Source organism: Gymnoscopelus microlampas (genome assembly GCF_963454915.1).
Source record: "Gymnoscopelus microlampas genome assembly, chromosome: 20".
Taxonomy (NCBI): Eukaryota; Metazoa; Chordata; class Actinopteri; order Myctophiformes; family Myctophidae; genus Gymnoscopelus; species Gymnoscopelus microlampas.
In genome coordinates, this window is record NC_139957.1 from 9,780,134 (window position 1) to 9,841,081 (window position 60,948).

Genomic DNA, 60,948 nt, shown 5'->3' on the forward strand with positions numbered 1-60,948 from the left:
CCCCCCAGAAGCAAAGACTTAAAAACATTTGCTTTAAAAAATATGTACATTCAAAGATTTGCACACATTTTCATGATTTTTTAAAAATAGCAGATCTGCTATTTTCGAAAAGCCAAAGAAATCTAAAAATGACACACAGATGCGTTCCAGGTCTTAATGGGTTAAGCTCTCTTCCCTCTTCTAGTTCTCGGAGGAGCTATTATTAACCACTGCCGAAGTTTAAGCACTTTCCAGCTCTCATAGATTAATGAAAAGGTAGTCAGCATGTGAATTATTTAGATTAATCCTCTTCATTCATTGCTGAACTCAATCCTGACAGATATGTACCGCTTGACCCCGTAGTTCACTTTCCTTCAGCCTAGAATATCTCTCCTCTTGACCGTTCAACCAGGACGTAGCAGTTTTGTAACTGATGCTTTTATAATATCAGCATCTAACATCATGCCGTAATATCATCAGTCACCGAATGAATGGCATGAATAATTGTTATTGAATGATTAGGGCCATTCAGACTTCTAAGCAACATGACTGAACATGACTTCACTGACGAAAACTAAATAAAAACTAAGCTATCATGACTAAAACTAAGACTAAATATATAGACAATTTCGTCAACAAATAAAAACTAGACTTAAATGTCAGGGAGGGACTGGTGTGGAGAAGAGATCCAGTAGAACTAAGACAAGTCATTTTATGCTTGGTTGCGCTCTGGTGTTGTGCTCTGAAAATAGCCGATCTACAAGCTCACAACGCGTCGCAGCGCGTGTGGGCTTGTAGATCGGCTATTTTCAGCATGCAACCAAGTGTAAAGTCTGCCATTATGAAGCATTCAAGGCACCGCCAAAAGACTAAATCAACTGTAGATTTAGTCGACTATAATCTTATGATATACTAAAACTAGACAAAAACGAAACTAAAAACAATCTGGTGACTAAAATATGACAAAAACTAAATGGAATTGTATTGAAATGACTATGACTAAAACTAAATCAAAATTTGCTGTCAAAATCAACACTGCTGACAAGCACTATATTGAATGCACTACATGGGATTCAGGACCTCTTTAAATGACCAGATACATTTTAAAATGCTGCCTTTTCAGGCTTTTTGTGCTCATTTTGTTTTTCATTCTTTGCTTCTAATTCTTTTCCTTTGCTCCTTGAGCTGCTAACGTGAAAGCCTGCATAAAGAAGTTTATAGTTTATTTTAAAGAATAAAGAGTTTCACCTCACCGTCCGTTACTGTAATTGTGTTGTGACAATAAAGTTGATTGATTGATTGATTGCTTGATTTGTTTAACAAGATTTTAACTATAAAAAGAAAAAGAAAAAACCCACTTGGTTCAAATAACCAAGCTCATCATTCTGCTGGGAAGTTCCAGAAGGCAGCGTTTAACATACGCCTTCCACGGTCCACAGTTTCTAACCATCTGTAAGGAGAATTAATAAAATGCTTAAAACACCACTTTGGAAAAGTTTGGTGAGCTTCTCAACACGTCAGCTCCATTTAGTTCCATTTAGTCTCCTCATACGAGCCAACAGAAGTACAGAACTTTATTCAGAGTTTTGTCTTTAACGACTGACATTCTGTAGTGTAGAGGATAAAGAGCTGGCGTGACTGTCCATTGCCATGAGATTGTTAAAATATATGAACAATGCCCAGCCCCAAATCAAAAGGAACCAGAGATCAAGGACACAATAAATAAATAATAATCTCACAATAAATATGACATGAAAAAAAAAAAAAAAAATAGCTTACGGGAAACTTACCAGTGAAATGACACAAACCTCTACACTCACTACTACACTGTAACACCCTACGTGTTTATTTAGTTCATCTATATTCCGATAGTAATCATTGCCATAGATCGACTATATAGTGTTAGTTCAGTAACATGGGGTCTTCCCCATATCCCCAGCTCTTTAGTAAACAGAAAATACATTTTCAGGTTGGGATACCAATTTGTATCCAAGTAGGAGAGAGAACCCCACAATCATAATGTATTAGCATAACTGTTGTAGTGTTCCAGTTCCATTATTTTCTTTTGCTTTGATTGATTGATTGATTGATTGAATACTTTATTAGTCAGAAATGTAAACAGCACAAGGTACAGTCAGACATTAATTTAAGGCTAAAAGGATAACACAAAAAAAGTCCTGGGAACTTGTTTCCATTGTGGTCCTATGTATTCAATTCATCAACATAGCATACACAATTACAATTTGTCCAACATGTCCTCAACAAATACAAACACTATATGTAAACATTTTAGGCTATAGCAGTATTTGTCCTCCGCAGACATTCAGAGTGTGTGCCTCTAACCTAGAAATGCAGTTATACAGTATGTAGGCATATATTACTTCTAAAGTGTGCAGCGATAGGGGCTCGGTCGCTGTCGCCTCACAGCTAGAAGGTCCTGGGTACTATTCCCTGTGGGCGCAAGGGGCATGTTCTCTCCTCCGCGTCATCAGTGCCCATACCCTTGGTGGGGTTGGCGAAAGGGCCTTTCTGTGTGGAGTTTGCATGTTCTCCCCGACCCGTGTCCCCTAGGCCTCTAAAAAAAAACATGCAGTAATCCTGGTCTCTATACTGCCTCCCCCTGGTCAGCTGGGGCGCCTGATGGAGGGGAAAGGAACTGGTTGGAATAACATGTTCCTTCCGCACGCTACGTCCAACCGGGGAAACTCCCTCTATCAGGTGATAAGAAGAGGCCTGCTCACTCCTCATGCATTGAGGGAAACAGGAGCTCAATTCTGGGCTCTCCCCAGGCTGGCAGAGGGAGATTAGCGCCCAGGATTACAGCTCAGGCAACTGGCACTGGGTGAAAAAATGAGTTACAAAAATCGTGGGATAAAACATTTTGAAAAAATAAAATAAAGTGTGCAGCGATCAAAAGAAAACTGCCTCCCATCCCTGCCCCTGTCTCCCTCTAGCACAGATTCTGCATGCTCGGAACACTTCTGCAGTGCAGTCAGTGACATTTTAAAGAGCCAGTTGCGAGACACATATGGAATGTGAACAAGAAGCCAGCTCAACCAAATGATTGAGTTCCCTGGCTTGTCCTCAGAGAAGGGTTAGAAGAACAGCGCACTGCCACAGCCAGTGGTGGAAGAAGTACTCAGATGTTTTACTTATAACCACTTGAACCCTATATGGTTGTCCCTCAGGGAACACTCCTCAGTGTTCATTTAACTGCGAGTTACTGCAACGTGTTGTGAGCTTGTCGATCGGCTATTCTCAGCCAAACTCTTCCCCACAATAAGGATGCTGGGGTATAAGTGGTTAAGTAAAAGTATCAATATAAAAATACTTTTCACAATTTTTTTTTGCAAATAGCAGATCTGACAAGTTCACAACATTGTGATGCAACGCGTTGTGAGCTTGTGGATGTTCTATTTTCGAAGTGTAAATAATGAATAATATAATGCATGTTTTGTGTTTAAAAGCTGTCAAATAATTGTAGCGGCGTAAATAGATTGCAATATTTTTCTCTGAGATGTAGTGTAGAAGTATAAAGTATTAAAAAAAACTATTTTTTTTCCCGTTTTTAGTCTTTTTTTATTTTCTTTTTAAGTAAAAAAAAAAGGGGGAAAAAGCTGCATTCGCTATGGATTTGTTATGGTTGAAGAAGTGCTAATTACTCAACAGCCTCTCTCGGTTTACTGACTTATGTTCATGGATGAAAAAATAATGAGAAACTCTTAGCTTCTGGGCTTGTGGAATTGCTGTAGCATAGGTTATACAGAGCTATCTGGAGCATATGACCAAGCTGTGCTGTACTGTATATAATGTGTGCAACAGACGTATGAGCATGCACTATAACGAGGAGCTGTATACTATATCCTCGTTACAGGTGTCTGCAATCTAATCCATGGGTCTTCAACAGGGGGTCCTCAGAGTTACAACAATCTCTGGACACTTTTACATATTTTAGATACATTTTAGATATTTTTCGAATATAAAAAAAAATGCAGATCTACAAGCTTGCAGCACGGCATGAAGTGACGCGTTGTGAGCTTGTAGATCTGCGAGCCAATGTATAAATGGATAAAGTGGTTAAAATGATCGTGATGCAACATTAACTACTTTTGCTGGCCCCCCCCTGGAACCCCCCCAACGACCTCTGGGGTTCCCCGGACCCCACTTTGAGAACCATTAATATACAGGACACGTGTCATAGGAATATGCAAGTCATAAAAGAAAAGGTTGTGCTGCATTATAACATTATTATGAACGGTTTTCATCTTCATAGAGCTCTCTCAGAGAGCTCTACTGTAGAATAGATCCAAGAGGTCAGTCAAATCAAAGGGAATTTTAAAGCCTTTGATTTATACTTTGTCTTATGACGGTCTATGAATTAGGCATAACCAGCAGTGGTGGAAGTACTCACATTTTTTACTCGAGTAAAAGTATCAATACTGCAAGGTAGAAATACTCTGTTAGAAGTAAAAGTCTGGCATTTAAAATTCACTTGAGTAAAAGTACAAAAGTATTGGCATCAAAATGTACTTAAAAGTACCAAAAATAGAAAGTACTCATTATGCAGTCCCATTTCACAAGTTTACAATTACAAATATATAAAATGTATACAAATCTTTTGAAAATAGCAGATGTACAAGCTCACAATGCGTCGCATCGCGACGCATTGTGAGCTTGTAGATCTGCTATTTTCAAATAGCCAAGTATAGGGCTGAAGTGCTTAATGTATGTTTTGTAATAATAATCAAAATCTACAAAGTAACTAGTATAAAGTTTTCAAAGAATTGTAGTGGAGTGAAAGTATTTGCCCCTGAGATGTAGCGGAATAGAAGTAAAAGTACTGACATTTTGAAATACTCCAGTACAGTAAAAAAATACCTCAAAATTGTACAAAAGTACAGTACTTGAGTACAGCTACTTTACACCACCGATAGCCAGTCAATCAATCAGCCCTACCCGCCAATGAGAGGGCTGTTAAAGCCCAAAGCACTGAGTTTGGAAGAGGGCCTGCTTATATTTCAGACGTATACAGTAGGAGATGCGCTGAGCAATGCGCGCTCTCACTGTGTACGTTAGAAGACTGCCTAGTACAGTGCCTACCCTCATGCCGACCGTGGCATTTTGCAAGACAACATGCATTATTGACCGAGAAGCTCTTTTTAAAAGAGCCTGAAAGAGCCTCTCTCGCTTCCAAAAAAAACATCGGCGTCTCTGTGGGGGTGGAAACCTCATACTGTATGTCCAAAACTGTTACTTTACAGTATTCAAATAAAAAAATAGCAAAAGTAGCAGATCGACAAGCTCAAAACGTGTCTACGGGTCTAGCTGTGATTGAGCAGGGGGCCGACAAGGAGCACAAAGCCGGTGCCTGAAACAAAGCGAGTGCCGGCAGAGAACCAGACCCCAGACAGGGAAAGAAAAGCTCTTGAAAGGTCACCATTCAGCAGTGACAATGGGATTTTTACAGAGCCGCTCATATATGATCAATAATTTAGCTGTCGGGGGCACTGGCTCTAAAAGGAGGCCATTGAAGTGTCAAAACTCCGCAATTTCCTCTTCTCCTATTGCCAAACTTGATACCTAAACGGAGGGGGGGGGGCTATTTCTTGAGAACAAGAGAATGTGTTCACCCCTCATCAGGTATTCAATTTTCAATACTCGGATAATGGGGAAACTGAGAAGGGTGACATTGGTGACGATGGTCTGCTGGGATTAATTTAAGCCTGAAGGGAATGGTTATGATGAAGGATTCCCACAAAGGAAGTGAAGTCCAGTGAAGAGTCGGGTCTGTTTTGCAGGATATCTGGTTGGTTTGGGCGCTGTTTTATGCTTTTTTTCACAACATATCTTTTAATATTGATGTCATATTATTAATAAAATCATGGCGTTCTGTCAACTATTTGCCACTTGCAATACCCGCACGGCCCACCGGTGGGTCCAGGCCCACAGGTTGAGAATCACTGATCTTAACTCCACTCTGCTCCTCCCTTGCTGATAGTCGCAGTTTAACATCCCTTCCTGTCAAGACTCATAAGTTGAGAAGACTTGGAAAGAATTGAATCGAAATGTAAGTCATCATTATATAGACATGTTTCGGAGGTCACCATTGGGACGTCACAATGACTGTGACCTTTGACCGCCACATTCTAATCAGTTCATCCTTGAGTCCAAGTGGATGAAATTCCCTGAAGGAGTTAGGGAGGGATATCGCATTCACAAAAATGGGACGTATGTGCATATAGCTATGGACAGACTTACGGATACGGACAACCTGAAATCATACTGATTCAGGCCATGGTTTTCACCGGCAGAGGCATAAAATATCTCATCTATGCCTGTTCAGTAAACACAAACACAAAACGCAATGCAGGGCTTTGGGGGTGACCCGATAAAGCGCATATAACACATACATGGGCACAAAAACCCTTCTGCAGCGTGTCCCCGGTTTCGACTCCCGAGTCCCGACTGTTTGCTGTGTGTCATCCCCCCTACTCTTTGTCCGCCTTTCCTGTCAATCTCACTCACCAAAAAACATATTGTCGCTGTCGGCCAGAAACCTCTTACCTCCATATTCTAACTTTTTTTGTGTTATTTGTAAATGAATGCCCTTAACTACTTGATCATACTACAGCATCAAGCAAAAGCATTAAATGTAGCAGATCCGCAATTCGCGACACGTTTCGAGCTTGTAGATCTGCTACTTTTGCTACTTTTGAATTTGAATCCTGAAAAGTTAACAGTTTTGGACATATGAGGACTACTGTACATACTGTAGCTTCCCTATCTTATTGCAACTCACAAAATGAACTTCTGTCAGAGTGTGGATCTACCACCGTCAGTCATTACACCTACAGTCCTGCTATAAGTATGTGCCATTTCCCTCATTTGTCAAATGTTATTGTCAGAAAATGTGATATTTTCTCTCATTGCTATCAAACTCAAAGGGCATGTTATGGAAAAAAAGCTATCTGAAAATAATAAAATCACCACCACCCACCACCAGAACTGAAATCGTTTGGTTTGACAGTTCACCTTTAAATGAGAGGCTGTCATTACTGCGCACAGTGCTTGAGAAAACAAATCCACAGACAGCACACAATAAGCGTACAGTAATTAATGCAGGGCATTTACTGTAGCAGCCTGACACCATTTGGTATTATCCATATGCAAATTAATCACAGCCCAGTGAGCCCACACAGAATGCACACAGAAAAATAACGGTGCCAAATGGAACCAAAACTGGGTCTTCAGAGTGATGCCATAGAATAACCATTTTTGGTTGCAGAAAGAACCTTTCAGACCAAGGTTCCTTAAAGGACGACTTCACCACTTTTCAACATATCTTCATATAATAGGTCCTCACTAATGCTCATGATAAAATGATACAATTTGTTTCTACTTGGTCTGTGTCTCATAGGAGGACTGTGGACAGTCCAGAAACCCGTCTACCAGTGACATCATCGTTAGGCAGGATTTTTTTCCCCAAAAAGATTACACATTTTTTATTCAGATTTTTATTAAGGCGAGAACAATGGGATCTATTATTGCATTGCAACTTCCAGGAATACAAAGCCTGCAGTTTCTATTAGCTTGGATTCCCCATCAATGATGTCACTGGTAGACGGGTTTCTGAACTGTCTACAGCCCTCCTCTGAGACACAGACTGATTAGAAAAAAATGGTACCATTTTATCATGAGCATTAGTGAGGACCTATTATATGAAGATATGTTGAAAAGTGGTGAAGTCGTCCTTTAAAGAACCAATTTATGTTAATGATAAAGAACCATTCTTAACCACTTAAACCCTATATACTTCATCGACCAGTGTCCCACAGGGGTCTACATTTTGGTCCGCTACTTTTTTCCTCCTTTACACGCAGGGCTCTATCTTGCACAGCGCCTTATCCCTTATGCCTGATCTTATTAGGCATTTTTCATTATTTTGAAAAACATTTAGAATTAGCCCAAAGAGCCGATCTACATCAAAGTGTTGTGAGCTTGTAGATCGGCTATTTTCACTATTTTAAAATGTTTAAAAATAATAAAAAATGCCTTATAAGATTAGGCATAAGGGACAAGGGATAAGGCACTCTTGACGAGATAGGGCCCTTGATGTCTTTGTTGAATTTTCACCTATGGGTTTAAGTGGTTAAAGGTGCCTGGTTCTCTAGAACATGATGAACCATTCACTAAATAAAATGGTTCTTTAGTAGGTGATGTTCTTCGTGGAACCATAATAGCCCTTTAAAGAACCATTTAAGAACTATTATTTTTCTGTGTGTAGGAGAGAACACTGCTGGACGAGAGTGGGAAGTGAACCTATCATTGAAGGTATCACTTTCAAGATAGGCTCTGTCTTTAAATACCTCTGTTTAATTGCTGTGTCATGACAGGATAATTACCACTGTCATGCCAACCAACATGCCAACGCCCACAGATTACATAACATTAGTTTCCTGTTATTGCAAGCATTATTGTTGGTAGCACTGCAAGGATTCGTTGCAGGTGTGCAGCCAACAAATAAAATGGGATATATTGTGTATAGCATTTGAAACACACTACTGTTTAAATAATACACACAGCTCTTTTGCACAATGGTTTCAGCACAACTAGTAAAGGAACATGCTACCCGTAATACATTTGAACTCTCATTTGTCCAAGTATTTGGGTGAACTGATTCTCCATAATTTCGTTTTTCTCGTTACATTTGTTCATAATTATTTGTTTGGATTATTTGATATTCCGCAAAGTATTCGCAGAAAAGGATAATGCACATTCTCCTGAATACTCCATCATATGATGGTGTTACGCACCGAAAATAGACAATCTATAAGCTCACAACACGTTGCATTGCAACGCATTGTGAGCTTGTCGGCTATTGATCGGCTATTGTCGTATATATAGTATAAGCACAATGTCTGAAGTTGTCATACATGTTATATAGAGATAGAGTATATATAGAGGTTAAGTGGTTAAGATGTTTAAAATCGCTGCATGTGTGTGTGTGCGTGTGCGTGTGCGACTGTGCGTGTGCGTGTGCGTGTGCGTGTGCGTGCTTAAGTTGCATACGTGTGGGTCTCAGTGTGTGTCAGATATAAGAAGGAGGGGGCAGGACAAAGGTTTTTAGTTTTTTCCTAAAATTTAGAGTAGCCAATAATGTTTTACCCCTTTTCTCCCCAATTTAGTCATTGTGGCAATTGATTCCTCCCCACACACATTTCTGTGTTGTCACTGCTGTCGTATCCTACTGACCCACCTGCCAGTGAGGAGCCCCCACCAGGAGGACGTAGAGCCTTCGTCCGACTCCTCTCGCCCAACACTCCCCGCTGACAGGTGCCGCCCACAGCCCGTAGGAGTACGTGCAATGACCATTAACACCCTCCCCGCCCGGCTTCCCTACCCCGAACACGGTGTTGTGTTCGTGTAGACCGTGATGCACCACGGTGGATTTGAACCCACAACCTCCGTGATGGTGGGCAGTGACTTTACCACTGCGCCACCCGAGTGCCCAGGACAAAAGTTTGAACCACTGATCTAAATAAACGAAAAATATTTTTGCAATGTTCAACTGTGAACTGCAATAACTCCACTCTGTGAGTGAGTGGATGGCAATTGTCAAAGATTAATCAACATGCTTTCATCATTCCGTTGCTATTTCATGCTCTACTGACCAGCCAGAACTGGCCGTGGTGCTGAATCTACTTTAGGCAGTGGTGGAAGAAGTGCTCTTTTTTTATATAAGTTAAAAGTAAATGTCCAAACATTCTGGTACAAGTAAAAGGTCTGTATTCTAAATTTGACTTGAGAAAAAGTTCAGAAGTATTGGCATGATCAAACAATACTTTATAATACTAGTACCAAAGCAAAAGTCCGAAAGTTTTCACAAGCTTTTTCTAAAGCAGATTTACAAGCTCACAACGCCTCGCAATGTGATGCGCTGGGTTTGTAGATCAGCTAGTTTTGAATAGCTAAAGTATAAAATATGGCTTATTTGAAGATGTCAAATAATTGTAGGTGAGTCAAAATTGCAATATTAATACTTAAGTACAGTACTTGAGTAAATGTACTTAGTTACTTTACACCACTGACTTCAGGTTCATAAAGCAGAGTGGAGGGTGGGCAGAGATAGAAAGCATACTCTACTATACAGTATGTATACTGTAGTAGTAGTAGTACTGTAGTACTGTACTGTATATAATATACAGTATGCTATATATTATATAGCACAGGGGTGATGGCCCTGTATACGTTCAGCGGTGTGGTCACAATATCTGATCAATAACTTTTATGATCAATAGCCTATCCACATAAATAAACCAAGTGAAGCGTTAGCCAACGAGGCATGTTTGGGCTCAACTGCTGTCTTAATCAATTTCCATAATCAATGTTTGTACAAAGTAATTGTCCCGGGGCTTTGATTTAACCTATCACCTATTACCTATTAGGTAATTTAAATTAATAAAAGCACTCTCACTCTCTTGTGACAGATGTCACAAGGCAACACAGTGCCCTTTTTGGATGGTTGTAATACAGTACTGTATGTCTTCAGTATAGTTTGTATGTGTTGGTTGTGCATAGTTTTACAAGAAATCAATAAAAAACATTGTTGAAGAATGTCAGGCCTTGGTGCTTCAGTAGATTATAAACACCAACCAAGGCAGTAGGAATTTATGGCCTGATCGCTTTGTTACAGATTTTACACACATCCCCCTGTCTTTGGTGCTGAGACAAACTGTAAAAGAGTTCAATTTATAAAGGAGGGCTCACAGCTCTTCATATATTATGATTCCAAAGTTTATTCGAGAGCATAGAAGAGTTGTGAGCCCTCAATCCTTTATAAACTGGTTGCTTTGTCACCCATATTGATACTATTGTATAGAACAATGATGCGCTTCAACTAAATACAGATAAGACCGGGGTGGGGGGGGGGGGGTAAATCAATGTGCAACACCTGGAGCACTAACATAATCAACCCATTAAAACCAATTGGACCTCCCCCGTAAAAACGATAGACAATCCTGTATACACTGTACCCCTTATTATTAACCAAGTGAACCCAAGCGTCCCTATTCTCTGCGAAAATAGCAGATCTATAAGCCGACAATGCAGCGCAACCTGACAAGTTGTGAGCTTGTAGGTCTGCAATTTTTTGCACACACACACACACACACACACACACACACACACACACACACACACACACACACACACACACACACACACACACACACACACACACACACACACACACACACACACACACACACACACACACACACACTCCATTTTACAAGCTATTGCAGTTGACAAAAAGAAGAAAGGACTTTATGAATACTAATGTGCAGGCACAATATATAACCCTTTGACCTGATAGTCACCATGGGGCTTATGGGATAACATTAGGATGGCAGGCAGTGAGGGAAGAAGTACTGTACTGTCACAAGAAAAAGTCTGTATTCAAAAATGTTACTTGAGTAAAATTACAAAATGATTTGGCATTAAAAATATACGCACAGTACCAAAGTAAAAATACTAGAATTGATCAAAATATGTCAACATGTTTCAAAAATAGCTGATCTACAAGCTCACAAGCTCAACAAGCTCACAGAGTTCAACATTGGCGATTAAGTGGTTAATGCATGCTTTGTACAGTACTAATCATCTAAATCTGCAAAGTAACTACCAGTAACTAAAGCCGTCAAATAAGCGTAGAAGTGGAGTACAAGGTACAATATTTGCCTCTGAGATGTAGTGGAGTTGCAGTTTAAAGTATCAAAAATGGAAATACTCAAGTAAAGAAGTACCTCACAATTGTACTTAACCACTCAAACCCCAGCATCTGTATTGTGGGGAAAACTTTCGCAGAAAATTGCAGATCAACAAGCTTGTCGAATGTCGATTGCCTATTTTCAGCGAAAGCCATCCCCACAAAAACAGAAACGAGACTAGCATAGAGCCCTGAGGGACTCCGGTCAACCATATGGGGTTTAAGGGGTTAAGTACAGCACTTAAGTAATGCACTTACTTAGTTACTTTCCATCAGTGATGAGATGATGACAGGCATCCAGCTGCATGAGTCCTTCATCCTTTCCCCTGGAAGACATTAGACAGCGTCTTGACTTGGTGATAATGATGATGAGGAGATATAATTAAGGAACTGGAAATTGGATAAAACAGCCATTTCATCATTTTCAACACCTAATGCAGTGTGTTAGAGCAGTGGTTCTCAAACTTTTTCATGTCAAGGACCCCCAAAATGAAATGCATTTGGCTGCGGACCCCCATCTGAAAATGTTTTGTGACAGGGACCTCCAGAAGCAAAAGTTAAAATGTTTATTAAAAAAATTACAAATATGTATATATTCAAAGCTTTGGACAAAAATAGCAGATCTACAAGCTCACTTGTATCGTGCTGCGCTATGAGCTTGTAGATCTGCTATTTTTAAATAGCTAAAGTATAAAATATGGTTAAAGTGGTTAAAATGATTGTGACGCTACATTAACACATTTTGCTGGGGACCCCCTGGTACTCTAGTAAGTGATATTTCTTTGTTAAAATAAGTGAAATAACTCTATATAGTATATTCGCATGGTAATCATTGCTATAACAGGGGTTTCCCCATCTCTTCGGCTCTTTAGTAAACAGAAAATGCATTTTCAGTGTGGGATACCAATTTTATCCAATCAGGAGATAGAATTCATATAGGACCCAGACAGGATTAACAAGTTAAATTGGAACTGCTGACACAAAGACATGAGAAGACAAAATTGGAACTGGAACCCTATAAAATTGAAGCTGATAAATGGGTACTCTTTCCTGATTGGATGAAATTGGAAACCCACCTGAACTCGTATTTTCTGTTTATTAAAGAACTGGAGAGACGGGGAGACCCCTGTTGTTGAACCAACACTCTATATAGCAATGATGATTACTATCAGAATAAAAGAACTTTAACTTTTTTCACAAAAAAACGTTTTGTTTTAACCATAACATATCACTTACAGCACAATGATGCGCTTCAACTAAATACAGATAAGACCGAGGGGGGGGGGGGGGGGGAGTAAATCAATGTGCAACACCTGGAGCACTAACATAATCAACCCATTAAAACCAATTGGACCTCCCCCGTAAAAACGATAGACAATCCTGTATACACTGTACCCCTTATTATTAACCAAGTGAACCCAAGCGTCCCTATTCTCTGCGAAAATAGCAGATCTATAAGCCGACAATGCAGCGCAACCTGACAAGTTGTGAGCTTGTAGGTCTGCAATTTTTTGCACACACACACACACACACACACACACACACACACACACACACACACACACACACACACACACACACACACACACACACACACACACACACACACACACACACACACACAGGCATTCAATTTTACAAGCTATTGCAGTTGACAAAAAGAAGAAAGGACTTTATGAATACTAATGTGCAGGCACAATATATAACCCTTTGACCTGATAGTCACCATGGGGCTTATGGGATAACATTAGGATGACAGGCAGTGAGGGAAGAAGTACTGTACTGTCACAGGAAAAAGTCTGTATTCAAAAATGTTACTTGAGTAAAATTACAAAATGATTGGCATTAAAAATATACGCACAGTACCAAAGTAAAAATACTAGAATTGATCAAAATATGTCAACGTGTTTCAAAAATAGCTGATCTACAAGCTCACAAGCTCAACAAGCTCACAGAGTTCAACATTGGCGATTAAGTGGTTAATGCATGCTTTGTACAGTATTAATCATCTAAATCTGCAAAGTAACTACCAGTAACTAAAGCCGTCAAATAAGCGTAGAAGTGGAGTACAAGGTACAATATTTGCCTCTGAGATGTAGTGGAGTTGCAGTTTAAAGTATCAAAAATGGAAATACTCAAGTAAAGAAGTACCTCACAATTGTACTTAACCACTCAAACCCCAGCATCTGTATTGTGGGGAAAACTTTCGCAGAAAATAGCAGATCAACAAGCTTGTCGAATGTCGATTTCCTATTTTCAGCGAAAGCCATCCCCACAAAAACAGAAACGAGACTAGCATAGAGCCCTGAGGGACTCCGGTCAATCGTATGGGGTTTAAGGGGTTAAGTACAGCACTTAAGTAATGCACTTACTTAGTTACTTTCCATCAGTGATGAGATGCTGACAGGCATCCAGCTGCATGAGTCCTTCATCCTTTCCCCTGGAAGACATTAGACAGCGTCTTGACTTGGTGATAATGATGATGAGGAGATATAATTAAGGAACTGGAAATTGGATAAAACAGCCATTTCATCATTTTCAACACCTAATGCAGTGTGTTAGAGCAGTGGTTCTCAAACTTTTTCATGTCAAGGACCCCCAAAATGAAATGCATTTGGCTGCGGACCCCCATCTGATCATGTTTTGTGACAGGGACCTCCAGAAGCAAAAGTTAAAATGTTTATTAAAAAAATTATAAATATGTATATATTCAAAGCTTTGGACAAAAATAGCAGATCTACAAGCTCACTTGTATCGTGCTGCGCTATGAGCTTGTAGATCTGCTATTTTTGAATAGCCAAAGTATAAAATATGGTTAAAGTGGTTAAAATGATTGTGACGCTACATTAACACATTTTGCTGGGGACCCCCTGGTACTCTAGTAAGTGATATTTCTTTGTTAAAATAAGTGAAATAACTCTATATAGTATATTCCCATGGTAATCATTGCTATAACAGGGGTCTCCCCATCTCTTCGGCTCTTTAGTAAACAGAAAATGCATTTTCAGTGTGGGATACCAATTTTATCCAATCAGGAGATAGAATTCATATAGGACACAGACAGGATTAACAAGTTAAATTGGAACTGCTGACACAAAGACATGAGAAGACAAATTGGAACTGGAACCCTATAAAATTGAAGCTGATAAATGGGTACTCTTTCCTGATTGGATGAAATTGGAAACCCACCTGAACTCGTATTTTCTGTTTATTAAAGAACTGGAGAGACGGGGAGACCCCTGTTGTTGAACCAACACTCTATATAGCAATGATGATTACAATCAGAATAATAGAACTTTAACTTTTTTCACACAAAAAAACGTTTTGTTTTAACCATAACATATCACTTACAGCACCTTTAATACAAGCAGAAGCAGCTTGGCTACCCTCCTTCCTTGATAAAACACAAGAGCACGAAGGACGACATCATATTAGCTTCACAGTTGAACACACTTCTGTGTGGGACCAGAGGTTGAGATTTAGACTGGAATTCAAATGTTTATGAATGGCCTTCTATCCCTAATGGACCACAAACCCTTTGTCCTGAGCATGACTTTATATGGCACGTCTCTCTGTAGCAAGAAAGCTGTCAGGAGGACACCACAAAAGGGTCACCACCAGTGTTTTGTTTTCTCTTAAAGGTGGTGACAGATCTTGTCTCTGGATTTATGACGTAAATAAAAGCACATGGAATAATGGAATTACCACTCAAAGGCCTGTGGTTCCTCTGCATCTTCAGATTATCTCTTTGTAAGCTAATCATTTCCGATAAGGGGAGAAGGCCATGCTGGCAGACATCAACATCTGCCTTATGGCAGTTTTCAATCAAGGACCCCCACATTGTTATGTATTTGTCTGCGGACCCCCATCTGAAAACATCTTGTTTCAGGAATCCCCGGCCATACAAGAGTTGTGTTGTATGGGGATCTGTTTAAAATATATTCCAAATGTTTCAAACGTTTTTTTTATTTTATTTTTTATAGCAGATCTCAGTTGTGAGCTTGTAGATCTTCTAATTTCAAATAGCCAATGTGATTAATAAAGGGTTAGAGTGGTTTAACTGATTTTGATGCTATATTCATAAATTTTGCTGGGGACCCCCTGGAACCCCATCAATGACCCCTGGGGGTTCTCGGACCCCACTTTGAGAACTACTGCCTAGGAGGCCGGGCCCCTGGGCTTTTGAGTTTGAATCACAGGTTTGAATCTGGCACAATCAATTATCCTGTGTCGCCATCTGGTGGATAAATCAAGGGTAACACCTAATTTTCTCCCTTTGATAATTTACTCTCCAAACATGTTTGTCTTCACGCGACCACTGTATCATGTTCTGTTTAACAACATAATCTATTTTTATATTATTATGTATATTTCTGAAGTCTGAAGAGGTAGCCAACAGCAATTGTGGGGGCGCGCAAATCACCAAAAGAGTTAGAGATATCCTACATGATGTTACTATTTGAGACTGAACTTTAAAATGTATGTTGACGATTAACCCCCCACTCCACACAAACAAGGGGGGGGGGTAGATGAAGTGGGTTAACGGGGGAATACATAATAAACAGTCAAGGGAAAAAAAGAAAGTTGTAGAAAAAGCAAAGGAAAAAGAAAAGGAAGGAATGGGGAAAAAAGGATCACCTCTTGGTTTTGCAGCATCATTTGTATGTAATTCAATCAACATGAGAGTCCGAGACACATGTCTATGGTCCGAGAGAGAAAATAAACAGTTGATGTAATACTCATAGTTAGGTAATATTACTACAACTCTGTCATTTCCGCACCAAGCACATGACTACCATGGATGTATGACTACATTACCCAGAGGGCAGTAGGACTGCTGTGGTCTGACACGATTGGATGGCGGAGTGTGTACGCCCCCTGCTCCCAGGAGGTGAATGGCAGTGTTGCCATTTCGGCTTATTATAAGCCACTTTGGCCTTATTTTTTCTGTAAAGTTGCTGTAAAAATTGGTAGTTGCGGTTTTTGGGGTTTGTTACTAAAGAAGTGTACTTGCTTTTTTAGGCTTGCTTTCAAATGTTTAAATTATGCTTTAAACCAGTGGTTCTCAAATATTTCCATGAAAATGTTTTGTGCCAGGGGTACAGGGAGAATTTTGGTAATTGGCTATTTTGTCCAAAATGCTACAAAATAATATTTAAAAAATGGTCTTAAGTAATGTAAAGTATGATGTGAACATGCACGGTACATCATCATCAGATTTAATTTTATCCTTCAACTTGTTGATGCCCCAAAATAACTGGATATACAGTTTGTGTAGAAATTTGTAGTAATTGTAGAAATATTAGACCTTAATTGTCGAATGTTTAATCATGTTTATTTTACTTAATAAGACAATTTTTGAAATACTTTTTTTTCCTTACATTTTGGACAAAATAGCCCATAGTGCCCACCTATCCTGTTACCTTTGCTTTTCGGATGGTTGGTTTAAAGTGCTCATGTGTGGCCTATAGCTGCTTCTTTTGGGCTTGTTTTCCTAGACCTGGTTGCTTATTTGTCTCACAGCATTTGGCAACACTGGGTGAATGGTTGTTTGGGTTTGCGTTGCAGTGTCCTGTCCTGACTGAGCTGCCTGAGAGAGTGTGTTCTTCCAGCTCTCAGCTTTTGCGAAACAAACAACAACTCCGGGGGCCGGGGGGGTCTGGGACTTCACTGCATGTCTAGCATGGCGTCTCACGGCACTATGCGGTGCTGTCGCCTCATATCCAGACAGAGAGGTGGATGCAGCAGCGGCAGGGAGTTCACAACACATGCGGGCAGACTGCTGGCACCCAGCGGGACTGGGAGCATTCAGAGGACTGACAGTGCTACGCACCGGGACAATAATGAAGAACTTCATGGTCATGGAGACCCGAGCCCATCACTTCCCAACTTCACCGCAGCATTGAAAACTAGGCCAACACAGGTAATTATTAGTTTAGTTTAGTAGTATATAAAGCACTTGCTTCGATGTATATTCACTGTTCACTCTGTCATCGTTTATGGTAGCCGTGGATCCAAGACGGTCGTCTGTCGTCATGACCGTCGTGGATGAACTTCAACATAGTGTTTGCACTTTCTCCGTCTTTGGTCCGTGCATCTACATAAACGTTCAGATTTCAAATATAATGTGCTTACCCCATGGCCACGGATGTTATAATTATGTACGGGCCCGCAGAAGTACCCCTATCTTCCGTATTGTTCAATAAAACGCTTTTTTAATCCAATCGGTGGCCATTTTATCATAGTTACAATGTATAAGAGTGCAATACACCTACCAACCGATAGGGTCGCGTAGGTGAAAACATGGAGAAAATACGGATACAATGGCCACCGATCGGATTAAAATGCTTTTTATTGAACACTATGGAATATACTGCTACTTCTGAGGACCCGTACAGAATTATAACATCCGTAGCCATGGGTTAAGCACTTTATATTTGAAATCTGAACGTAGATAGTACGGGACAAAAATGGGAGAAGGTGAAAACACTATGTGGAAGTTCATCCATGACTGTCATATAATATATGACTGTCATATAATTTATGACAGTCATGTATCAGGGCTAAAATATATCTAACTCATAACAGTTTGCACACTCATATTAAGGGTCTGTTTGGTTTTTAACTATCTGTCATTTAGCTGGGGACCCCCTGGCTGGGACCCTCTCTAACATAAAAGCAGTTTGAGGCCTTACATATAATACTGAATTTGTCTTTTTGAGACAAATTCATTTAATTTCATAATAATTTCTTTCCAGGACCCATTTAAAACTGATGATCGTTCACCATAATAGGGTCAACAAAGTGTGTATTTTCAAATCTTGTGTATTTTCAAATATTACTAAGCTGGCTTATTAGAGAAACTGTCTTGTCTTAGTTGTATGCTCTTGTTCAAATCCATAACATAAGATATGGGAGGGAGGTGTTATTCATTTCTACATGGTACCCACATATATCAGTATGTATTGTAAACAATTATTTACACCACGAAATGACCAGGATTGAACGTGAACGACTGCGTGATTTCACCCAGTCTGACCTCGAGTGTGTGGATGACATTTGGTGCAGTAGTTACAGTTAAGGCCTGTCATAATTGCCTATTTGAGACAATCACAATAATTTTTGGCATAATCTTCATAATCATGATTTCCATGTTGAAAAATGTTCATATAGTTTCAAACACTAAAAAAAAAATGTCATGACTTTTGTTTACGAAGCCTAAAAGGCAAAAATAATAATAATTTGTATTCATTATATTCCAATGTTCAATGACAGAAATGCAATTAAAATGTTAATCGCAATTATTTGAGCAACAATTAATCGTCAAGTAAAATGTCATAATTGTGACAGCCCTAGTTATGTGTTAGTTTAGCCTGGCGGACAGACAGTTGCAGTATTGCAGCTCACTGCTTTTCAGTGCTTTCAGGGTGAATGACCTGCTAGGACATTTCACAACATGTGCAGTAAGGGTGTCTCCAAAGTTTCATTAACGGTTGTCAATGATAAAATTCATAAACACCATAGAGTAGACTTATGATGAAATGAGTGGCCAGTCAGTACGCAGTCCCTACATTTTAGTTCTTGTTTTTGTATACAGGGAAAAGAGAGGGGGAATCATAACGTATCGGCTCACATACCGTATCGGCTCACAGACGAGTGAACTAATAATAATACATTTTATTTGTAATGCACTTTATATTTGACACAAATCTCAAAGTGCTTACATGGCATAAAAGTCAATAAATTATCATTGATCATTTCTGATCGATGATAAGAGACCCCCTCTCCAACTATACACAGCAAAGAAAAAGTTTCAAGTTTAAAAACACACAAAGGCATCAAGACTGTCTTAACAGACTTTAACCTGCTGAATTAATGTTAAAGCAGCCCTTTATTATCATCAGTCCCCAAGTTATTTTCAGAAGCACGTGCAGCACGTGCTTCTGAAAATAATACAGTTAACAGGGCAAAGATTGTTGCTGTTCAGTAACTATGTGGCCTTAGCGGATTGTCTCGTTAGTTAGTTGTGTTTGACTCAGGTCTCAGGTCCACAAGCGTCACTCTCATAGCAAACGCTCATTCAAATTCGCTAGCGTACCTTATCTGTTTTCTGCCTCATTCAGCCTCACACTGAGGCACAAATTGTGCCTTACTGCAATTGCATTAAGTGGATTGACATTGCTTGCCTGTAAAATTAACAGAACAGTAAAGAACAATGCTGCCTTTAGGTTTGTTGCAACGGATTGCAGAAAACTGTCAAGTTCTTAGCCTGTCGATTTGGCGAAGCTTCTTTACCATGTCGTGTACATCTAGCCATTTGAGTAGGTCAGAAAAAAACTGCTAGAAAAATATTTTTCGTAACGTTTTTACCCAGGAACTGGCTTCCACTGGGAGTCGGAGACGGAGGTTAGACGAGGACAACACACCCTTTTCAGCATTCCTGACTGACAACTTTGGCCGGAGACACAGCTACCTCCGCATCTCCCTGACAGAGAAATGCAACCTGCGCTGTAAGTAACGTTAGGCCTTATCAGAGTTCTCCGCCCACTGAAACGTCTGGTGAAATCTAAATTCAATGAATGGGCTAAAACTGTCTGGAAACTATTTAGAAATGTAATAAATAACAGCATCGCTGAAACAATGCACAGACTGTAGGCTGGTCCTTCAGATTGGGACTGTACTAGGATAGATTTTCAAGGTGGCCGTAGGTTTGTTCGCACTGGTTTTCTCCACCGTCCAAACCCATTTAATGAATTAAGATAATCAGTAGATGGTCTGGCTCTGGCTACGCTTGACTAGGCCTTTCCTTTCTGTACTGCCCATAGCAGTGGTTCTCAAAGTGGGGTGGTCCAGGGGGTCCCCAGCAAAATGTGTTAACACAGTCACAATCATTTAACCACTTTATCCATATTTTATACGTTGATTAAGAAAATAGCATATAAACATTGAAACTCACAGTGCGTCACTTCGTGCCGCACTGCGAGCATGTACATCTGCTATTTTTGAACATCTTTGAGACATTTTGAAAAAACACTTCAACACAAATTCTCTCTTCTGGAGGTCCCTGGCAAAAAAAAACATTTTCCGTACATCATCATCTTCAAATCATGAAGAAAAAAGTCATGATTGAATGCTATTCTTTAACCTCATAAACCCTATATACACCATTGGACATTGTATAGCAAAAACAGTTGATGTACAAGCTCACAGTCACAACACTTGTGAATCAGGTATTTCTGCCCGAAGGTTCGCCTGTTTTTGACGAACGTTCATGTTGTTTTTACTGAATGTCCTCCCATTTCTGTCAAATATCTGCCTGTTAATGACGTGCCCAGAATAGGAATGCTAGAGCATTGGTTCTCAACGTGGGGTCCCCAGCAACAGTAGTTAATATGGCATCACAATAATTTTCAATATCGGATTTCTTTTTTTACATAAATCTTCTCTTCTGAGGGGTCCCTGGCATAAACTCTTTTCAGGTGGGGGTCCGCAGCCAAATCTCATCTCAATTTGGGGGTCCTTGACCTTGACACGAAAAAATATTTGAGAGCTGCTGTGCTAGGGTTCCTGTGGTTAAAGTCCTGTTCCTCTTTCTCAGGTCAGTACTGCATGCCAGAGGAGGGGGTGAAGCTCACCCCACGCAGCCAGCTCCTCACCACCACGGAGGTGCTGACTCTGGCTCGCCTTTTTGTCAAGGAGGGAGTGGAGAAGATCCGCCTTACAGGGGGAGAGCCCCTCATCAGACCCGACGTGCTGGATATCATTGGTAAGGTGCTATTTTGGAGACGAGGAAAAAGTGGGGTTGATATAACACTCCATATTTGGGCGTAGCTGCATCGGGAACTCCTTATATGGTTATGGCTGAGTCATGGTGAGCGTGAAGCTTATAGATGTGAACTTGTAGATTGGCTATATCCACAATTTTTGATATAGGGCTTCATAATGTATTTCTTTTTTAGTTTGTGTCATGGGGAAACACCAAATGTAGCTTTTGGGTGTTGAGCTGAAAAGTTTGGGAACCACTGATGTAAAGGGTGAAATATATTTACTTTTATTCTTGATATTCCATAACTCCAGTGCACAATAGAAAAGTCAACAATGTTAGATTCATGCTTTTGTGACGACACTCCTTGGATGATGACATTCGACAGGTCGGTCAGCCTGTGTGTACAGTAGATAGTGTGTCACCTGTCTGTTACTTAAACTACCATAATCTTGTTGGTGTGATAAGGAGTGTCTTAATAAAAAAAATCACACTAACCATGCCTCGATTTTGCAGGTTCTTTTATCTGTTTTACCAGTGGCAGTTGAAAGCTGCTTTGCGCATTCATTTATGTTGTTGTGACACTTGGCCAGCTTGCACTGCAAAAAGAATTGCTTTCGTGAGTTTAACTTTATGACAAGGCGAATGTTGTGACAGGCCTTTTCCGACAAATGACCGTTCAGGAACCAAAGGCCATCAATGATTCATAAACTTGCTTCCCTCTGTGGACTAGATTTGTTGTAAGTGTCACAAGGACTAAAGCAGAGTTCCCACCATGCATTCTTTCAGTTTAAAGGGTGCGAGGGTGGAATGGATTCGCTGCGCCGCGGCTGCATGTTTGGTCCTATGACGTGTTATCCTACCATCTTAATTCATCGCTTGATCTGTCGGCCTGACGTTCTCAGGCTGGGTCACAATAAGATCACACTCGCGAATGCATGATTAATGCAAATAGGAAGATGCTTGACTTAACAGTCAAGCATGTTAGGGGTGATGCGGTACATAGCGGCACGGGTAGAGAGGTCACCTGAGAAACAGACGGTCCCAGATCCCATCCCCGGCAACGCATGGAGGCGTCTCTGAGAAAGACACCCAACACCTAACTACCCCCCATATCCTCCCCCTCAAGGCTGACCACTTGACTAGCAATCAGCTGGGTGAAGCTGAAATTGGAAATTCCCCGCAGGATCAAATAGGTCTAATTACTATCTAATGATAATGTTCCAGCAGATAAGCCACTGCTGGTCATGTGAGGATCAGCAGTATATTGACACGGTCACCTGACTGATCCCCGCGGGGACCTCCCATGACCCCCACACCGGGGGCTATATATATCAAAACCGATATTTAGAACCAGTAACAGACTTAATCTTGCACCTGTAGGTTAATCGATTAATCAAAGAGCAGTGTATTTTTTTATATGTATAATTATTTTTTTATTTCTTCAATTGCATTGATTTTTTGTTTTACTAAATCGATAAGTCATATTAACCACTTAACTCTGTGTTATACTTGGTTGCACTACAGTGGCGTAAAATACACATCGTTACTTTCATTAATCATATCATAATTGAGGCAAAAGTTTCAAAAAGTTGTGATATTGATTTGAAGTCATATCGCCCAGCCCTAGTGGGGGAGACACTTCAGTGAAGTGGATTATTTGTGCTGTTGGGTAGAACCAACACGTGGTCTTTATGTGTATATCGTGTGTGTGTGTATGTATGTGTGTGTGTCTTTGTAAGTGGAGTCACATGGAGTTCACCATGACAGTGATACAGTTATTAAAAAGATGGAGCAGATATGCCAGACTCCACCGCAGTCATTTCTGTCGTCTTCTTTGTCCTTCCAGGTAGTTGGCAGCACATCATTCATTCTCTGTATCTCTCTCTGTGTATTCTATTTCTCAGTAACATTGTAGGGGCGGTTATTGTACTGATAATGCTGTCGACATTGTCAACCATATCAGTGTATTCTGTCATGTCCTAACAACACTGTGATTGTGTGTGTTTGCTTCCGTTTTGCCTAAGCACAGGTGGGCCTGTCACAATTATTACATAATCGCCTAATCGCAAATATTTGAGATAATCGCAATCATTTTGCATAATCGTCATAATCATTTCCATGTTGAAAAATGTTCATACATCCAAAAATAGCAGAAAGAGCTGATCTACAAGCTTACAACGCGTCACTTTGTAAGCTTGTAGATCAGCTATTTAGGATTTAGCCTTGGGTCTAAATTTGATTTAATTTACTCATATATCGTATCTGTACCTTAACTGCTGTGCTGCCTCTCTCTCTCTCTTCTCGATAGCGGAGCTGAGGAAGTTGGAGGGCCTCAAGACCATTGCGGTCACAACCAACGGCATGAACCTGGCCCGCATGCTGCCCAAGCTGAAGGACGCGGGCCTCGACCTCATCAACATCAGCCTGGACTCCCTGGTGCCCGCCAAGTTTGAGTTCATCGTCAGAAGGAAAGGTACGGCAGTGTGGCAGGCAGTGGACTGCTGCAGCAGAAAATGCCTCCAATGTAGGGGGGCAACATTTAATCAAACCAATCAGTTTAATTCAACTAGAAAAAGTGCAAGCGCTCTTCGGGTGTGTGTATGAGGTAGCATTTGATGTTAGAGTAGAGTGTTTATTCTATCTTATGTAAGTTAGGCAACGTATGCTTTATTTGAAAAATATACTACTTGCAACTTTGGGGCCGCTGGTATAAAAAGGACAGTGCTCACGCAGTTTTGAGGACAGACACGGACAAAAGCTGTGAGGGGAAGCGCACACACACACACACACACACACACACACCGTTCCTTAGTAGCTGACTGGCAGAACGGAGGCATGGGGGGGAGGAGTCGGCTACTGACTTTGTAACTCACACACACACATGTTAGTTAGTACTCACTGGATGAAGAGATAAGAGAGGTGGCAAGTTGTAACTGATGCTCACGCGCGCACGAGAGAGACATTCAACACACTGTAGTAATGAAATAAGCAGCAGGATTTGTTAGCGTGTACACTAAAGCAAGTAAGTGAACAAAATTAAGTCACTCTCTCTGTCACACACACACACACACACACACACACGCACACACACACATACTGACACACATCTTGCATTAGTACCTACACGCCACACACACACACACACACACACACACACACACACACACTCAAAAATATGTGTTTCATTGTGAGTTTGAATATTGCCTATTTTAGATATTTTGGTGCAACCAATTTAGTTGATTATAAAAAGTCAGTTTGAATTGTTTTGCATCGATTCGTTGATATATAAAAAGAAATACGATGTATAAAAACACTTTAATTAATCGGACAAGTACGGTAACCAATAAAATAATCGCAAGGAAAATAATCAATTGTTGCAGCCCACTTAAATGCATTGAGTGCATTTAAATATTCATTAAAATGTCTGATCTCTGAATATATTATATATTATATTTATCACATTCCAAGGTAAGAGTTCATTAGCATACAGTCAGATTGTTCTAACAATCAGCTACAACAATAAGTCTTCAAAGTGTAAAGTCTAACATACTGTAGCTCTGCCAATGGTATTTTCGTCTTCCCCTTATAACCCTGGCACCAGCCGATCTTTTCTTTTATTGCCTAAAATCAATACTCGTACTCTAGTTGCCAACTGGGTGCAACCCACTAATTTACTTAAAGAGCATGAGTGCTTTTACCGCACAGTGGGGGGCCAGAGGGGTGGACAGGAGTTGACAGAGTGACAGAGCTCTGGGCGGTAACGTGTCTGGAAGACTGATGGACTGAGTGACATTAGAAAGAGAGAGACTGAAGGGGAGAACTAGAGAGTGACAGCATTAGCTGTACCTAGGGCTGTCACAATCATGACATTTCACTTGACGATTAATGGTCATACAAATAATTGCGATTAAGGATTTTGAATTGTGCTTTTGCCATTGAAGATTGGAACATACAAATACAAATTATTTGCCTTTTAGGCTTTTGAAACAGTATCTGTCATATCTGCACAGGGAAGATATGACAAATAACTGAAATATACACAGAAATGAGAGGTACCAATAATCAAAATAAATAATTTACTATGGCCAAAACAGGCCATAATTTATAATTGTAGACTTTAAAAATGTTTTTAAAATAGTGGACATTTTTGTTTTTGTTTGAACAGGTATGGACATTTTCCAGCAGATGAATTTATGCAGATGAACATACATACATACATACGAATATGCTAAATCATTGCGAATATCTCAAATAATTGTGACAGGCCTAGCTGTGCTCAGAAAAAAGAAAGAAAGAAAAAGACCTAAGCCAGTGCTCTTCCACTAGAACGTTTTAGTGTTGAGTGTTTAAAATGCCACTAAGGAACTGAAGGCAGCAATTGCTCAGGAGGTCGAGTGGTCCTCTTGAAATCGGAAGGTTCCCAGTTCAATCCCCAGCTCCTCCTGGCTGAGTTGCGAAGTTGGTGTGTTGCATGATTACCTCCACCACCGGTGTGTGAATGTGTTTGGAGAAAGGCTTTATATAAATGCAGTCCATTTACCCTTAAAATGTGGCCTGTTAAAATGTGTCTTCTGCTAGCTAGATGACTGTCATCTAGTTCAGTGGTTCTCAAACCTTTTCATGTCAAGGACCCCCAAATTGACACTTATTAGCCCGCGGACCCCCATTTGAAAAGATAAGCCAGGGACCCCAATAATAGAAGGTTTATACTGCTTTCTAGCAGTGATTCTCAACCATTTTAATGTCAAGGACCCCCAGTTTGACATGTATTAGGCTACGTACCCCCATTTAATGGCATTTATACCTCTGGGACCCGAATTTATATTATAAAATCATTGTTAATTTAACTCTGAGAGTGTACAAATGGAACAAAATGGACCCGTTAGGGTCCATTTGGTTCCATTTGTACACTCTCAGAGTTACAGAACCATAAGGGTCCATTTGGTTCCTATCCATCATTTAGATGGGGACCCCCTGGAACCGCCTCAAGTACCCCTGGGGGTCCCCGTACCCCACTTTGAGAACCAATTATCTAGTTTACCCAAATTAGTGCACAATTTACGGATAGTGCATTTTGGCATTTAACTCTGGCTGTTTAGGCTCTCATTATGTCAATTGACAGCTGTTGTGTGTGAGAAGTCATGCAAGGCAGAAATGCAGCAACCGTAGCCTCGGGTGTGATGGAATATCGACTCAACTAACAGAAATGAGGTTTAATATAGATGAAAACACAAGTATCACTTCTTGTGTTTTCATCTAAACAAAAGCTTATTTCTATGAACCAGACCTTGCTAGTCAGATCTTGATGGTTTACTGTTATGTTGCTCTGATTACAACTGAGGGTTTGCATGGAATGGCTGTTCATATAACAGGTTTATGACAATGTGCATCTCTTGTCCAAAGTGACAAGAAATAGAGAAGTACAAGTGTGCAATAGAGAAAGCCCATTTAGACCTGAGGCCGATAAAAACACCTACGTTTTCTGAAAAACTTCAAATATTTATTAAAAAACAGATGTATGTTGCTATATACAGACAGATATCCCGTCCTGAAAGGTATAGTTACAAATAGGTTCCTGCCCAAAATGGGTTAATGGTAAATATACGATTTGTGTAGCAATCAAAAAGAAAATTAAATGATGAAGTGAAATAAAGCAGACAAAACTAAGCAAAAACAGCATTAGTGAAGTGATCGGAACAGAGACGGCATAAAAATAAAGGTTTTTCTAAACATTTAGCCTACAATAACATGCCTAAAATAGAGACCCAAGGTTAAAATGGTTAAGAGTCACCTTCAGGTCATGGTACATTTCAGTGACAGTTTTACCACAGCCCTCTTATCTGCTTGCTACACATTCACCAGCCTTCCCTTTCTCACACAGCCATTCTTGCCTAGAAATACTGTACCGCAAAAGATTGCATAAGAGACTTAGACCTCAATGTTTTATTGGTCAAATAAAGATTTTTATAATACAGGGCTCATAAACCCAAAGAAAAGTGTAATGCTACGAAATATTATTCAAGGGTCGTTCTATGATGGTACATGGACTCAATTTAAGCCTGTAGTTGGAGTTGTTACCATGAAATTACTTGCTCTTTCTCAGGGTTCCACAAGGTCATGGAGGGCATTGACAAGGCCATCGAGATGGGCTACAACCCAGTCAAGGTAGCATTACGCACGCACGCACCCCCCCCCCCCCCACACACGCACACACACACACCCTTTCATGTCTGTTTTCTGTTTCACTTATATAAAGTTTCACATTACTTGTCTTGAAGAATGCAGGATACATCTGCACACTGAACGTCTCCCAAATCAAGGGAATGGTGTTGCAATTTAACTTTTAATGACCTAGAATACGTTCGTAACAAGCTAAATGAAATGATTTATTTGAATTTGTGTTTGTGGATTCTAAAATCCTTTAGCCAATGTTGCCTAGACAGGGTTGGTTGTTAGTTTTTAACCTTGTTAACATGCAATGGGAGCGATGAAAGCAGCAGCTACATACACACTACTTTAGGACTCTGTAGTCCACTGTTTCTCAGTCAAATGGACCCTTACGGGTTTGTAACTTTGAGAGATTAAAACATTGTTTTTTATCCCCATGCCAGTGTTTATTACCTTAAATTGACAATCTTTGAAGTGCCGTGGAAGCCACGTTGTGTACACGGAAGTAAACAAAGAGTGTCCAGGGGGTGGGGGAGGGATCAATCGCCTGTTGAAAATGGCTGGTTTTCATAAAAAAATAATCTGAGCTAGAAGTGTTTTTCTACAAATCCTAACATTGGGGCGGACGTAAGTGACGTTTTTTGGGATGACTTCACATCCGTCCATTCCTTCTCTGAGCGTCGAGGGATCATTCCTAAGTTGTGTTAGAGCCCCTTTTGTGGAATAAAAAATAAAAAAAATGTTTGGAAAGAACGCATATCTGCGTTCTTGTTAGGCAATGTGTTAAAAAAGCACAGAGAATTTTACAGTGATGGTTGGAGGCTCCAGTATAGATTAGTCCAGTGAATCTCAAGCTTTTTCATTTCAGCGAGTAAGGACCCCCAGTTTGATATGCATTAGACCACGGACCCCCATTTGATAGTTTTCTTTTTCCTCTGGGAGCCCAATCTACACTGTATAATTCTCAGTGTTAATTTAACTCTGAGAGTGTACAAATTGCGGGTCCATTTGGTTACATTTGTACACTGTCAGAGTTACAGACCCATAATAAGTGTCCATTTTGGACGGCTGGTGGTACCCGCACCTGCCATTGAGAGACATTGCAGTAGTCCATGATGTTGTACTGCCCTCTGCAGGTGAACACTGTGATCATGCGGGGCCTCAATGAAGACGAGCTGCTGGACTTTGTTGCCCTGACGGAGAAGAAGCCGCTGGACGTGCGCTTCATCGAATACATGCCCTTTGATGGTGAGTTCTAACCACATGACTGTTCATTTCGTCGACTAAAACCATGACAAAAGAAATTGGTTGACTTACCCTTTTTTCAGTAAAAACAAAATAAAAACTAGGCTATGATGACTAAAACTATGACTAAATGGAATTTTATTAAAAGAGACCATGACTAAAACTAAATCAAAATTTGCTGTCAAAAATGTACACCAGCCATAAATGTTACTCCAGCTAGCAGCCCTGTCACTCCAACAAAAAAGCTACATTGTTTTAGGGGAAAGAAAATAAATCACGTATGAGGATATATAACCTAAGCCACATGGTTCCCATCTGCAGACAATGACTATGCCAAATCATAGTGACAATAGCTTCAAAATATCAGCTGTGGAACAGGGTGTTTTATTTCTGAACTTTGGCAATAAATAATTGTCTATTTATTTTGTGAACTGCCTTTATATGTCCATGCTTATATGATTTCCAGGTAACAAGTGGAACTTCAAGAAGATGGTAAGCTACCAGGAAATGTTAGACCACATAAGACAGCAGTGGCCCACCCTGGAAATGCTTCCCACTGCACACACAGACACGGCCAAGGTCAGAGCCACCGTCGGACCGAATATCTGAATAAAATCTGGTGCTGGAATAGCAGCCCAAATAACATCTTTTACCAATTATGAACTAATTAAAGGTCTATACCACGTAATTAAAGCTATAGTCCTTCTCATAGCTGACCTAAGTGCAAATATGACTTTTATTGCATGCCATCCCCTCTCTCCCCCACCTTTCTCCCCTGTCTCTCTGTTTAAAGTCTCTGTCTGGGATAAATAAAAAAAAATCAATGATGATAATGATATGATAATAATCTACAATAATTATAATAATAATTACAGGTCTTCATGTAGTTAAAATGTTCAAAACCAATATGTTTTTGACTCCCTCCTTTGTTTTCCTTCCTGTGACAGACATTTAAAGTGCCAGGCTTCAAGGGTCAGGTGGGCTTCATCACCTCCATGTCCGAACACTTCTGTGGCTCCTGCAACCGCTTACGCATCACTGCAGACGGTAACCTCAAGGTAATGTGTGTGTGTGTGTGTGTGTGTGTGTGTGTGTGTGTGTGTGTGTGCACGTGCACGTGTGTGTGTGTGTGTGTGTGTGTGTGTGTGTGTGTGTGTGTAAATTCTCCCAAGTCTTCCAAAAATCTTCAATAATAGTGAGATCAGCAGGTCTACAAGTACTATTACTGATTGGCTTTTTTCACTTTTATATTGTCTCTGTCCAAAACTGTTACTTTTCAGGATTCAAATTCAAAAGTAGCAGATCTAAAAGCTCAAAACGCGTCGCTTCGTGCCGCGTTTCAAGCTTGCTGTAGTATGATCAAGTGGGGCGTTACTTTACGGAAAAAAAACACAAAGTTAAAACATGGAGGTATGCGGTTTCTGCCCGACAGCGACGATTTAGGGCTTAAGTGGTTACTTGGAACAGTCTCTTCCCTTGTGTCTGCATTGCTGTATGTTTCAGACTCTCTCTCCGTCTCTTCACCCAGGTGTGTTTGTTTGGCAACTCAGAGGTGTCACTCAGGGATGTGCTGCGCTCCGGGGCGCCGGATGAGGAGCTACTGCAGATCATCGGTGCTGCTGTGGGCAGGAAGAAGAAACAGCATGCAGGTGGGTGTGTGTGGTCAGAGAATGCCATGTAGTCCATACCTAGTAAGAGACAGAAGGAGGTGAAAAATAGATTCTTTGAGTTTTCTTTGAGTCCTGTGAGAGTCACCTGATTTGCACTGCATTTTCCTGTGGAATGATTCCAATAGGCCATAAATCATGCGGTTTTCAGAACATATCTCATCTTTTCTTTCTCCTTTCAGTCTTTGTTGATCTTTTCAGTTCTCTTCTCTTCACTGTTCTCGTCTCAAAATGTCATCATGGCTTAGTTTCTTTCCGTCCCTTTATTGGAGTTTAGTCTCAAGGTGTTTATTGTCACATGCTCTTACAATACAGCTGGTCGAAGCATTATAGGCAGTGACTTGAATAAAAAGATTCAAGAGTATGGCCTGTGGTGAATTACTGCACTTAAACACAAAGAGCATGCTTCACAACAATGGGTCCTCAACAAGGGATGCCTTTAATATTTGGTATTGAACTATATTAAAGTAGGGTAAGTAGGGTAGGGTAAGTGATATTTTTGGTTAAAACAAAACGTGCTTTGTTAAAAGGTTAAAGTTGTGATAGTAATCATTGCTAAAGAGTGTTTTTTCGGTAGTAGGGGTCTCTGCGTCTCTCCAGCTCTTTAAACGGAAACTACATTTTCAGTTGGGTGGCCAATCTTCAGGCAATCAGGAGAGAGTACCCATTTATCAGCTTCAATTTTGTCTGCTCATTTCTTTGTATATGATTGTTATTTCTATTGTATATTAACATACTCTACCATACAGGTTGATTGTTTTATTCACACAAAACAAGGTATGGATTACTGCTTTGAGATTAATGGTAAATAATGACAGCACTGGCAAACATTATTAACCAGTGGTTCTCAAAGTGGGTTCCAGGGATTCTCAGGGTTCCCTTGTTGAGGGGGTTCTAACTTAACCCTTACAAGTCTGTAACTCTGACAGTTAAGGGGGGTCCTTGAAATTTAAAAGTTTGAGAAACACTGTTTTAAACAATACATAAATACACAATTCTTTACTTCTTTTTTTTACGACTACTACAAATATCTGTCTTCCTCTATGCAGGCATGCACAGTATCTCCCAGATGAAGAACAGACCTATGATCCTCATCGGTGGGTGATGTGGCTGTACGTAAAATGGCCGCTTTACGGTGCTTTGATAAATATACTGCATCTTCACTTTCAAAAATTATGTTACTGGGAATATCGTCACTGTCGATTGGAAATCTTGTATCTTATCCCTCACCCATAAATCAATGCTATGTATGTATGTGGGTTTAAAATAAATTAACCAATGAATAGCATTAGAGATTGTGACTAAATCTTATAACTCCACTGGATCCAATGGAACACATTTTTTCCCATTCCCTGAAACCTGGACATACAGTAAAAGGTTTCCACCCGGCAGCGACAATATATTAGTTGTGTTCTTTCATTGCTTATGAGTTGCAATATTCCGTAACACCCTCCTTGTCTGACAGGCACCACGTGCAGAAGGACTCTTTCTCTGCCAGAGTCACAAGACAGCCAGGGGACTGTCCCCTCCGTTTCCCCGCCTACAGACCCACTCCTCACCCAGCACACGTCTCCTCAGCTGTACCGCTCGGGCAGTGTGGGAGTCCTGGATGGTGAGGATGTTTCGTGCCTTTCAGACAGCACTGTTTCAACAGGGGCAGCTAATGTTTACTGCTCGGGGACCTCTGAAAGAGGGGGCTCCCGTCTTAGTCTGCATGAAAATGAAGGAGACCATCATGAGACTGGCGACTTCTGCACTGCAGCACACTTCTGTTCGTCTCCGTTCGTTAATGTACTGCCTCTCACCCGCTCTCGCACCATGAGAGCGGACTACGCTACACGCACAAAACCACCGAGTCATTCTGACGCAGGATGTCTCGGATACGCACACACCTGGGGTCCTAATGTCATGAAGAGACACTTGACAGGGACCCCAGGAATGAACATGTTTTGCACACTACTAAAGGATGCCAAAATAAGTCCCTCCAAACACCACAGTGTTAGACTATGCCATGGACAATCTTCCAGTGACGACCACAAAGCCAAAATGATGTCATCAGAGACCGATTCAGACCCAAATCCCCCCAACAACAGTGACGAGGTGGATGGTACGACCACAGCCAAGCTTACCCACACGGACGCCCAGGGCCACGCCGCCATGGTGGACGTCGGCGGTAAAGTCCCGACTCGCCGGACCGCCACAGCGCGTGCCACCATCATCCTCGGCCCCGTCGCCTTCCGGCTGCTACGGGACAACCAGCTGGCTAAGGGCGACGCTCTGGCCGTAGCGCAGCTAGCCGGGATAATGGCTTCCAAGCAGACCTCGGCGCTGATCCCGCTCTGTCACCCGCTCCCCTTGGACCACGCCTCGGTCTCCTTCGAGCTCGACGAAACGCGGAGCGCCGCCGTGGTCACGGCGAGCTGCCGCACCACGGGCAAGACGGGAGTGGAGATGGAGGCGCTGACCGCCGCTACGGTGGCGGCGCTCACGCTCTACGACATGTGCAAGGCGGTGAGCCACGACATGGTCATCACGGACATAGAGCTGGTCACCAAGACGGGAGGAAAGAGGGACTTCCACCGTCAACCCTGAGCGTTTTTACCCTTGTCCATTACCACAAAAAAAATGTTAATTACTGTACATCAGTGGTTCTCAAACGTTTTCATTTCAAGGACCTCCAGTTTGGAATGCAATTAGGCCACGGACCATGAACTCTTGTACAAATGGAACCAAATGGACCTGTTAGGGTCCAGGTCCATTAGGTTCCATTTGTACACTCTTACAGGCCCATAAGAGTCCCCAGACAAGTGTTAGTCTGAAGCAAAAACTCTAATGGCAAGTGTGATTTAAGAAAATATGTAATCTGTGTTTAAAACGGGTATAAAACACCCACACATTTACAGTAGACACATTGTGAAAATGTATTAATTGACTTTCACTCAACTAGTTTGTGAAAATCCTCGTAGCTCGCCGTCGCTGTAGAGGCAGCGTTCAATAGAATTAGTGTAGTATAGCTGAAACACTCATGCATCAATTGGAACACCGTCATTGAGTCTGGCCTGGAAGACATGAAAATTCATGTCACAATTGGCAAGGTATGCAATTAACGATATTAATAAAGATCAACTTATTAAGAAAACTTCTTAAACAATCTTCTGGCAAGTGTGATTACGAAACTTTGTTTAAACAGATATATTTTTTAAAAAGCCACACATTTAGAGACATCGTGAAAGATTTCTCCCTTTTTCATTTCAAATAATCGACTTTCAGTCATAAACCCCCACCCTCCTTTTTTTTCTTGTTACACATTTCAAATAAATGTGACAATTTGCTCTACAGTATATACTGTATGTGCTTTCCAGAAATGTTGGAGTCAGCTGAAAAACAAGCCCACGTTCTGAACACTGTGGTGATTCTGAGTTTAACTACTAGGCTACTAACATTTCCTATTTTGCTTGACTTTGAGGGCGATCTCCGTGTTCTCAGGTGTGGAATTTGGCAAGTGGAACGCTGTCATCGAGTCTGTCCTGGAAGACATGAAAACTCATGTCACAATTGTCCTGGCAAAGTAATTGCAATTAACAATAATAATTATCAAATATGCTTAAAACTCTGGCGCCAACACTTTACCTAGACATTTATTATTTTGTTAACTTAAGATTGCCATGTGGGCGGGCCTTATGAAGGGACTGATTGTGAATGTGCCACTCTGTGCTAGAAAGTGATTGAAAACACCTGAAATGTAATTGAGAATCACAGCCTGTCTTACAGACACCCCCAAATGTATTAAGTACATTTGCTCCATAGAAAGGCTACTAAGTGGGCCCAGCTGAGACGGTAGTATTGTCCTCTGTTCCATCTGGGATGGCTGGGATCCACCCTGGATACTGGTCTTGTGTAGACCGCGTCGTTAATCTTAAGTGCCCGTGGGAGCTGTGGATCCACTACTAGCATGACCACCGCGAACTGGGAAGGCTGATAAATCTAGTCCAGAAACAGGCCTGTAAGAGTCCATTTTGTTCCTAACTTTCAATACTTTAGCTGGGGACACCCTGCAACCCCACCCCTGGTGGTCCCTGGACCCAAGTTTTGATAACTACTGAATTACATTAAACCTGCCTTCCCTGTTTTGGGCATGTCATCATAGGCGAAGATTATACCTATATACTTATACCTAATACTCCATCAAATGGCGTGTGGTGCAGCAAAACCAACAGATCTACAAGCTCTCAATGCTTGTAGATCTGCTAAATTTGCCACGCAAACTGTCATTCGGCGAAGTATAAATCAGTTTAAGTGGTTAACTCTTATTTAAGTGGTTACATTTTATTTAAAATATAATTATTTTTTAATGCAGTTTTCTTACTGAATTGAATGCATATTAAAAACTGAACGCCTTTTCAACACATTAATGAATGCCTTTCTGTGACATGGATTGCCAAGTTCTGTCATCTTATGCTGTATAGCATAGTCTCATGTTATGTAGCTTGTAGCATTGAAGCCTACAATAGGATACAGTAGCAAGAAAATGCAATACAACTAATTTCAGCTCTGCTCATACAGTATATGACATGATTTAGCAGTGTTTCCCAGATTGGGTAACAGTAATGTCAGTGCCATAGAATGTATTATTGATTTCTTGTATTAATGTCTACAGTATATCTATCTGCAACATAATTGAAACAGAGGGATTGACCAGAGTTACAGTTTGTCTCTGTACCTCTAGATGGCACTCCTGTCTCATTTTCATGTGTCAAGTTTTACTGCAAGCTTTTAACTGAAGGACTAAATAATAGACTATGCTAATGAATAATCTCAGTGTATCATAACAGCCTTTCATAACTTTTTGTAATGCCAATCTGTGAACACCAAAAACAAAGAAAAGAAAGACAAAATGAATTATCCGTAATGTGTAATTATTTTTTTAGGAGCACCAAATAACACTTATTATACTTATTGATTATGGCATTTAACCACTTAAAACCCATATGGTTGAGCGGAGTGCCTCAGGGCTCTATACTAGTGTATTTTCTGTTATTGTGGGGAAAGCTTTCGCTGACAATTGCAGCTCGACAAGCTCACAACCGATCTGCTATTTTCTGCAAAGTGTGAAAGCTTTCTCCACGATACAGTTGCTGGGGTTTAAGTGGTTTATGTATTTTATTTACTTTCTATTCCATTCACCGTGTAATATAAACCCTAGCTATTTTGGTATCTTGTACAGTGGAGTACAAATGTATAAATGCTTGTTGTGAGAGACTGAGGATAAAACATCTGTTATGAAATGAGTAATTACACACTGGATTCTTTATATAGAATTAAAAATTTCTGAGTTCTGACTAATGAATATTCTCATGAATATATTATGCCCACATATGGAGATCCCTGATGTTCTAAGTATATGGGATGATATGGACATGCCCATATGTGGGCATATGGGGGGGGGGGGGGGGGTCACGGTTCTGAAAAGTCCTTGTGCAGTGGTAAAAATGTGTGGCAGGTGTAGGGAATTTGCCAAATCAAGCTTATAGGCTGGGTTTGCCATGGCAATCAATTGGCTCATTTGGGCCACGGCCAAAGCCTTTTCTGGAGGTTCTGGACCACCGCCTAACCCAGTGGTTTTCAACCCTTTTCATATCAAGGTCCATTATTTATTCGGCACGGACCACCATTTGATGAGATTTTTAGCCTCTCTGACCCAAAACTGTTTGATTGATTGAATGAATTCTTTTTAAGGAAGCCAGAGATCCACATTTTGTAAGGGATGGTGTCGGGGCATTCCACACTTTGGTGGCAGTGCAGTAGAAAGAGAAATTTACCCATGTTTGTTCTAGAAGTGGGTGGTACCAGATCGTTGTCGCTCCCTCTAGTATTGTGGCTGTGGGTATCACTCACTTTGGTGAAGTAGTTCAGTGGTTCTCAAACTTGTTTGTGGAAAGTCCCCCTTTTCCATTGATTCTGAATCCAAGTACGACTACATTTTGCGGAGAAAATATTGACATCAAAAGTCCAGTCAGCATGATCAAAATAAACCAGCATAATGGCAAATACGTATTGCTTTCTATTCATTAACATTTGTGCTAGTCAGTAAAATACTTTTTCTTTTCATGTTCCACCTTCAAGTACCCCCCCTAGAGGTACATAACCTCATTTGAGAAACACTGTGCTAGAGTAAGCAATCAGGCCACAACCAGCTCTGTCATAATGCAGTTATACAAATCTTTATTTGTTATACCGTTATTATGAAAAGCAGAACAAAAAAAACATTCTTCCACATGGTCATAGTCATTTATTATTGAGCATGGTGCCTAGGCATTTTCAATTATAAATGGCAGCACTTGAACAGGCTTGTCGGGTCCAGGGGCCTGAAAGTCAGGGGGGCCTTCTAGAGTAATTACTGTCTGAGACCCCCTGTTCCAGAGCCTGAATTTCAGAAGTGGAACCAAAAAGTCCATAAACAGCATATCTAGATCTAGGCTGTCTTACAACGTGTGTGTGACACTGTAGTATGACAAAGTAGGGCATTCATTTACACAAAAAATTAAATGAAAATATGAAAAATATGGAGATAGGAGGTTTCTGCCTGACGGCAACGATAGGACACCTCCCACAGGATGCTATAGGGTGATGTGAGATCCTCACTGACCACAGTTTGAACAGACACTTCTTTGGCTGACATCTCTTCAACACTTTGAAACAGGTAGCTTTTCTTTTCTCTCTTTATACAGTCACAAAAAAATCCTGCCCACTAAGACACTTACAGCAGTAGGCCTGTCCCCGACTAAGGATTTCTATAGTAGACTCTGATTTATTTTTATTTTTGTTGCATAATTCGAGTGAGATTGGCATCGGTCATCAATCTGATTCGACTGCCAATCTCGTCGAATCATGCAAAAAACATGTTATGCAATAGAGGAACATTCCATTTGGGCTGTAGGGGTGCTTAATGTCTGATTTAACATATACTTGCTTGGTTTCTCTCAATAAATCATGATATATATCCTATTTTTTCGAACTATTAGTTAATTAATATAACAAATTAGGCCAATCTCTCAGTCAAATAATGCAAAAAATATTTTTGAAAAACTTTTTCTTGCATTCGACTCAGACTCCCTCGATCGATTAGTCGACTATTTGACTAATCGAGGTCAGGCCTATACAGCAGTAATTTATTACAACGTTTCGGTCTAAATGAGCATCGTCAGGTATCAGGGGATACCTGATGAAGGTAGTTTAGACCAAAACGTTGTAATAAACTACTGCTGTGAAGACAGCGAAAAGTTGTGTCAGTCATTTAAAAAAAAAAACACACCTGTGTGAAGGTAGCGGCGCCTTTGATACATTTTGTCATCAATAAGTGTTTATAATGTGTTTATAGCCACGTGTCACATGAAGCTTGACCAATCACTTTGTTGACGTGTCTGACCAATCAGAACGTTGACGCAAAAGCCAGGTATAGAGGGCTACCGCTCTATACCTAAAGGTATAGAGCGGCTAGCGCCGCTAAAAACGTACCTAGAATACCTGTGTGAAGGTATATTCATGACATCATAGTGATGTCATGAATAGTAACATAGTGATGTCATGAATAGTGACCAATCAGAACGTTGACGGACCTGACCAATCAGAACGTTGACGGACCTGACCAATCAGAACGTTGACGGACCTGACCAATCAGAACCTTGGCGAGCCTGACCAATCAGAACGTTGACGGACCTGACCAATCAGAACCTTGGCGAGCCTGACCAATCAGAACGTTGACGGACCTGACCAATCAGAACCTTGGCGAGCCTGACCAATCAGAACGTTGACGGACCTGACCAATCAGAACCTTGGCGAGCCTGACCAATCAGAACGTTGACGGACCTGACCAATCAGAACCTTGGCGAGCCTGACCAATCAGAACGTTGACGCAAAAGCCAGGTATAGAGGGCTAATATTTAGGTATAGAGCGGCTAGCGCCGCTAAAAAAAATATATATATATATATATATATATATATATATATATATATATATATATATATATATAGTGATAAATATTGTATTGTGGACTAGTATTTAAGTAATCATAAATGGTAATAGAGTCTTATTTACCTAGAAGATAATAATACTAATGTAGGTAGAAATTAAGACAGCTAAGAAATGGTGTGATGAAACAAAGCATGTGCCTTTTTTTTTTAGGACGATTGAGATTATAGCATGGATTTGTCTGGTCGAAACAGCTCGCAGGACGTCGAGGTGGAGGACAATTATTCTGAAGATTCTGAATATAATATCAAGGATGAACAACTAAAAACATCTGTCAAGATCGTGTGCCTCGTCATTTACAGCCTGGTCTTTGTGCTTGGCGTGTTGGGGGACGGAGTTGTCATCTGGGTGACGGGCTTCAAAATGAAGAAAACCATCAACACCGTTTGGTACCTCAACCTCGCTGTGGCCGACTTCCTCTTCACAGCCCTCCTGCCCCTGAGAATCACAGAAAGGGCTCTGGACGGCTTCTGGCCTTTTGGTAAATTCATGTGCAAACTGCCTGGCATACATCAACAGTTGCGTGAACCCGCTGTTGTACGTGTTCATGGGTCAGGATTTCAAGAATGAAGTTAGCAGATCTGTCCTAAAAGTGCTGGAGAACGCCTTCTCTGAAGAGATGCCTCAGACCAACACTTCCACCAACACAGGGGCCACCAGTCAAGAGACTGCCTTGTCTGAGGCACAGGTTTAGGGTTATCTTTGAATTGATTTTAATTTGGCTTTTTTTCTCAGTACATTCTCAGAGCTTGAAACAGTTATGAAAAATAACATGTTGAAGTTAGAGTTTTAAAACCAGTATTGTTTGGAGGTTCTCTTTGACATGCTTCTTTAATGGTAGATTTCCCCCTCCCTGCCCTCCTTCCGTTTTCTTCTTCTCCCTTTCTGAATCAACAGCAAAATGGTGGAGCTAACGCAAAACAAAATCACCCACTTCTTTACACATGTAAACCAGTGATGTGACAATAAAGCTGATTCTTCATTTTCTTGATTCAGGTGTGAGTTGTAACACACATTTAATTTGATGTTTGTTTGTTTGTTTGTTTTGGCCATTGGATTTGTATTTGGCAGGAATATGATGACGATGATGCTGCTGCACATTGCATTTTGCTTTATTTGCAACTAGAAAATTGTTTAGCCATATTTATAAGGCCTACAGTATATTCGAAATACCTGCCTATACCCAGAGCTGTGTCAGCCATGGGGTGCAGCTGTCAGGACATGAGGAAGCTGTGGGGGGAGGGGGGGGGGGGTAGAGTTTGTACGACAGATGGTGCAACTGTTTCACTTTATGCTTTGGACTATAAGTCTTGAACCGTAGACGGGGCCGGATCCTGAGTCCATGGGCCCCTGGGCCTGAAACTGTCTCAGGGCCCCAACACACTATGCATACATTGAATGTACATTGACATGGTTAGGCTTAGATACATGGATAGGCTTAGACATCAATCCCTGGCCTTTATTGACCCTGGAGGTGCTGAGTGGCCTTAAGCGGAGGAACAAGCGCGGTGGACGACAACGCAGGTGTGGGAAAGGAAGTCAACAACCTGCCAGCAGCATCATCAACCTGATGCTGCTGGCAACCACAACTTCCTCTTGCTCACTGACTTGCAAGCTAGCTGTCGATCTTTTTTTGTCACATGACCCGTTGCTAGGGCATTAGCTGAAGTGTTTTAACCATTGGGGAAGCTACACCATATTAGGTTTGTCGGATATAATCAACATTGTATAAATACTGCTGTATAATTCTGTGGGGGGTTCCAGTTGTTACTATAAATAGAACTCTGCATTTTGTGTGTTTCCTGAACAGAGAGGTTTATAGTGTCACAGTTGAAAACTTCTCTGTGCGGGGCATGCTTTATAAGGGGTGCAACAGCACACCTACACGTATTGGGTTTACATTTATAGGGTTTAAGTCTTTGCTGAAACTATCAAGTGTAGCAGAAATTAGTTGAGTTTTAATCTCTTCTAATTGTGTCAGGCCATTAGAACATACAATCCACACAACTGCCTGTCTTGTTAATAATAATACTTTAACTTGTTTTTGTGATTTGACAAGAATTGTGTACCGTTCATGAAACTGAATGGCATTTTGTGGCTTTAAGTATGTATTTGTGTCATCAACAACTGCAGTGATGGGGAGGGAACTTGGCAGACTGTATATATATACACAATACTTTTTTTTCATGTTCCACCTTCTCTCAAGTACCCCCTCTAGTACCCCCATTTGAGAAACACTGAGGTAGTTAGTCAGCTCAGCCCTTTTCATTTCGAGAACCCCCAGTTTGATGTGCATTAGGTCACATACCACCATTTGATACCATGTAATATCTCTTGGACCCCAATCTACACTGTAAAATACTCAGTGCTTATTTAACTCTGAGAGTGCACAATGTACACATGGAACTAAATGGACCTCTGGCTTCAATTTGTACACTCTGAGTTACAGTCCCTTAAGATTCCATTTGGACCCCTGGTGGTGCCTGGACCCGACGTTGAGAAACAGTGCAATAGGCCCATTTAGAGTTGACATCACTGCAATTGCATGCGCATCATGGTACGTTCTCATATTGATGATATTTGGGCAAGAACAGAGGATAGATAGAAGGCTTTGTATGCTATGCGGCCTTCAAATACAGTATAGTTTAAAGTACGTGTTACGTCTGTGACGCCCACCTATCGTCCACCCATAAGTCATGAGTGCAGATATCCGTAGGAATTGGGGTGGCTGTTAAAAAGGCCTTTCACGGCATCTGTATCAGGTTGCTATACTGTAGTTCATTAATCAAAGAACTTAGACTCCAGTCTGAGAACAGTGGCCTTGGGCAAGACTGATCCGGAACTCCATATTTGGGCATGGCTGACATATCTGACATCGCTGAGTGTCAAGGGAGCTTAAAACTGGAATGCACATAATAAGGATAAGGATATCCGCACAGCGGTGTCGACCACAGACCTCCGTTTTTTTAGTTTTCACCGCACACCAGAGCCTTTACTAACCTTCACTGCCGTTCCTTGCCCTCTTCAACGGGGTCAGCTCCTAGTCGACCTGTTTTTAATATGGAAAATCTTCTAGCCTAGACAGAACTCTACACCGACCTTAACAGTGGCCATGTATAGGAGTATGTCATCACAGGAGGGCAGTGTTGACAACGAACAGCCCACGCTTCTGGAAGAAGGAGAGAGGTCCCAGTCTACCCTGGCCTCACCACAAGGCATGGTTAGCTTTGACAATGACCCGTTGTCACTCCTAGAAGGATTTTTTGGCACGGTGGTCTATCGGTCTATCTGTCTCTAAACCGTAATATTACAATTTTGGCACTCAATGTGTCAATAGTCATTTAGCAAAACTTTTGAAGATATTTTATATTCCATCCTGATTGACTAAGACTGGCTCCCAAAGTTTGCAGGAGTTCTCTGTTTACGAACATAATACCTCAAATCATGGACACAGCGATTTCCGTGAAATTTTGCCAACATTACCACTAGGCCGAGGAAGAAATGCCAGTTGAATTTTTTTAAATCACCAAAACAGGCCGATTTTTGTTATTACCTATAACTGCACCGATCTGTGTAAAATGTTCATGTGCACTCACCAAAGAAAAACGTTTGCAAAAAAACGTTTTGAAATTTCACGCAAATCTGTACACATTGGCCGTTTCTCAATACCCGAACTTGGGAAGCACGGACTTGCGTCCTTGGAAGTTCAGACTTGCAAGTTCGCCTCGGTAGTATAAACTTGCGAGAACGCGAGGACGGGAGTACGGTAGTACGGTAGTTGGAACGCACCGACACCGTTCTCGGTGACGTCACCACCTCAGCTCGTCCACAGTGTGGATATGCTCAGAGCAGATCTCCAAGCTAACAACGCATTGCTGAGCGACGCGGCGTTAGTTTGTAGATCTGTTTTTTTGCACAACAGAACATAACGTACATTTTACAATATAATGATTAACACATTAACACATTGGAAAATATAGTGCCGTCATTGTGGATTATATTAGTTAAAAGCAAATAGCCTAAGTAGACTACACTAATTAACAATAGCTGCACATCAAAAGAAGTTAAAACTTACATTCACACATACAAAAGTCAAAGTGGCCTAGTCAGACAAAATCGCACACAAATAAGAGTGGACCTCAAATTTTATTTCCAAAATATAAATAACCAGAGTGAAATTGATGGAATGACAAAATAAAAAATACATGAATGATGTACAGACGTATGACATGAATCAAGCTTGATAAATATTAATAAACACCAGTGGTGGAAAGTAACTAAGTATATTTACTTAAGTACTATAAGTCCAATTTTGAGGTAGTTTTACTTTACTGGTATATCTCCAATTTTCAGTAGCCTACTCTTACTCCACTATGCCTCAGAGGCAAATGTTGTACCTTTACTCCACTACAGTTATTTGAAAACTTATTTGAAATACTAGTTACTTTGTAGATTTAGATTATTATTACAAAACATACATTAACCACTTGAGCCATATCTATATTTCGGCCATTAGAAAATAGCCGATCTACAAGCTCACTTGTAGGTCTGCTATTTTCAAAAGATTTCTATACATTTTATACATTAGAAAAACTTGTGAAATGGGACATTCTGCATAAGGATTACTTTCAACTTTTGGTATTTAAGTTATATACCAATACTTTTGTACTTTTACTCAAGTACATTTTTAATTCCGGACTTTTGCTTGTAACAGAGTATTTCTACATTGCAGTATTGTTACTTTTACTCAAGTTAAAAATGTGAGTACTTTTTCCACAACACAACTGATAAACACATGCATATTTCTCTGGATGAAGTCCTCTTGCTTGGTGAAAAGTCTCGTTGACAGCTCAGCGCAGAATGAACTCCCTCCCTGGACGCATACCTTCAATTGAAGTAAAATAACGTTAATACTACTCGCATAAACACATATCAAACATTAGTCAGAGGCAGTTCTATCTCCCCAAAATTGGCTGAGACTATAGAAGTCCAATAAATATATCCACAACTAATTAGATCTCATTTGAACCACTACAAAGACGACCCAGCTGAACCAGCGGACACTTTCAAAAGGACTGGCCGCAAATAAGGCTTCTTACGCGGGGTACAGTGGTCTGACGGGCCGGTCATCTGCGGCCGGGTTAACAGCGGCTAGCCGGCTACACAAACGTCCAAAAGTTCGGTGCACAACTCAGCCACAGATTTGAAGTTAATTAACAACATTCAAGCCTAAAATAAATCTTAAAATTACATTCTGTGGCAAAACAAAAAAATAATTCGGACATTTCTTACCGCGGTCTGTGTCCGCCATATTGGTCCTGTTTTTCAAGCGCTCCGGTCCGGTGCGGTGTTGCATTCTGGGCAATCTGTTGTGAAAAGTCCTCTGCGAGTCTAGTCTGAAGCATGCTCGGTAAAGGGGGCGGATCAAGTTCCCATCCGGGTATTTGGTCTGTACTTAGGCAAATGCGAACTTAGAATTGGAACAGTACTTTGGCAGCGACTGATGACGTATCACGAGTTCGTGAGGACGGGAGTACAGACAAGTTCGGGTATTGAGAAACGGCCTTAATCTCTATAGTCAATTAATCAAGACGGATCTGTTGATTATTTTATATTCCATCTTGATTGGCGAATTCCAAACATTGCTGGCCCACAATAACGTACCTGACCTGTGCTCCGAGAAGCATTTTTTCTAGTTTAATATATTTTCCATTATACCGTCCTGCCTACTCTGTGCAGTGCTGGAACCCAGCCTGGGAAGGTTCTTTCAATGAAATGTTTGAAGCGCTGCAGGTTTCTCTCCTTCTCCTCCTCCAGGTCCACCTCTACGTAGTGCACCACCTTTGCCAGCAGGGTGTAGCCGCCACCAAACTCGCTCTTCAGATGCTGGTGACTGCCCAGACACTTCAGCTGACAGTAGACCATAACAGCCAGCCTGGTGCACAGGGCTTCACACTCCTCCATGTTGTGTGTCGTGATGACCACGGCCTTGCCGGAGTCACTGGCACGCGTGACGGCTTCCCACAGCAGTCGTCTAGCCACGGGGTCCATACCGGTGGATGGCTCGTTCAGGAAGATGACCGGAGGCCTGCCAATCAGAGCCACTCCTGCACTCAGCTTCCTCTTGTTGCCGCCGCTGTAAGCGCCGACCAGTTTGTCAGCATGGGGCTCGAGCGACCTGAGGACGTTCTGCACACAACCAGACGCACATTTCTGTGGGGTTCCCCTGAGCCTGGCGTACATGTACGCAGCTTCTCTCTTCCCGCCATGTGATCCAGAAGAGCGTTAAACTGGGGACAGTAGCCGATGCCCCGGTGCACTTTTTTGTTGCTGCTCAGGATGCCGTGTCCATCAATGTAGGCGCTCTCGACCCCAGCATCTTAAAGGTGGCGGTTTTCCCTGCGCTGTTGAAGCCCAGCAGACCAAAGAACTCTCCTTTCCCCACGGATAGACAGCCGGTCCACGGCCAGCAGAGTCCCCAAACTGCCGGAAGCATCGGGCCCTGCCACAAGTTTGAACAGTGCGCTGTCCACCATCACAAGGCCCGTAGCCAGGGTGTGGTAGCCCGCAATGTTGAAGTACGCCATGAAGACGAGGAGTACCAGCAGGACGACAAGGCGGACCAGGAACTGGGACACCATCGCCTTCCAGTTCCTCAAGCTGTATAGTGCTCTTTTAGGAACATGGCATAGAACTGCTGCATGAATAATCTGAGCCCTGTGTTGAGCTTCATGTTGGAGAAATCCTCTGAGCTAAGCATCCGGCTGTCTGTGTTGTCCGTCATTCCACTGGTGCTGCCGGCGTCATCTGTGGTCTTCTGCTGAGAGCGCCTTCTGTGTTGGTACTGCAGCTCGGGCATTTGAATGGCCTGGATGTCCAAACTGGAATCCACCAGTTTCCCTACTCTGAGGAATACTTCCTCCATGGTGGTTACAGAAGCTCCATAGCTGGCGATGCCCAACTTCTCCCTGTTCACCTCCAGCTCAGCAAACAGCAGCTCAAACCTGTCGGTGCTCTCCTTAGGCAATATGTAGTAGAGTTCCGCTCCCACGTTGATCTCCAGCGTGGCGTTAGGGACGTGCATGTGGAACAGATGGTTGATATCAGACACATTACAGAGAGCGTCTTTCACAATAACCATGTGGTAACCGGTCCGTATTTGTTCTTGAGGAAGAGAGGCGAGCCGCAGCACTTCAGCTCTCCTCCGGCCATGATGGCCACGCGGTCGCCCTGTTGCTCTGCCTCGTCCATTAAGTGCGTGATGATCACAATGGTGCGCCCGTGCTTCTCCCCCTGCAGCAGGTCCCAGGTGGCGCGCCGCGCCCAGGAGTCCATGCCTGATGTGGGCTCGTCCAGCATCACCACTTTGGAGCTTCCGGTCAGGGCAATGCCAACCGACAGCTTTCTCTTCATGCCACCGGAGAGGGTCTTTGTGCGGGCATGGCACTTGTCCTGTAGGTTTAGGATTCCGATGATGCGATCCACTTCGGCCGGGATCCGGTCTCTGGGGAAGCCTTTCAGTTGTGCGTAGAAGAGAAGGTGCTCGCTGACAGTCAGGTTATCAAACAGGATGTTGTGTTGAGGACAGAGACCCAGGCTGCGGCGGATCAGAGCCATATCGTGACAGATGTCATAACTGTTGATGTAAGCCCGTCCACTGGTGGGCGGGAACAGACCGGTTAGCATGGACAGCAGGGTTGTCTTTCCGGCCCCGTTTTGACCCAGCAGTACAGTGATCTGTCCCTCAAACATGTTTACCGTGAGGTCCCGTACAGCCTGCAGCGTCTCGTTGCCCACTTTGAATTCCTTGGTTAGATGTTTGATCTTGACCCCGGAGACCAGTCCGGTCGGTTCCTCCTCCATGAACTCACCCTTCACAGCGCTCCCAGCGACCTCCTCTTCCTCGTTCCCGCTGACGGGAGCCGTGCGGGGGCTGCTGCGCCAGTAGGAGGGCAGGATGAAGAAGTAGTATGGCAGCGGTAGTCCGTACTCACCAGGGAAAACGGCCTCCACGTACCACGCCACCAGGCCGTACAGCAAGGCGTCCAGCAGCAGCATCCCCAGGACCTGGGCCAGGGACAATGATTTGACCCCGACATACTGAAAGTTCACAGATTCAAACAGGTTGGACCACTGGATTCCCGTGCTATTTCTTTCAGACTCTGCAAAGAGCCCAGCTCCCATAGTCATGGCCACGTTGGAAATAAGGCAGGCAGATGTATTCTTGGCATGGCACCGCAACCCAATGCTAGGCAAGATGGTCAGGATGTAGATAAAGGGGCTTGCTATTGCCGCTACATAAGCCCGTGAGAAGAAGGTACTGATCATGAAGCTGAAGTTGATGGTGGCTACAGCAAAGGTCAGCAGGAAGACAAACACCAGAGTGGGGTCACTGTAGCTCACCACAGCCGAGGGGCCCTTAACATGAATGCACAAGAGCAGAGTGACGAAGAAGACGGAGATGGAGAGGCCGAGGAGGAACGTGAGGAACCAGGCGCTCCAGTGGAGCCAGTTGCCGAGACCCATCATGCGCATGTACTCCTTGAGCCTATTCTCCTTCTCCTGCACCACGGCCCCCACCATGTTGCCCGAGGTGTAGCTGAAGCTGAGCACCAGCATTAGTGGCAGAAAATGTAGTGCATTAGTATCAGTTACAGAAATGAGGATGCCTACAAACAGCAAAGGCAAGGCAATTTCCAACAAAGTCACCAGGATCCGACGTTTCTGCAGCACATAGTTCTTCCACAGCAGCAAACCAAGCTGCTGCGTGAGACTCATCGTTATGGTGTGAGGAAATATGTTCTTGCTTCTTCCTTCACTGTCACTTGATCGATAATAAGCATTATTAATAGCCGACTGACATCACAGACGATGTCAGTATTCTTGTGACGTCAGGCATGTCCATACAGTACTTGAGCACAACTGACACACCCACAACTTCTACGTTTGAATAGAAGCCATGTTAAGCTCTCTCTCTCTCTCTCTCTCTCTCTCTCTCTCTCTCTCTCTCTCTCTCTCTCTCTCCCCCTCCCTCCTTCTCCAGTCCTCTTGAGGATGACTCTTATCTATAACTTCTCTCCTGTCTTCAGAGGACATCAACACGTTTTCATGCAGAAATACTACTTTGACTGAACTCACAGCCACAACGTATTTTATTTATACTTTTTTGTGTAACCTGTTTTTAGGCCAAGCAAGTCATTGAGAGCAATGTTATTATTCACTATGGCAGGATTGGCAAAAGGCAAAGTCTCTTGAGCTAAAGAGGTATAGGGCTAAAACAGCCTAAATGTCAAAGTGACGAGAAAAAGTAAAACATTCAAAAGACCAGCACACATCTAAAACATTTCCAACACTGCAAAGGGTTTTTTTTTCGCACCGGTTGCGACAGATGCCATTAGTGATTCATTTTCAGTGAGTGATTCATTTTCAAAAACATGTTTATTCACACCAGGAGTGCAATGCGACCTCACACATCCAAGCAAGTACAGAGGCGTTTTGTCGCTCCATGTGTGAAAAGCACCTAAAACCAGCTCTATTTGCAATAACGTTACTGGTACATGTTAAATTAAATGTGACGTAAGTGTCCCTGTATTTGTGTATATGGATCTTAAGCAAGTTTCAGGCATGTAGAGGTCTAGGGCCTATAACTGTAATAACCTATAATAGTGTGCATGTACGTTACATAGTCAGTATGATTCGGTTTTTGGAGGTATTTAAGTAGGATATTGACATATTGAAGCATCCGGCTGTCTGTTAGGTCTGTGTTGTCCGTCATTCCACCGGTGCTGCCGGTGTCATCTGTGGTCTTCTGCTGAGAGCGCCTCTGTGTTGGTACTGCAGGGCGGGCATCTGAATGGCCTGGATGTACAAACTGGAATCCACCAGTTTTCCCATTCTGAGGAATATTTCCTCCATGGTGGTTACAGAAGCTCCATAGCTGGCGATGCCCAACTTCTCCCTGTTCACCTCCAGCTCAGCAAACAGCAACTCAAACCTGTCTGTGCTCTCCTTAGACAATATGTACGAGAGTTCCGCCCCATGTTGCTGTCCAGCGTGGCGTTAGGGACGTGCATGTAAATGAAAAATCATGGAATATTCTCCATGACCTCCGTCCTCACGGTGATCGGCTGGGTACACGCACGTAGTATTGGGGGAAAACAATATCCGCTTGTGGCGATCCATTGCACAGCTTGTGGCAATTTCAATCAGGCTGGCTTTTGCCATAAAGCAAGAGAAATGGAGATATGGCTGTTTCCCTGCAGGAAATAAACAGTAAGCAAACAAGCTTTTATTTTATAAAATTAAGTCATTTCTGCTTCTCTCATTCACTCGCTGTGAAGGGACCATCCATAGGCTAGGTAAGAGCGCCATTTGGAGGAATAAAAAAAAAGAGAAAAAAAAGGACGCGTTTCCTCTTCGTTGACAGGGTGAGCCTTGGCAGAATTCGACGCGCTAACACGTCCATGGCAGTCAAAGACTACTTTAATTGAAATGCCCACGATGTGGTGTATGTCCGGGGTTGGCCAGCACACGATCACTCCACTTGCCTCCAAACTTGCCACATACTATTGATCAGTGCTCTGGCTAATAACTAGGCTTCTTTCCCCACCTTCAATGTACTTACATATTGTACAGTTAATATAAAACTAAATTATTTTTATTCAGGCACATTTTTGCCACTTTCTTTGGCCGCTAGGACCCCACCCCACTGTGCATGTGTGACATAGGCGCACAGCATGAGTGACATGGGCGCACACTGTTACCAAGGTTTCCGACGCTTAGCGGAAAACCACCTAATTTGGAGCACAATGCCAGCGTGAAATTGCCTTAAGGGAGGATGGGCATGCGGAAAAACCACATCGTCAAATCAGTCAGCCATATATGGCCATAAACGGGACAAGAAATTGCCTTACGGGAGGATGGGCAGGCAGACTAGGTGTTCACTCTCCATTCCGACATCTCACCACTCCGACTAGTGGCTTCCGCGTGCGGTTAGGGTTAGGGTTAGGGTTAGGTATAGGGTTCGTCAACGTCGGAAAAGCGACATGTCGGAAAGGAGAAATGCACCCGGCAGACTAACCACATCGTCAAATCAGTCACCCATATATGGCCATAAACGGGACAAGGACTGACGGATAGAAATCTCCATATATGGCCATATCAGTTGGATCACTGGTGCAACGTAGATGTGAGGGCCGCGAAGCAGCCTTAACCTCTAGCATCGGGCCCTGAACCTCTAGCATCGGGCCCTGCCACAAGTTTGAACAGTGCGTTGTCCACCATCACAAGGGCCATAGCCTCTGAGCTGAGCATCCGGCTGTCTGTGAGGTCTGTGTTGTCCGTCATTCCATCGGTGCTGCCGGTGTCATCTGTGGTCTTCTGCTGAGAGCGCCTCTGTGTTGGTACTGCAGGGCGGGCATCTGAATGGCCTGGATGTCCAAACTGGAATCCACCAGTTTTCCCATTCTGAGGAATATTTCCTCCATGGTGGTTACAGAAGCTCCATAGCTGGCGAATCTGGTGATGCCCAACTTCTCCCTGTTCACCTCCAGCTCAGCAAACAGCAACTCAAACCTGTCGGTGCTCTCCTTAGACAATATGTACGAGAGTTCCGCCCCATGTTGCTGTCCAGCGTGGCGTTAGGGACGTGCATGTAAATGAAAAATCATGGAATATTCTCTGTGACCTCCGTCCTCACGGTGATCGGCTGGGTACACGCACGTAGTATTGGGGGAAAACAATATCCGCTTGCGGCGATCCATTGCACAGCTTGTGGCAATTTCAATCAGGCTGGCTTTTGCCATAAAGCAAGAGAAATGGCTGTTTCCCCGCAGGAAATAAACAGTAAGCAAACAAGCTTTTATTTTATAAACTTAAGTAATTTCTGCTTCTCTCATTCACTCGCTGTGAAGGGACCATCCATAGGCTAGGTAAGAGCGCCATTTGGAGGAATAAAAAAAAAAAGGAGAAAAAAAAGGACGCGTTTCCTCTTCGTTGACAGGGTGAGCCCTGGCAGAATTCGACGCGCTAACACGTCCATGGCAGTCAAAGACTACTTTAATTGAAATGCCCACGCTGTGGTGTATGTCCGGGGTTGGCCAGAACACGATCACTCCACTTGCCTCTGGGGGTATAATACCTAGGCTTCTGACCCCAACTTCAATGTACTTACATATGGTACAGTTAATATAAAACTAAATTATTTTTATTTAGGCAGACATTTTTAGACACTTGTTTTTGGCCGCTAGGACCCCACCCTACTGCGCATGTGTGAAACAGGATGTTGTATTGAGGACAGAGACCTAGGCTGCGGCGGATCAGAGCCATATCGTGACAGATGTCATAACCGTTGATCTTAAAGCTGAAGTTGATGGAAAAATAGTGCAATCCGACCCAAAACAATGAGGATGCCTGAGAACAGCAAAGGCAGGGCCATTTCCAACACAGTCACCAGGATCTGACGTTTCCACAGCTTCCAGTTTCCAATATGCTCTAGGGTACCAGCCGCAGAAGGAGGTCTCCGTTCTCAGGGCCATATAATATTTCTATGCAATATTGTGATGCTCTGGATGCCATTCATTCATTCCAAAACACTCAACTGCGAGACGGTCACACTCACATAAAAACTGCTCACATTCATTGTTAGCGCAGAAATTCTCCTGATCGGAGAACATCTTCCCATCGTCGCAGACTATCTTCTTACCGTGATCACAGTACCATTTGTAGTGTCGGGCCCAAGGGTCAAACCAGCACTTCATGTTGTCTACAAAGTGCTTCCAGCAGAGATCATGTTTTCTGCAGCATTCGTCGAGAGGACAAACTGGCCTTCCATGGCCCCCGTCTCCACAGAAATTTCCATAGTCGACATACCAAACCGCATTGAGGCACGTGCTACAACAGAAATTGATCATGTTACTGAACTGGCCTATGCTCCGTTCATCGCGTCGGGTCATGTTGACCACTTCAGGAGAGATTTTGTCCAAGTCTTCGGGGATGTAACTGCTCGTGAGGTGGGGCTTGAGTTTGCCCTCGGTGAAGAGTGTGCAGAATTGGATGATGTTGTCAGTGGTGATGGCCTCGTTCTCTGGTTTGTACTGGTTTGTCATCTCATCTTCCAGGGTAATGAGACGGATGGCAGGGCAATTCTCCACCTTCACACCAAAGATCTGCATGATGTTCTTGTTGTCATTCATGTTAGTGTCCATGAAGACAAACATGATCTTGTCCTTGAAGCCTTCTGCTGCCTTCTTGAATTGGTCAATGTTGTGCCTAAAGTCAGTAGCAGCCTTGGACATGAACATAAAGATATGGGACTTGAATTCTTCACCGAAGATCTTAGTGACAGTCTGGACTGAGAACTCAGTAACCAGAGGCAGCTGGTTGGCCTTATCAAAGGCTAGGAGATTGGCTTCGGTAAGCTCCCCACCAAAGATGTTACGACCGTCATCGAACTTCTTGAAGAGGACCACGGAGTCTTTGGACACCTCAAACTTTGAGTACACTGCATCATCAGAGGTCATCCCAAATGGAATATCATCTACGGCTTCTGATCCTTTAATGAAGGCTTTAGAGTCCTCTGATTCAGAATCTTTGAAGAAGCCAATGACTGCCACCTCGTTTGCGATCATAGACGCAGGCATAGGTACTGCCTGCGTGACATCGGCCAGGGTGGAAACAGCTGGGCCTGTGCGATTCTTAAGCCACTTGACAATGTCATAAGCCTGCCTGCCATCCATGTGTGACTCCTTTTCTCCTCCCTTGAAGAACACGATGGTCGGGTATTTCCGGACTTCATACTCCTGGGCCAGCTCCGTCTCTCCTGTGGCGTCTACTTTACCAAGGCGAATAGCTGAACCCTCTGCCTTCAGCAAGCGGGCCGCCTTGGCATACTCCGGGGCCAGTTCTTTGCAGTGGCCACACCATGGGGCATAGAATTCTACTAGAATGTTGGGGTGAACTTTCAATGCCGCATCAAAGTTACTTTTTCTCAGCACCAGGACATTGTCTTCCTCTGTGATCAGGGCTGACCCACTGCTGGTCACAAGCAGCGAGCTGGCCATAAGCAGTGCATAGAGGACAAACTTAGACATGGTTAACAAGCCTTTCTTAAAGATCATGGAAACGAGCGTCTCTGCTTGAACTGAAAACCGTTATAAAGGTTCTTTCTAGTGCTACAATTGAACTTGGCTTCACTAAATCAAGTCCACTTCAGTGTGGCGTCGCCACGTTTATTTATACCCCCAAACTCTGTGGTCGGTGCATCACAGCCGTGCTCTAATTGGACAGAGATGTTGACATAATGATTGCCATATATGGTATGAGATCAAGTACTCCTATTTACAGCGTAACTGTGTAAGATGAGAGGTCTACATTGATGTATGACATACATCAAGGGCTAATGTACAGACTTTCCCGTGCACACTGCTATTAGGCCAAAAATCTTTGTGTGATAGGCACTTTATTTTTATATTTTTACATTAACCACTTGAACCCTCACATCCCTATTCTGGGAGGAACATTAGCTGAATATAGCCGATCTACAAGCTGTGAGCTTGTAGATTGGCTACTTTCGGCTAATAGGTTTGGTGTACAGGGAAAAAAGAGAAGACCAAGTACCGAGCCAAAGGTCAAGTTTACAAAGTATTGAGGGTTTAAGTCGTTAAATGTATGAAAACACACATTTAACATGAATACAATATGTAGTCCCTGCTCCAACTTTCTCTCAGCCAAGGGGTCCTTGGAAAACATTGAAGACCCCTGCTGTACAGGCTATAGTCTCATCAGCTCTATTCTTACTGTATGATTTAGCAGTGTTTCCCAGATTGGGTAACTGTAATTTCAGTTCCATAGAGTGGATTATTAATTTATTATATTAATGCCTATCTGCAACATAATTGAAACGGCGGGATTGGCCGCAGTTAGTTTGTCTCTGTACCAGATGGCACTCCCGTCTCATTTTCATATGTCAAGTTAGACTGCTATGCTACTGAATCATCTCCGTGTATTATAAAAGCCTTTCATGACTTTTTGTAATGCCAATCTGCGAAAAACAAAAACAAAGAAAAGAAAGACAAAATGAATTCTCTGTAAAGTGATGTTTTTTTTAGGAGCACTGAAAACACTTGGTGTTATTTAGGTATTATTGATTATGGCATTTAATGTATTTTATTTACTTAGTATTCCATTCACTGTGTAATATAAACCTGGATATTTTGGTGTCTTTTGGAATACAAAATGTATAAATACCTGTGACTGAGGATGATGACATTTTACAATTTCAGTTCCAGAGAAAAAACATTCTTTATGAAAAACATTTATTTATGAAATTAGAAACCAAAATGTTATACATTTAAAAACAGTGAAAATAGCAGATCTACAAGCTCGCAATTTATAGTGATGCAATGCATTGTAAGCTTGTTGCCTACATTGGCTATTTTCATAGTTTTTGAAAATATCCGCTTGTGGCGATCCATTGCACAGCTTGTGGCAATTTCAATCAGGCTGGCTTTTGCCATAAAGCAAGAGAAATGGAGATATGGCTGTTTCCCTGCAGGAAATAAACAGTAAGCAAACAAGCTTTTATTTTATAAAATTAAGTCATTTCTGCTTCTCTCATTCACTCGCTGTGAAGGGACCATCCATAGGCTAGGTAAGAGCGCCATTTGGAGGAATAAAAAAAAAAAGGAGAAAAAAAAGGACGCGTTTCCTCTTCGTTGACAGGGTGAGCCTTGGCAGAATTCGACGCGCTAACACGTCCATGGCAGTCAAAGACTACTTTAATTGAAATGCCCACGCTGTGGTGTATGTCCGGGGTTGGCCAGCACACGATCATTCCACTTGCCTCCAAACTTGCCACATACTATTGATCAGTGCTCTGGCTAATAACTAGGCTTCTTTCCCCACCTTCAATGTACTTACATATTGTACAGTTAATATAAAACTAAATTATTTTTATTCAGGCACATTTTTGCCACTTTCTTTGGCCGCTAGGACCCCACCCCACTGTGCATGTGTGACATAGGCGCACAGCATGAGTGACATGGGCGCACACTGTTACCAAGGTTTCCGATGCTTAGCGGAAAACCACCTAATTTGGAGCACAATGCCAGCGTGAAATTGCCTTAAGGGAGGATGGGCATGCGGAAAAACCACATCGTCAAATCAGTCAGCCATATATGGCCATAAACGGGATAAGAAATTGCCTTACGGGAGGATGGGCAGGCAGACTAACCACATCGTCAAATCAGTCACCCATATATGGCCATAAACGGGACAAGGACTGACGGATAGAAATCTCCATATACGGCCATATCAGTTGGATCACTGGTGCAACGTAGATGTGAGGGCCGCGAAGCAGCCTTAACCTCTAGCATCGGGCCCTGAACCTCTAGCATCGGGCCCTGCCACAAGTTTGAACAGTGCGTTGTCCACCATCACAAGGGCCATAGCCTCTGAGCTGAGCATCCGGCTGTCTGTGAGGTCTGTGTTGTCCGTCATTCCATCGGTGCTGCCGGTGTCATCTGTGGTCTTCTGCTGAGAGCGCCTCTGTGTTGGTACTGCAGGGCGGGCATCTGAATGGCCTGGATGTCCAAACTGGAATCCACCAGTTTTCCCATTCTGAGGAATATTTCCTCCATGGTGGTTACAGAAGCTCCATAGCTGGCGAGGCGATGCCCAACTTCTCCCTGTTCACCTCCAGCTCAGCAAACAGCAACTCAAACCTGTCGGTGCTCTCCTTAGACAATATGTACGAGAGTTCCGCCCCATGTTGCTGTCCAGCGTGGCGTTAGGGACGTGCATGTAAATGAAAAATCATGGAATATTCTCTGTGACCTCCGTCCTCACGGTGATCGACTGGTTACACGCACGTAGTATTGGGGGAAAACAATATCCGCTTGCGGCGATCCATTGCACAGCTTGTGGCAATTTCAATCAGGCTGGCTTTTGCCATAAAGCAAGAGAAATGGCTGTTTCCCCGCAGGAAATAAACAGTAAGCAAACAAGCTTTTATTTTATAAACTTAAGTAATTTCTGCTTCTCTCATTCACTCGCTGTGAAGGGACCATCCATAGGCTAGGTAAGAGCGCCATTTGGAGGAATAAAAAAAAAAAGGAGAAAAAAAAAGGACGCGTTTCCTCTTCGTTGACAGGGTGAGCCCTGGCAGAATTCGACGCGCTAACACGCCATGGCAGTCAAAGACTACTTTAATTGAAATGCCCACGCTGTGGTGTATGTCCGGGGTTGGCCAGAACACGATCACTCCACTTGCCTCTGGGGGTATAATACCTAGGCTTCTGACCCCAACTTCAATGTACTTACATATGGTACAGTTAATATAAAACTAAATTATTTTTATTTAGGCAGACATTTTTAGACACTTGTTTTTGGCCGCTAGGACCCCACCCTACTGCGCATGTGTGACATAGGCTGCGCATGTGTGAAACAGGATGTTGTATTGAGGACAGAGACCTAGGCTGCGGCGGATCAGAGCCATATCGTGACAGATGTCATAACCGTTGATCGCAAACCTGAAGTTGATGGAAAAATAGTGCAATCCGACCCAAAACAATGAGGATGCCTGAGAACAGCAAAGGCAGGGCCATTTCCAACACAGTCACCAGGATCCGACGTTTCCACAGCTTCCAGTTTCCAATATGCTCTAGGGTACCAGCCGCAGAGGGAGGTCTCCGTTCTCAGGGCCATACAATATTTCTATGCAATATTGTGATGCTCTGGATGCCATTCATTCATTCCAAAACACTCAACTGCGTGACGGTCACACTCACATAAAAACTGCTCACATTCATTGTTAGCGCAGAAATTCTCCTGATCGGAGAACATCTTCCCATCGTCGCAGACTATCTTCTTACCGTGATCACAGTACCATTTGTAGTGTCGGGCCCAAGGGTCAAACCAGCACTTCATGTTGTCTACAAAGTGCTTCCAGCAGCGATCATGATTTCTGCAGCATTCGTCGAGAGGACAAACTGGCCTTCCATGGCCCCCGTCTCCACAGAAATTTCCATAGTCGACATACCAAACCGCATTGAGGCACGTGCTACAACAGAAATTGATCATGTTACTGAACTGGCCTATGCTCCGTTCATCGCGTCGGGTCATGTTGACCACTTCAGGAGAGATTTTGTCCAAGTCTTCGGGGATGTAACTGCTCGTGAGGTGGGGCTTGAGTTTGCCCTCGGTGAAGAGTGTGCAGAATTGGATGATGTTGTCAGTGGTGATGGCCTCGTTCTCTGGTTTGTACTGGTTTGTCATCTCATCTTCCAGGGTAATGAGACGGATGGCAGGGCAATTCTCCACCTTCACACCAAAGATCTGCATGATGTTCTTGTTGTCATTCATGTTAGTGTCCATGAAGACAAACATGATCTTGTCCTTGAAGCCTTCTGCTGCCTTCTTGAATTGGTCAATGTTGTGCCTAAAGTCAGTAGCAGCCTTGGACATGAACATAAAGATATGGGACTTGAATTCTTCACCGAAGATCTTAGTGACAGTCTGGACTGAGAACTCAGTAACCAGAGGCAGCTGGTTGGCCTTATCAAAGGCTAGGAGATTGGCTTCGGTAAGCTCCCCACCAAAGATGTTACGACCGTCATCGAACTTCTTGAAGAGGACCACGGAGTCTTTGGACACCTCAAACTTTGAGTACACTGCATCATCAGAGGTCATCCCAAATGGAATATCATCTACGGCTTCTGATCCTTTAATGAAGGCTTTAGAGTCCTCTGATTCAGAATCTTTGAAGAAGCCAATGACTGCCACCTCGTTTGCGATCATAGACGCAGGCATAGGTACTGCCTGCGTGACATCGGCCAGGGTGGAAACAGCTGGGCCTGTGCGATTCTTAAGCCACTTGACAATGTCATAAGCCTGCCTGCCATCCATGTGTGACTCCTTTTCTCCTCCCTTGAAGAACACGATGGTCGGGTATTTCCGGACTTCATACTCCTGGGCCAGCTCCGTCTCTCCTGTGGCGTCTACTTTACCAAGGCGAATAGCTGAACCCTCTGCCTTCAGCAAGCGGGCCGCCTTGGCATACTCCGGGGCCAGTTCTTTGCAGTGGCCACACCATGGGGCATAGAATTCTACTAGAATGTTGGGGTGAACTTTCAATGCCGCATCAAAGTTACTTTTTCTCAGCACCAGGACATTGTCTTCCTCTGTGATCAGGGCTGACCCACTGCTGGTCACAAGCAGCGAGCTGGCCATAAGCAGTGCATAGAGGACAAACTTAGACATGGTTAACAAGCCTTTCTTAAAGATCATGGAAACGAGCGTCTCTGCTTGAACTGAAAACCGTTATAAAGGTTCTTTCTAGTGCTACAATTGAACTTGGCTTCACTAAATCAAGTCCACTTCAGTGTGGCGTCGCCACGTTTATTTATACCCCCAAACTCTGTGGTCGGTGCATCACAGCCGTGCTCTAATTGGACAGAGATGTTGACATAATGATTGCCATATATGGTATGAGATCAAGTACTCCTATTTACAGCGTAACTGTGTAAGATGAGAGGTCTACATTGATGTATGACATACATCAAGGGCTAATGTACAGACTTTCCCGTGCACACTGCTATTAGGCCAAAAATCTTTGTGTGATAGGCACTTTATTTTTATATTTTTACATTAACCACTTGAACCCTCACATCCCTATTCTGGGAGGAACATTAGCTGAATATAGCCGATCTACAAGCTGTGAGCTTGTAGATTGGCTACTTTCGGCTAATAGGTTTGGTGTACAGGGAAAAAAGAGAAGACCAAGTACCGAGCCAAAGGTCAAGTTTACAAAGTATTGAGGGTTTAAGTCGTTAAATGTATGAAAACACACATTTAACATGAATACAATATGTAGTCCCTGCTCCAACTTTCTCTCAGCCAAGGGGTCCTTGGAAAACATTGAAGACCCCTGCTGTACAGGCTATAGTCTCATCAGCTCTATTCTTACTGTATGATTTAGCAGTGTTTCCCAGATTGGGTAACTGTAATTTCAGTTCCATAGAGTGGATTATTAATTTATTATATTAATGCCTATCTGCAACATAATTGAAACGGCGGGATTGGCCGCAGTTAGTTTGTCTCTGTACCAGATGGCACTCCCGTCTCATTTTCATATGTCAAGTTAGACTGCTATGCTACTGAATCATCTCCGTGTATTATAAAAGCCTTTCATGACTTTTTGTAATGCCAATCTGCGAAAAACAAAAACAAAGAAAAGAAAGACAAAATGAATTCTCTGTAAAGTGATGTTTTTTAGGACAGCTCAAGCGAAGCGAGCTGTCCTCTATGGAGAGAGATGAAAGGCAACTGAGGTATGTGGGATGTAACCTCTGCAGGCTTATAAAGAGAGGAGGTGGCTTAGGCGAAAAAGGGGCGTAACGGGGCGTGATTTGGTCAGGGACTCTCTGTTTGTGGGAAAAAGTGGGCCGGCTTGCTAAAAAAGGGTCTGGTTGCCACCGATTGGTTGCTGCAACTTGGATTCATGCAGGGAGACGCCCCCTCTTTGCTCCAAACACCGATTGGTTGCTGCAACTTGGATTCATGCAGGGAGACGCCCCCTCTTTGCTCCGAAAAATTTGGAACGGCTGCCTGTTGTCACAGGCACTCAGGCACTGCAGAGAAGTAGACACAGTGGTGGAAAAAGTACTCAAATTCTTTACTTAAGTAAAAGTACCAATACTGCAATATAAAAATACTCCGTTACAAGTAAAAGTCCAGAATTAAAAATGTACTTGAGTAAAAGTACAAAAGTATTGGCATCAAAATGTACTTAAAGTACCAAAAGTAAAAGTACTAAATATTTGAAAATAGCCGATCTACAAATATTTGAAAATAGCCGATCTACAAGCTCACAAGGCGTCGCGATGCGACGCGTTGTGAGCTTGTAGATCTGCTATTTTCAAATAGCCTATAGGTATGAAATAGGGCTAAAGTGGTTAATGTATATTTCATTATATCATAGTTTATATCTGAAAAGTAACTAGTAACTAAAGTTTTCAACTAAATGTAGAGTAAAAGTGCAATATTTGCCTCTGAGATGTAGTGGAGTAGAAGTAAAAGTATTGTAAATTGGAAATACTCAAGTAAAGTACAAATACCTCAAAACTGTACTCAAGTACAGTACTTTAGTAAATGTACTTAGTTACTTTCCACCACTGAGTAGACATGTAGACTATGGAGGCATCAGAATTTTGTATTAAATTATAGAATGCACCAAAACATTAATAAGTGTTGACTTGAATCTATTTAAGCCACAATAAAGCCCCGCTTTTATTTTTGATTTTTATTTGGGGTTTATTTAGCATAGTTTTAGATGATTTTCTGTGCACATTTCTTCATTTAAGCATCGCGAGCTGCGAACGGCCTTTTTGCATGTAGTTGAAGCGCAAGGGGCGGCGGGGGGGAGAGAGTCGCAGATAGACAGCTGGAGAGTTGAATAACCTCCTCTTCAAATAACCAGATTTATTTACCAAAGTAGCCTATGTAGGCGACCTACATGTTTATGTTTTAGCTTAGACACGGGTAGCCTACAATAGTTGGTAGATGATTGGTAAATTATTAACCATGACAACGACTCAAAGACTTTTATTTTGTACTTTCTTGAACCACAAGCATATCGCTGCACCAGTAGGCTACATGAGAGAGAAAAAGGGGGGGGGGGACCACTTGATACACAAAAACAAAGCTGGCAATGTATTGCTAATATCCAGGGATGCTTTGTTAGGCTACAGAGTGCAAAGCACTACATTTAGCCAGTGAGAATTGCAGTGTACATAAAGTGCGCTCGGAAAGGTTTATTTTAGGAGCGCTTTGTGATGCACCGTGCAGTCAAATCCGCGGTGTCAATAAATTCCACTGCCCGCTCTTTGATGAGTCCTCCATCCTCCATGAATCGAATACAAACTGCAACTAGTTCCCGTTTGGAAAGCGGGAAATCTTTATACGCGAGTAGGCCTATTGCAAAATATTGTCCAATGTCCACTGAGTTCAGCCTTTATTTTACCAAGCAGGACTGATGCTGCAGCCTGAAGCAGCTTGCCCTGAAAGTGGTTTAGGCGACCGTTCGTTTAGGCGTCCTCGCGTCGCTGAGTTTGCTCTGGACAAACTTTTTTTTTTACGCTGGTGCCATTGCTGCCTCTCTGCTGTCTCAAGAATCAAACATGAAGAGAACGAGGCCACTCAGGCCAGGACATGTGTGTGGTGTTTATATTGTGCGCTTATGTCAATAAACCGGTTCTGTGAAATGGGATTCTGAGAATACACATTGGCTCAATTGCTCAAAAGACCCAACATCCTCCAGACACGCAGGACG

The 60,948-nt window shown here is 42.4% G+C and overlaps 3 protein-coding genes and 1 pseudogene across 7 annotated transcripts; 1 reads left to right on the forward strand and 3 right to left on the reverse strand.

The window, feature by feature from the left end:
- Positions 1-17,345: 17,345 nt before the first annotated feature.
- mocs1 (molybdenum cofactor synthesis 1) lies at positions 17,346-35,884 on the forward strand. 4 transcript variants are annotated; one of them, XR_014599833.1, is made up of 12 exons: positions 17,346-17,669; positions 20,121-20,256; positions 21,345-21,512; positions 23,821-23,985; positions 27,616-27,677; positions 28,817-28,928; positions 29,392-29,504; positions 29,873-29,983; positions 30,454-30,574; positions 31,642-31,689; positions 32,058-35,190; positions 35,250-35,884. XR_014599833.1 is itself a non-coding variant. In XM_084044882.1 (11 exons), exons 1-11 carry the CDS (start codon positions 17,421-17,423, stop codon positions 33,182-33,184), a joined length of 2,412 nt encoding a protein of 803 aa, XP_083901008.1. In that variant the 5' UTR covers positions 17,346-17,420; the 3' UTR covers positions 33,185-35,884. The 4 variants fall into 4 exon arrangements, 3 of the variants coding, with proteins under 3 accessions (XP_083901008.1, XP_083901009.1, XP_083901010.1); XM_084044882.1 differs by having other exon boundaries at positions 32,058-35,884; XM_084044883.1 differs by having other exon boundaries at positions 29,392-29,417; positions 32,058-35,884.
- Positions 35,885-44,333: 8,449 nt separating this feature from the next.
- Positions 44,334-47,399, reverse strand: LOC311035994 (phospholipid-transporting ATPase ABCA3-like; annotated as a pseudogene). The gene has a single exon. The product of its transcript is annotated as a phospholipid-transporting ATPase ABCA3-like (transcript).
- Positions 47,400-49,963: 2,564 nt separating this feature from the next.
- LOC311035996 (protein disulfide-isomerase-like) lies at positions 49,964-52,711 on the reverse strand (the record flags this gene model as incomplete). The annotated part of the gene is made up of 2 exons (XM_084044522.1): positions 49,964-50,209; positions 51,221-52,711. 2 exons carry the CDS (start codon positions 52,709-52,711, stop codon positions 49,964-49,966), a joined length of 1,737 nt encoding a protein of 578 aa, XP_083900648.1.
- A 2,269-nt stretch (positions 52,712-54,980) lies between these two features.
- LOC311035997 (protein disulfide-isomerase-like) lies at positions 54,981-57,878 on the reverse strand (the record flags this gene model as incomplete). The annotated part of the gene is made up of 2 exons (XM_084044523.1): positions 54,981-55,177; positions 56,423-57,878. 2 exons carry the CDS (start codon positions 57,876-57,878, stop codon positions 54,981-54,983), a joined length of 1,653 nt encoding a protein of 550 aa, XP_083900649.1.
- Positions 57,879-60,948: the final 3,070 nt, after the last annotated feature.

Excerpts from the sequence above, each read along its gene's own strand:
- mocs1 (XM_084044882.1), top strand. The coding sequence starts at position 17,421 with ATGTCTAGCATGGCGTCTCACGGCACTATGCGGTGCTGTCGCCTCATA. Across the intron at positions 23,986-27,615 it reads GTTCATCGTCAGAAGGAAAG|GGTTCCACAAGGTCATGGAG; the intron begins GTACGGCAGTGT and ends GCTCTTTCTCAG. Across the intron at positions 31,690-32,057 it reads CAGACCTATGATCCTCATCG|GCACCACGTGCAGAAGGACT; the intron begins GTGGGTGATGTG and ends CTTGTCTGACAG.